This window comes from Gadus morhua, chromosome 18, assembly GCF_902167405.1.
Source record: "Gadus morhua chromosome 18, gadMor3.0, whole genome shotgun sequence".
Classification (NCBI taxonomy): Eukaryota; Metazoa; Chordata; class Actinopteri; order Gadiformes; family Gadidae; genus Gadus; species Gadus morhua.
This window is the reverse complement of record NC_044065.1, coordinates 1,043,956-1,106,455: the sequence shown is the minus strand read 5'-3', so window position 1 is coordinate 1,106,455 and position 62,500 is coordinate 1,043,956. Positions and strand designations below refer to the sequence as shown.

Here is a 62,500-nt window from a genome sequence, read left to right as displayed (position 1 = left end):
TTGAACAAGGATGTGGGCAGACAGGTGAGCGTCTGAGCACCAGGTGAGCGTCTGAGCACCAGGTACCTTCAGTGAGAAGAGAGGGGCTGAGGTCCCGGTCCAGCATCTGCCACACCTCCTTCAGAGATCCCTCTGTCGCTACTGACGACAGCAGGGGGCAGGAGGAGCTGGAGGGCGGCTGGGATCCGGTGTCACCACCGCCGCACAGTTCCGGAGGGATGTCCATGCTACTCAACCTCTAAAAAGGAGCAGCAGACAACAAAGATGGGACAAACTCACAAAATAATGCACTTGTATACATGTATGCCTTTTATTGTACACTCAAATGTAGTTCTGGTTGATGGTTGGCTTTTTTATTTTCGTTATAACTTATGATAAACGCCCTCTGAGCGTACTGCTCTCCTGGTTGGCGCACACACGCAAACACACACACACACACACACACACACACACACACACACACACACACACACACACACACACACACACACACACACACACACACACACACACACACACACACACACACACACACACACACACACACACACACACACACACACTTCAGTACACAGTGCCCCCCGGTGGCCATAGAGAACAAGGACGACCCAAGAGAGTCGAGAAACATAAGTGCAAGGTTGGAGGCTCTTAGCAGCAGCGTAACATCATGGTGATTGGCCCCGGTGCAAATGTTGTGCCCCGCCCCGCCCTAAACACAAGCACCCACAAGCAAACTGCGCCCTGGACAGGACTTCCTCTTCTCCAGCTCCTCCAGGGTGGACGGGCGGAGGGCCGGCTCCCCCCTCTCTCTCTCCCCAGCTTGGGACTCCTTTGCTCTGGCCGAGCCTGGCCCCTCTGTCCCTGGAGGACCAAGCGGTACGTTACAGGTCTCATCATAGGGAAATCACTATTCCATATCAGGAGTTAAATAATACGATTCTGGCCCCTGCAATAAGCTAATCGGGAAAGGGTTACACGACAGTTACAACTCAACAGTTACAACTCAGCAATTGCTTTACTAATATAGTTGTTTTATATACAGTGGGCCCCCCAGGTTATGAATTGAATCGGTAATCTGTGAAAACCTGTGAATAGCAGTAAATAATAGTAATAATCCCAATGTATAATCCCAATTATCAATGTGATTATCGAGATTGTCATTATTTTGCAGACCCAAGCGTCTAGTCCAGATGTTGGAGTACTGTCTAGTTGAATCCAGATGTTGGAGCAAGGTGTGTGTTGAGTATCGTACCCTCTGGTCCAGATGTTTGGAGTTGGGCACGTAGCCCGTACCCATGGCGATGGGCTGCTGCTTGACCCGGGTCAGGCTGGCGATGTCACCCACCGCCTGCTTCAGCTTGGGGCCGTCGCCGTCGCCGACACCCCCCGGCCCAGGCCCCAGACCCCCCGGAGAGACGAGCTGCCCCGGCAGGGCCAGGGTCTCCTCCCGGAGGCGGAGCTGTCCCCCCATCTCACTCTAGAAGAGGAGGACCCAGAAAGGACAGACACTGAGGCAGTGGGCAACGCAGTTGTTGTTGTATAAACTTTGACTGGCTAAAATCACTTCTTTTTTTTGGTGGAGAACCAGCGCCACATAAGCCTTGAATATCTAGCGTTTCTATAGGTGCGTTTTTGCAATTAGGGGAAAAAATCGTTTTCACACGGGCGAAAACGGCTCTGTCCATAAGTCAGAACCGGGAAAGAATGGATGGAATATTATGTTGAGGAAGGGAGAATGATAACCGGATCATGAATCGGAATATAATGAATTTAAGGGACATTATATAGAGATCTGTAGAATCCTTTAAACTTGTTCTTGAAACTAACACTATCGTGAGTCATGCATCTGTGTGCATCAACCTCTAGCTTCCAATCTATGTAGGCACAAGTAGCCTACAAGTTATGAATTATACTTTAGAGTAGACACATGACTACTAGCAATGTCCCTCCTACTAGCAATGTCGAACTTTAGGGCTGACACCTGTGGTCAAAACAAAGTAGGAGAGGAGTCTGTGGACAGTTGACACATGAATATAATTATGCGAACAAAATGATAAAATTAAGCCATAACTGGAATGGAACTCAATAAGCTACTGACCACTCTAAAGTATGAGCATGTGTGTGTTCGAAAGTAATGAATGAATGCATTTCAGTCTGCACAGCGTGCTTCTCATCCTCATCCTCACCCTTTGGCACATGAAACAGAAACTGGACTTTGTCTGATAAGCCAGGGTACGCAGCATTTTTTTTGTAATTTGTTACAATTCAGAATATAATAGCCTATATTTTAATTCACTTAACATGAAGAATAAATATTATTTAGGCCTACCTGGTTTCTCAGAGCAACGGTCTCCAGGTTGTTAAAAATGTATCCTTTCCTTTCTCTTCCTGCTCTTTTCTCTCCTCCTCCAGCTCCATCTCTGCTGCAGCCAGACGCTGCCATGAGACCGGACTCATGGAGGCTCATTTAAGGCCTATTCACACCAGGAAAGTCCTTAGTTCGATCCTTATGGTCCGGACCAAACGCAACGTTTAGTTTTTGGTTTGGTGCGGTTCCTTTTCACATTCACATTGCATTGTCTCCTTTTCAACAGACCGAGACAGATATTCAACAGATATTCGGCCATTCTTTTTCTATGGAAAACAGCTTTTTGGTCAATAGCTTCCGAGTTATGGGACCAACAGGCCCAAGACCAATGTAGACCTGTCCTACTATGTGATACTAACAACCCACACCTCACTAAAAATTAATAGTTTGCACCTCCTATTTTGTTAAAATATTTTTAATTTTATAAAACGAAGCATCAACAACTTTATTATAAAGTTTATTAAAAAAATACATATTTTTCTATCCGAGTCAATTACCGGGAGAACAAAGTTATTTTCTATTCGATTGCTAAACACAGTTTTCTAAACTTCGTCCGAAGATCTCAAAGGGCTACAGGTTAAAAGCAAAAATTAAAATTAAAAGGGGGTTTAAAAACATCTAAGAGTGGGAGCCAAAGTTATTTTTTTAAAAGACATGTTTAAGACTTAAGACTTTTTTAAAGCAATCAGGTAATTCTCATTCACCGACAAATAGGACTTCTCCATGTTGGTTGTGATTTTGATGATAACAAGAGCCGTCATAACATATGGTTTGGAACAACAACGATCAGCGAGCCATTATAACATGATATGGTTTAGAACAACAACGATCATTGATATCCAATCAGTGAGAGACATTTAGAGACGAGCAACAGCAGCAGCAGGTCGACGTTAAGTTAAAACCTTCATGTTATAATTAATATGCATTCTGTGCTTATTAATGGACGTTGATGATACTTATTAGATATTCAAATTCAAAACGACTCTGCAAGTTTAGATTTTGTTTTCATGTCATAAGGCGTTATTTCATGCGTGGATTTTTAAACACGTGTCACTGGTAAGACATACTTTTCATCATGTTAACTAGTTGCGTTCTGTCGCCCGCTGTAATGCTGTAAATCCCCACTAGGTGAAACTGTCCCCCAGGATTTGTGTTTCAGAGAAACAGAACGTGTGTTACCTGTCCAATCAGTAACGCGGAAGCAACAATGTTAGTTTCTCTTTCATTTTTGTGGACATCGGTCCCAACTGCTAAATCCAAACAAACCAAAACAAAAACCATAGTCGTCCTCCTCACGGAGTTCGAGCGTTAACTTCAGCAACTTGTAACACTTCGTGTGTGTTTTTAAGACAGTGTGTTTAAAAGAAAAAGAGGGGGAGGGGGGAAAGGCAATATTGGAAAGGCTATATTTGAGTCAGGAGATGGATGAAGGTCGGTGTGTGTTCACGGCTGCTCGCCGAGGGGACAGAGATCTCCTCCGGACGTTACTCCTCAATCGCTCCGTAAAGGAAAGGAGCGACCACGGCCTCACGCCGCTGCACGAGGCCGCGCGGGCCGGCGAGACGGGCTGCGTCCGGGAGGTCCTCAGCATGGCAGGCAAGTACTGAGTACTGTCTGTCTCTCTGTGTGTGTGTGTGTGTGTGTGTGTGTGTGTGTGTGTGTGTGTGTGTGTGTGTGTGTGTGTGTGTGTGTGTGTGTGTGTGTGTGTGTGTGTGTGTGTGTGTGTGTGTGTGTGTGTGTGTGTTATATAGGCTATGAAATAAAGTTATTATGTATCTATCGCCTTTCCTTATTTAAAGTTGTCATCATGCCTTTTACAGCCGCCTCCGGCGTCTTCAAGAAGTATGTGAACACACGGGCACCCAACGGCCAGACAGCGGTGTTCATGGCCGCAGCCGAGGGCCACAAGGACGTCGTGAAGCTCCTGGCGACCGCCGGCGCGAACATAAACGTCAAGGACGCATCAAGCCTCACGCCGCTCCTCGCCGGTGAGGACCTAGCCTGCGCTCCTACAGTTAAACACTTGGCTAGTTGCTGCGGGAGGGTGTTGATGTGATGGTTTTGTTTTTCTCTGTGTACAGCCGTTTCAAACGATAAACCAGCGACGGCCATGTCGCTCATTAGAAGGGGGGGAGCAGTCCATGTAACAGATGCCTCTGGGCAGTCTTGCCTTCACCTTGCCTCCGCTCAGGTAGAACCTCACACCCTTACTGCCCTCTTGGTTCTAAACACCAGCTAGGGGCTGGAAGTTTGTTTAAGTTTGTCTAAAAGCAAATTATACTTCTTGCATAGAAGTTGTAGAATAACCAAGCCACCAGTTTATAAAAGGTCTCTCTCTCTCTCTCTCTCTCTCTCTCTCTCTCTCTCTCTCTCTCTCTCTCTCTCTCTCTCTCTCTCTCTCTCTCTCTCTCTCTCTCTCTCATTACCTTCTCAGGGTTCTAGTGAGCTAGTTTCCATGCTGTTACGCTTTGGTGCGCTCAACCTTCGCAACGTGGAACAGAAGACGGCCTTATATCTAGCAGCTGAGCACGGTCACCACGAATGTCTGGAGATGTTGGCCGCTGCAGGTGAGCTCACATCTCCCTATGGCAGCAGTTGATCAAGGCCAGACCACTCTTGTCACCCTTAAGGTGCAAATTGCCTCCGAAAACTCCCAACATGCAACTACAGAATGGTAGCCAACACCAATTCTATAAATTTGGCAACAAAAGTAATCTGACCACAGCTAACCACCATCACCAGGTAGAGCACGCTGACCGTTGGTTGGTCGTAGGACGTTTCTTGTTGGCGACTATATACGCTATTGGTAGAATTTGGGGGTCACTTCGGGCTGCATGCCCGAAGTGACCCCCAAATTGCATGCCCGTTGGATGTTGGAGTTAATTGGGGCAGTTTGAGAGCTTCTAGATGCTATTTTGTAAATATTCTAATATCCATTAAGAGTCTCAGTAGCACCTTGGAGAAGTTCCCTAAACTGTGGAGTGAAACTTTGTCTTATCTTAACAAAAGGCGCAAACGTTGAGATCCAAGCGACGGACGGAGGCACTGCCCTGATGGCCGCCACGGAGGCTCAGTCGGAGCCATGCGTCGATGCGCTGCTGAAACACGGAGCAGATCCAAATGTGGTGTGCTGCGAATACTGGCCTCCGCTCGCCATCCATGCTGCCGCTGGGGGGGACAACGTCAAGTGAGTCCACGTCAGTAACCCAGAGATTCCAATGTTCACTGAATATGAAACCCAGGTAGGGGTGCTAACAAGTGCTGGAGTACACCGGTCGGTTGTGGTCATTTTTCCGTCATGCGTGATATATATTCCGTTATAGATTTTGGCAATGTTTAGAGCAGGATATTTGAAACATTCCAAGATGTAGCCAAAATGAAAACGTTATCCGTTGTTGTGCATGATATTGGATATTCCCGCTCCAAATGATCCATGGTGATCACTGGTGTGTACTCACTGGTACGGCCCTGACCGACCTGTATCCGTCTCCCTCCGTCCAATTAGCATCCTGCGGCGGCTGGCTGCGGTGACGCGACGGGGCCTGGGCAGCGGGGAGGGGGAGGTGAGCCCTGTGTTCTTTGTGCTGGAGAAGCCCGAGATGCTGGAGGTCCTGCTGAAGGAGGGCTTCAGCCTCGAGGCCGGCTGGGAAAACTGGGAATACGAGGACCATTACGACGCATATACCCCGCTGGGCCTGGTCCTGTACCACATGGTGAACGACCCAGCGTTGAATCATAGGTAAAACTAAAATACACCTTGAAAACAGAGTTAACACCTGTCATCACTGTTGAGGACACGTTTTTCAAGGTAAGGCGAAAAGAAACAGTGTTTTGTTATTAATTATTTGAGCAGCCAGCCTTCTCCCCACTCCAAACCGGTGGTGTACGGTGCATTTAAACGGGTCTACGGTGTCGGTAGACACATCTTTCAAACTTTTATACCCCCCCCCCCCACCAGTCGGTGCATGAGCCTCCTGATGCGGGCGGGGGCTCCCCTGACGGAGGATTGCTGGCGGCTGAGTCTATCGGACCCGTGCGTGCTGGACCTGCTGCTGGCCCAGAGGTGTGAGGACCAGGGGAAGGGCCCTGGGGCCCGCCCCCTGCTGTCCGGCGAGGAGCTGGAGGCACTCGTGAGCGTCGCAGAGGTGGACGCCGCGGAGGCGGGCTCCTGGCTCCCGGCCCTGCTGGAGAGCGGGCTGGACCCCAACGCTCTGCTGGTGCCCGCCTTGTAAGACTTCCTCCACCTCTCTCCACCAGCGTACCAGAGGGTCGTCTTTACAAAGGGGCTTTTTGATCCTTTCCAGGGCAGTTTTATTACATGATGGGAAACACCTTTTTTCTTTGGGACCTGACGGACCAATCTTCAATGACTCCAATGATTCTTATTCAGTCAAACTTTATTTAAAGAAATTCACAAACAAAGGACAACTAAAGCCACAGCTTGTACTCAACCTAGAGCAGGAACAGGGAGCCCATTTTCTTCCACACAGAGACGGGTGGTGTAGTTTGCGACGCAAGGCGAGTTCTACATCAGAGGCAGCCATCTTTGTTGTTGTTGAAAATGCCTACAAGGCAACCTTCTGCATCGTCATCCTACTATCCCGCCTCATATTAGATAAACGGTTGTGATTGGTTGGTCTATCTTGTACCGGGCAGAAAACATTTTTTATGGGAGGGGAGCCAGAACGTATCTGCAGAGAAACATGAGCTTGCAGGATTGGTCTGGTCTCCAGGCTATAGAGAGGGAGTCATCAGATCTAATGTAAACCAGTCTGCTAGTGGTGCTGGCTTTAGGATGGTTATGACATAGTGTCTAATCGGGATCGACCAATATGGATTTTTTAGGTCTGATAGCGATACCGTTTTTTTTCCATCAGCCTTGGCCGAGGACCGAAACGCCGATACCGACTTTCTTGAGCCGATATTTGGATACTGCTGTTGCTCCCTCAATTTACATCATAAAGATTACACAATGATGATGATGTCACAAATGTTACAAGTCTCAATTTAAAACGGGAACATTTATTGAATCATCTGTAGATCTTGCCGTGAAAAAATCGGTCAAAGTAAAATCGGCCAATGCCGATACACGTTAAAAACGCAAATATCGGCCGTACACTAGTGTCTAATGTCTCCAGGCTCTGGTGATAGTTTATACCCCTCTGCTTTGCCCCCCCGTCCACTAGTGTCTAATGTCTCCAGGCTCTGGTGATAGTTTATACCCCTCTGCTTTGCCCCCCCGTCCACTAGTGTCTAATGTCTCCAGGCTCTGGTGATAGTTTATACCCCTCTGCTTTGCCCCCCCCAGTCTGGAGGAAGCCCCCAGCGAGGCGCTCACCTACCTCCTAGAGATGGTGGACCGGTCCACTCTGGGCCGGCCGCTGAGAGACGTCCTGGAGCAGCGGCAGAAGATGAAGACCTGGACGCCTCCCGCTCACCTCGGTCAGCACCGCAACACACACGCACACACACGCACACACACACACACACACACACACACACACACACACACACACACACACACACACACAGTATTATTTAGCGATTTTGTCCAATTCAAATTGATTTCCTTGTGTGTTTAACCTTCCTCATCACAACCGCTCCTCCGCACCACTTCTCTCTCTCAGTGTATCGCTGCTTTGTGGAGTTCAAACCGTGTGTGTGTTCTTGTAGAGTGGGTGCCCTCGCTCTTCCACCTGTGTCGGCTGTGGCTGCGGGCCCACCTGGGTCCAGACGTGCTGATGAGGAGCCCGGCGGTGACCCAGCTGCCCGTTCCTCTTCTTCTCCACGACCACCTGCTGTTTGCAGACATCAAAGCACCAGGGGACCCCCACTCAGGATCACCGTCCGACTAAAAACTGGTTCGGTCCGGTTTGGTTATCCGATCGAAGTGTTCTTATCTTATAATATAGTGTAATCTGTTGGGTTTGTGTATATAATGTTAAAAAGGGCTTTTGGTTCATCTTGTGTGTTAATAATAAATGTGATAATTATTTATAAAAAAGAAAACGTTCTGCCTCAAGAAAAATGTAATGTTAAAATGTAAACGGTAAACAGGACTGTATTTCTATCGATCCAGAGTATACTTTGCACTGCTGATTCACTTTCAATAAATAATCTGTTCAGTAAAACTCGTTCATCATCTTTAAGGCAGAAAACGCTTTGCTGCATTGTTTGTGTTTGGGTCGCTTTCAGACGAATCCCGTCAGAAAGCATATTTGTTTTTAGTCCTGCATACAAGATGCTGATTGGCTATGGAAATTCACACCGAGCCACCCAGCAATCAGTCACTCAAGTATCACGCAGAACTCGAACTTGGGGGGAACTCGCTGTAGAAAAAACTAATAAATGCATATATACTGTACATAAATATTACATTTCAAAGTAAATCCGGGGCTGCATTGGTCTGGCTCCGCCCGCCTAAGTACTTCTGCTCAATTTTAATTTCCCTTCAGTACTGGGTCTGGGTCTGCGGTATAGAGGGGCGAAGTAACGCCGCTTCCGGTAGAGCCCATGGGACCTATGAGATAGAAAAATATGAGTGGGTTTCAATGGAGAGAAAGTAGACCATCTTGGAGCCCTCTCATCCACGATTAGTACGATGTCTCCCTCTCCCACATTACTCCTCTTCTCCAGCCACTTCTGCCTTTCTTGAAGTAGGGGCAAGTATTCTCTGGACCAGCGCTTCCAGAAGCTGTCAGAGATATACTGCACCTGCCTCCCTCTTTGTTTTGAATATAGATCCTGCTTCTGAAACACACCTGGAGGGAGTGCTGGTTTTCCCTTGAGCAGAAGAAGATGATTCGGCGTCAGTGGCTCGAGGTCGTCCACGTCATCAGATGAATGGTAAGGGCTCTGCTGTTGATCACTGCTTCTACTTCACACATCACAGTTTGCAGACATTCATCATTCAGTGACTGGAGCTTCAGAAGGTTGGTAAGTATCTTCCGACTGTTCTTATCTGCCGCTCCCAGATACCACCGTGGTGCCACCCGGCAGGCGGGTTGAAGATCCAAGTGACTCCTCTTTGCAATAGAGCCTCAGAGATCTGAGACTGGTTCTATTCTTTCATCGCCCGGCGAATCTCGTGTTGTGTATCTACCAGGTTCGTTCCGTTATCGGTTCTCATAACCTCCCCTAGTCCTCTTCTGGCTATGAAACGCCCCACTGCGTTTATACACGAGTCGGTGTCCAGAGAGTGCGCGATTTCTATGTGGACTGCTCTGACTGTAAGGCAAGTAGACAAGACTCCATAACGCTTGACTTGCACGGGTCCACGCTTTGCTTCAAAGAGGCCGAAATAGTGTACACCGACGTTAGTGAACGGTGGATGGTCAGGCAGTAGACGATCAGGTGGTAGACTCGCCATTTTCTGTTCACTCACAGCAGCTTGACACAGCTTGACACACTCAGCCGAGCAAGGGTATGGGTTCTCCCTCCATGTCCGATTTCCTCATGAGCGTTCCTGATGATCAGGGTCGTGATGTGGTGATTCTTGGCCAGGATAAACAAAATATGTGTAATCCAGGGCATATAAAGACAGGGACCAGAAAATAATTACTTTCTCTCCATTGTCCCATGGGCTCTACCGGAAGGGGCGTGACTTCGCCACTCTATTGAGTAGGTCCAGACTCTCTGTGCAAATGAAATGAAGTAGTAGAGTCTGGTAGGACTGGGATAAGGCTGCATCTGGATGCTACTCGCACCATGCATTACCTCTTGTGCATGTGAGCTCAGCTGAACATAAGTATTTTCGCGAGTGTTAAAGAGATGGTCCAAATGTACAAGTGTGTAACATGTACTTGGTAAATAGTCACTGAACCGTTTAAATAAGTGACAGATCGCAGACAAGTCATTTTACATTTATTTTATTCATGACAGGATAAGATAGAAACCACAAAGATAAAACCATCAACATCATCTTAATATTAAGGCTAGAGAAAGAAGCAAAAATACAGCACACTGCTAAACTACAATCTTTAAAAAATAAAAATCAGTGTAGAGATAATCTTACAAAGATTGCATAATATACAGAACCATTATAAAACATTTCCCAGAAATAGTGCAATTGTACCTCCACCAAGGAAAAACAACTACTCAAATTGAAATACCTATCGCCCTTTAATGCCGTTGTATGGAGGCAAGGAGTGTTTTTCTGGATGCGTTTTCTTGTGGATCTGGTAGCAGGCATTCGAGAAGTGCAAAGAAAGTCGATGTTACTTGTCTGGCTACATCTTATTCAAAAGGACGCAGAAATCGTCAGGTTGGACAGAGACAAGAATCGCAAAGTTAGAGAATGTTTGACGCAAAAGGAACACACTAGCATTGCAAAAGAGGGTAAAGAAAACCATTCCATCCTATGTTCTCTCAGTTGTATTGTACAGTATGGCAAAAGGCTGGCTTCCTGGGAAGGATGAGACTGGGAAAATATTACAGGATCTAAAAGATCTTAATATCAAAAATTATTTGCGAGTTGAGATTCTAGGGGCAAGAGCAAGAGCCACTCATGTACTACAATTTTTTTTTTTTTCGTTTTTTCCAGATGTATGCATTAAAGAATTAAATAATCCTTGAATATGATCCAAATCGCTTTTGTTATTGTTTCTCTCACCCTGCATAATATTTGTTCCATACTTTCATGTGACAAATAATCAAATTATTGATTATTATCTCAACAAAACATTTTTACTCCATAGCCTTTAATACCCCAAAATTAAGTGTAAAGAATTATGGTTATGGCTAACCAAAAACCACGCCTGGCCAGGAATGCCTTGAAACGCCTGATGTTAATGTGATAGCTAGCCCAATACAAACTAGTGATGGCTGTTGCCAGTGCTTTCCATATCAACGATGGCTAGCACCTCTTGCATGGCCTGTCCCTTTCGGTAACTTTCTCCACGTCAAGAAGGAGACATTAACGGGACGAACAAATGAGAACGATATAATATAAACTCCAAAATGTGACGCTCATACCCCAAGCTCTCTGAAACAGTCAAGTAGAGAATAAACGTGACATTGAGTATCGGATTCGAACAGAGACGGACTGCAGCCAGCTGGAGAAGTGCTCGGAGTATGCGGTAACGTTTGAACAAGCCAGCCGCCATTAGTATCATGCTGTTATCCAGAGTTGCTCATTTCAGGTTTTAATTTTTTTAAAAAGGAGTCAATCACAACAGAACCAGGCAATGCCTCAGTAGATTTGGAAGTGCGTTGTGTAAAGACGGCTCCTGCATGGGTCATCTGAACCCCGTTAGACAACATTACATCAGATCTAGACTCGTGTGCAGGCTAGATACACACCCAAAGTGGATTCATCTTACACACACACATATTTACATGTTTATAGCATTAGGACACACACACCATTCCAGTTAGATAAATGTACCAAAACGCATCGGTGTGTTTAAAAGTGGCACCAAAGTGAAACTGTGACGACAAGCTACACATAGTACTTTGATCTGCCCCACACACACACACACACACACACACACACACACACACACACACACACACACACACACACACACACACACAATTGATGTCTCCACAACTGAGGATGGCATTCGAGACAAATGTCGCGTGTGTGCTACATGTACTGTTGTGCATATTCTGTGGTGTTCTGCCCACGGTAGCGATGCCGCGTTGAAGGAGGAGAGGTGACACAACGCCTTCTTTAATAGGTCCATGCAACAGGCATAGAACCCCAAGACCATCCTTTGCCAAACGAAAACTAAGCAAATAATAACAATAATACAGCCTTCTCTCTGGCTTGCATGCTGTTGCGAAGAAGAAGAGAACCGCGTCTTCTACTATTGTCTGGATTTGCGCTCATCTGCAATCAGTGCGAGGAACCACTAGAGGTCACTGCAGGCCGACCTGCACTGCAACAAGTGGCCTCGCTTGGAACTGTTCTTCAATTTATAAACATTTATTCACATGCTACTGAGCGTGTAGAAACTCCTCCCCGTGTTACAGCGGTGTGTTTAGGTGTGTGCACAATCACAAGTGGTTTAAAGACGCGCTGCTTTGGTACTTTGTGGATCGGGACGGACCAGTGTTAAATGACACACAAACAGACAGACACAGACAACCACACACAGACAGTTTCACACAGAAACTTCCCAACGGGCCACGATTTGAGGAGCAGAGCGAGAACAGGTGGAACTACTGATTCCCCGCCTTCAACAGACACAATTAGAAAAGCATACGCATCATATTTAGTCATATAATTCTTCTTTTTTTTTTTTTTTGACCGACCCATTTCAAACAATAATAATACAAAAGAGCATAATACAAACACACGCACACACACCTGGATGCTCTACCTCCAAACCAGGGTCCTGCCAATCACAGAGTCCCAGTGGTCCCTGTGTCTGTGGGGGGCAGGTGGGGGGGGGGGGGGACCTTACCACCTCCACCACCACCGCCAGTGCCACGCTTTAGTCCTGTCCTTCCACCCCTGGCCTGTAGGGGGCGGTGGTGTCCTGGCCTGCAGGGGGCGGCGGTGCTCAGAGCTGCTGCACCATGCTGTCCGGCTGGTTGGGTGGAGCGGCGCCGTCCGGGTGGAGGCGCTGCCACTGGAAGGTGGTGCTGAGGGAGCCCCCCTCGTCCTCCTCCTTCTCCTGCTCCTTGGCGAACTCCATGAACACCTGGAGGAGGAGACCAGGAGAGGAGGAGGTCAGAGCGGGAGACCTGTGCCGTGTTCCAATACCCGTACTGTCCGTACTTACTAGCCACATTTTTAGTACGCAGCACGTTCCAATTCAGATCCGGCGAAAAGAAGTATACTTCAAGGACCCGGATGTCGTACTCAAAACGGGCTAATCGTTAAGTTTGGATCGAAGGACACTCCCCCTACTCAACGGCAGCCATCTTAGCTACGTAGCAGAAGAGGCGGAGTCAGGCTGAGCCAAAGTCGAAGCATTTTCCACATAGTCTGCATTAATAGAGTCATTTTGTAGTTTTTATAGTTTTTATAACTTTTTATAGCTGCTAGGCGTAAAGAGTTCACCGTTCAAAGCGGGATGTTTATTGCGGGGGAGGAGCCACGGCGGCAGTCGTGATCGTAATTTCCGGTTAGTGCACCGCGGAGTACTCGATTTGGAACAGCACTCACACCTGAAAAATGAACGTAGTAGATAGTATACTTCCTTTAAGTATACTCATGGAAGTTCGGGTATTGGAACACGGCACAGGACGGACCACAGAAGGTGGTTTAGAGGACACTGAGGCTGAGCTGGGACCCATACCTGCTCCAACGTGGACTGGGAGAAGTTGTAGCCCTCGAAGTTGAAGGATTGTTTCGCTGGAGGTGAAAAGGATAAAGAATAAAAGATCATATAAAAGAATAAAAGATTTAACGGAAGGAGAGAATTAGGGTCAGAAGGGTCGAGGTCATGTTGAGTAGGGTGGTGTGTGTGTGTGTGTGTGTGTGTGTGTGTGTGTGTGTGTGTGTGTGTGTGTGTGTGTGTGTGTGTGTGTGTGTGTGTGTGTGTGTGTGTGTGTGTGTGTGTGTGTGTGTGTGTGTGTGTGTGTGTGAGAGAGACTCACCACGCTCCAAGCAGGAGAATGCATTGGACAGCGACTGGACGTCCTCCATGGGGATCTTATAAACCATGAGGGTGGTGAAGCTGGAACACAGAGACTCACATCAGCACCTCCTCAGAGACTCACATCAGCACCTCCTCAGAGTCTCACATCAGCACCTCCTCAGAGACTCACATCAGCACCTCCTCAGAGTCTCACATCAGCACCTCCTCAGAGTCTCACATCAGCATCTCCTCAGAGACTCACATCAACACCTCCTCAGAGACATATCAGCACCTCCTCAGAGACTCATATCAGCACCTCCTCAGAGACTCATATCAGCACCTCCTCAGAGACTCATATCAGCACCTCCTCAGAGACTCATATCAGCATCTCCTCAGAGACTCATATCAGCACCTCCTCAGAGTCTCACATCAGCACCTCCTCAGAGTCTCACATCAGCACCACCTCAGAGACACATCAGCACCTCCTCAGACACACATCAGCACCTCCTCAGACACACATCAGCACCTCCTCAGAGACTCACATCAGCACCTCCTCGCAGACACACACACACACACACATGACAGTACAAGCCCCAACATCCCTCCAACAATCATCCAACAATCATGGCTGTTAGCATGTCATTAGAACACGCCAAATCCCGTTTGTGATTGGACGTTCATTTTAGGCCCTGATCCGGGAGCATGTGCACACACACACACACACACACACACACACACACACACACACACACACACACACACACACACACACACACACACACACCTCTCCTGTCTGACGGCGTGCGGGAAGATGCGCAGGATCTCGTGGTGCATGAGTGCGGCGGGCTGCAGCCCGGACGGCCCCTCCTTCAGCGTCACCTCCAGGCTGTAGCCCCGGCCGTAGCGCGCCTTCAGGTGCTGGATGGACCCGATGCACCTGGGGGAGGGGGAGGGGGGGGGGGGGGGGGGGAGAGTCAAACACAGCAGACTCCTCTTCTATGGACGGTGGAGCGACGCGGCTTAGCCAGCATCACATTTACATTAAAGGAGCATTTCACCGGTGGAGGCGTGAATATGTATTGAAATTGGGTCCTATATGTAGTAGAATAATAAAATACAATTCTAATTTGGTGCCGTCTTGACCGAGAAAAGGCAGAAAGTGACTTTGTGGCGCTTGTGGATTGAAGACAGCAACTCCCACCATGCACCACGATGCACAGCTTCGCTGGCCACTCCCGCTGATCTAGATCTCCACCTATCGGACACCTCGCTGTTCCATCTACCAAGCTGATACCGCAAGACTGCTTGAAAATCATTTCACACAACATTTCTAGTGAAGAGTATTAGTTGGTGAACTCAGGGAATTAGTCCTCGTTTGTATTTCTTTCGAAATGGTGAACTTTTGCATGGTGCCATCTTCTTTGTCAGATCCAGTACCTTCCGCCATTGTACTTCAGTTTTATCAACAGCCTCTGTTAGCTTAGCTTCAGACGCTGTGGATGTTAGTTTCTGCTGGTGAAGTCCCGCCCACTGGCACTGCTCTAATAGGTCTGTAGCGTCAGTGGGTCCCTCCCCCTATAGGGGGGTGGGACTAGCGCTTGTAGTCTTACGAGAATCCTCCCCTCTTACACTTCCTATTTACTTCTGACCCAGTGGGCCGTGACCTCTGACCCAGTGGGCCGGGAGTCCAGCTGACCTCTGACCCAGTGGGCCGTGACCTCTGACCCAGTGGGCCGGGAGTCCAGGTGACCTCTGACCCAGTGGGCCGTGACCTCTGACCCAGTGGGCCGGGAGTCCAGGTGACCTCTGACCCAGTGGGCCGTGACCTCTGACCCAGTGGGCCGGGAGTCCAGCTGACCTCTGACCCAGTGGGCCGGGAGTCTTCTGAAGCACCTCTCCATCACAACCGATCCTCACGCAGACTGCTGCTTGGGCTCGCTTTGGGGTGACCACTGTTAGGGTGGGGTTAGGGTGGGGGGGTGACCACTGTTAGGGTGGGGTTAGGGTGAGGGGGGGTGACCACTGTTAGGGTGGGGTTAGGGTGGGGGGGTGACCACTGTTAGGGTGGGGTTAGGGTGGGGGGGTGACCACTGTTAGGGTGGGGTTAGGGTGGGGGGGGTGACCACTGTTAGGGTGGGGTTAGGGTGAGGGGGGGTGACCACTGTTAGGGTGGGGTTAGGGTGGGGGGGTGACCACTGTTAGGGTGGGGTTAGGGTGAGGGGGTGACCACTGTTAGGGTGGGGTTGGAGTTAGGGGGTGACCCCAGTTAGGGTGGGGTAAGGGTGGGGTTAGGGTGAGGGGGTGACCCCAGTTAGGGTTGGGTAAGGGTGGGGTTAGGGTGGGGGGTGACCCCTGTTAGGGTTGGGTAAGGGTGGGGTTAGGGGGTGACCACTGTTAGGGTGGGGTTAGGGTGAGGGGGTGACCCCAGTTAGGGTTGGGTAAGGGTGGGGTAAGGGTGAGAGGGGGTGACCCCTGTTAGGGTTGGGTAAGGGTGGGGTTAGGGTGGGGGGTGACCCCAGTTAGGGTGGGGTAAGGGTGGGGTTAGGGTGAGAGGGGGTGACCCCAGTTAGGGTTGGGTAAGGGTGGGGTTAGGGTGAGAGGGGGTGACCCCTGTTAGGGTGGGGTAAGGGTGGGGTTAGGGTGGGGGGTGACCCCTGTTAGGGTGGGGTAAGGGTGGGGTTAGGGTGGGGGGTGACCCCTGTTAGGGTGGGGTAAGGGTGGGGTTAGGGTGGGGGGTGACCCCTGTTAGGGTGGGGTAAGGATGGGGTTAGGGTGGGGGGTGACCCCTGTTAGGGTGGGGTTAGGGTGACCCCAGTTAGGGTTGGGTAAGGGTGGGGTTAGGGTGGGGGGTGACCCCTGTTAGGGTGGGGTAAGGATGGGGTTAGGGTGGGGGGTGACCCCTGTTAGGGTTGGGTAAGGGTGGGGTTAGGGTGGGGGGTGGACCCTGTTAGGGTGGGGTAAGGATGGGGTTAGGGTGGGGGGTGACCCCTGTTAGGGTTGGGTAAGGGTGGGGTTAGGGTGGGGGGTGACCCCTGTTCCCCACCTCAGCTGTCCCGACACCACGATGGCCACGCGGTCGCACACGGCCTCCGCCTCCTCCATGTAGTGGGTCGTGATGACGGCCCCCCGCTGGGGGTCCCGGAAGGCCGAGCGCATGGCCCGCCTGGAACGCACACACACACACACACACACACACACACACACACACACACACACACACACACACACACACACACACACACACACACACACACACACACACACACATTAACACAGTGGAGGTGCCCTGCTGGGGGGATGGACGGAGGCATTGGAGGAACTAGAGTTACTTTACACAACCGGTGACCACACATACGGTTAGCTCCACCCATAGAGTTAGCTCCACCCATACGGTCAGCTCCACCCATAGAGTTAGCTCCACCCATACGGTTAGCTCCACCCATAGAGTTAGCTCCACCCATACGGTTAGCTCCACCCATAGAGTTAGCTCCACCCATACGGTTAGCTCCACCCATAGAGTTAGCTCCACCCATAGAGTTAGCTCCACCCATAGAGTTAGCTCCACCCATAGAGTTAGCTCCACCCATACGGTTAGCTCCACCCATAGAGTTAGCTCCACCCATACGGTTAGCTCCACCCATAAAGTTAGCTCCACCCGTAGGGTTAGCTCCACCCATAGGGTTAGCTCCACCCATAGGGTTAGCTCCACCCATAGAGTTAGCTCCACCCATACGGTTATCTCCACCCATTGAGTTAGCTCCACCCATAGGGTTAGCTCCACCCATAGAGTTATCTCCACCCATAGAGTTAGCTCCACCCATAGAGTTAGCTCCACCCATCAGATTACATCAACATATCCATTTAGCTCAATCCCTGGAGTTGGCTCCACCCATAGTTAGCTCCACCCATAGTGTTGGCCCCACCCATAGTGTTGGCTACGCCCATAGAGTTGGCCCCACCCAGTATTAGCCCCACCGATATAGTTAGCTCCACCCATAGTTAGCTCGACCCAGTGTTGGCCCCACCCATATAGTTAGCTCCACCCATAGAGTTGTGCCCCACCCATATAGTTAGCTCCACCCATAGAGTTGGCTCCACCCATAGAGTTGGCTCCACCCATAGAGTTGGCCCCACCCATAGAGTTGGCTCCACCCATAGAGTTGGCCCCACCCATATAGTTAGCGCCACCCATAGTGTTGGCTCCACCCATAGTTAGCTCCACCCATAGAGTTGGCCCCACCCATAGAGTTAGCTCCTCCCACATAGTTAGCTCCACCCATCAGGGCCCTCCAGTCGACCAATGGGCTCTCACCACATGCGCTGTTTGGACTTGGGGTCCATCCCGGCGGACGGCTCGTCCAGCAGCACCACCCGGGGGTTACCCAGCATGCTCAGCGCGAAGCACAGCTGGGGAGACAACAGAGAGGGGTGAGCCCACGGGGCGGCTCCTGGAGGGTCCTGTTGGGGTAGGGGGGGGGGGGGCTCCTGGAGGGTCCTGTTGGGCTGGGGGGGGCTCCTGGAGGGTCCTGTTGGGGTGGGGGGGGGCTCCTGGAGGGTCCTGTTGGGGTAGGGGGGGGGGGGGCTCCTGGAGGGTCCTGTTGGGGTAGGGGGGGGGGGGGGGGCTCCTGGAGGGTCCTGTTGGGGTAGGGGGGGGGGGGGGGGCTCCTGGAGGGTCCTGTTGGGGTAGGGGGGGGGGGGGGGCTCCTGGAGGGTCCTGTTGGGGTAGGGGGGGGGGGCTTTTACAGGGTCCTGTTGGGGTAGGGTGAATGGGGGTGAACACTGCTAGGGTGGGGTTAGGATGGGGTTAGGGTGGGGTGAGGGGGGGTGCCTGTGGACGGGGTCCTCACCTTCCTCTTGACCCCCGCTGACAGGCTCTTGGCCTGCTGGTCCAGGTGCTCCTTCAGCTCCAGGGCGTTCACCACGCTGGGGGAGCACCACAACACAACTCAACACAACGCAACACAACGCAACGCAACACAAAACAACTCAACACAACACAATACAGCTTAACACAACTCAACACAACTTAACTCAACACAACACAACTCAATGCAACACAACACAACGCAACACAACACAACGCAACACAACTCAACACAACGCAACACAACGCAACACAACTCAACACAACGCAACTCAACACAAAACAGCTCAACACAACTTAACTCAACTCAACACAACACATCTAGGGCTGCAACTAACGATTATTTTAATAATCGATTAATTGGTCGATTTTTTTTTCGATTAATCGATGAATCTGATAAAAAAAAGATAGACATTTTCGAGACTCCTTAACGATCCACGTCTTTATTGATACCACTATTGATTCTTTTCTATTATTTTCTTGAAATACAATTTGTATTATTGCTTTAATTGCTGATACGATGATCATAGCTCAAGATAGGACGTTAAACAGGTCATAATTCCATCTATTTTATATTGCTGGGAAATAAGTTTTCGCTAATCAATCATATTACTGAGCCGACCTGAACACGTCACATTTGACTCTGTTTGCGACTTTTTTTTTAAGCTAACTAGCTCTATATCCTGCCTATTTTAACATGGATTTAAAAACTGGATCACTATTTTTAACTGGTGGGACTTTCTACACCGTCCGGTTGTGTGATTACTACCGCTGCTTTAAATGACTGTTGATGCACGCGGTGCCGACTCCGAGCCCGTCTGCACACCGTCTGCAGCAGCAGCAGCTGACAGGGTTTTTGGTTGGACTAGACGGATACTGAGTTGAAGGAGTTTTTAACCCAAAGACAGTGAAGGTACAACACTTTTATATAGGCCTACAGTCCAGTGTTAAGATATGACCAAAATACAAGCTGTGGTCGCTCACACTATAGCTCGCTGTGGGCGTGCATGAACCGTGAACCAACCTGTCGGCGGCTGGCTGTAAACAGTGCCGCGCCTACGAGTGACGTATCGCGCGACTCAACGAATCGATGACCAAATTTTGCCAACGCTTTTAGTATCGATTCGTTGTTGCAGCCCTAACTCAACACAACGCAACTCAACACATCACAACTCAACAAAACACAACTCAACTGAAAACAACTCAACACAACTCAACACAAGCTTCTAGGGCCAGGGCTTCTAGAACCACAACACAACTCAACTCAGCTCAAGAGGGGCGTAGCCAGACTTTGTGTTCATCCGGGGCCCAGCCCTGAGGGGGTCTTGGGGTCCACCCCCAGACATTTTTGAATTTCTAAGGTGCAATTTCCTGCATTCTAGTCCATTTTAGGGTGACCTGCTGAACATTGGCGAATCCTCAATCCCTTCTAATCTCATAGCCTACATTTTCAGTTGCAGGGCCTGCTCAATACAATACTATTTAATGGAAAGAAACAATAACCACTTAACTATTGACTTCTAGAGATTTTTATGTAAACTAAAATGGCAAAATTGAGACTTACTTTCAGTAGATGCAAAGTAGGATTGCAGAGATGGATTGTTTGTTTTATTTTTTGTATTTCAGAAGTGGTATGCTCTGCAGACCCATGATTTTGTAGCGAAGTATTATCCATGCTGTTGCATGTCCTTTCCACTAGATGGCACTGAAGAAGCTGAAAAAATATCCGGGGCTTCTGAAGTGAGATTTGGGGCTTCAGTCCCGAAACCCCCCCCCCCCCGCTCGGCGCCTGCAACTCAACGCAGCTCAACACAAGCTTCTAGGGCCAGGGCTTCTAGAACCACAACCCAACTCAAGACAGCCGCTCACCGCTTGATGACGTCGGGGACGGTGTACCCCTGCAGCCCCTTGACGGCGGCGTAGAACTCGAGGTGCTCCCGGAGCGTGACCCGGGGCCACAGCGGGTTGACCTGGGGGCAGTAGCCCACCTGCTGCTGGGCCGCGCCCGCCGGCCGGTACTCCGAGCTGCTGTCGTCCATCAGGACCTGGGGGGGGGGGGGGGGGGCAGACCCACGCCGTCAGCTGGCACATCTGGGCCACGAGGGCGGAGCACGGCTGCCCCACGCTAACAGACATTATTACAAAGATGAGTCTGAGTGTAATCAACACTGGACCGTGTGAGTCGCATGTCTAAAGAAACCCACGGAGCAGAGTCGAGGGGATTAGGAGTGCAGTGATCAGGAGTGCTGTGATTAGGAGTGCTGTGATTAGGAGTGCATTGATTAGGAGTGCAATGATCAGGAGTGCTGTGATCAGGAGTGCTGTGATCAGGAGTGCAGTGATCAGGAGTGCTGTGATTAGGAGTGCTGTGATTAGGAGTACTGTGATCAGGAGTGCAGTGATTAGGAGTGCATTGATTAGGAGTGCAGTGATCAGGAGTGCAGTGGTCAGGAGTGCAGTGGTCAGGAGTGCAGTGATCAGGAGTGCTGTGATCAGGAGTGCAGTGATTAGGAGTGATGTGATTAGGAGTGCTGTGATTAGGAGTGATGTGATCAGGAGTGGCCTCAAACGGGAGGTACCGGTCTGTGTACCTGGCCCGCAGTGGGGCGGATGTCCCCTGACAGCATGTGCATGATTGTACTCTTCCCAGCGCCGTTGGGGCCCAACAGCCCAAGAACCTCTCCTGAAACACAGCATTTACACTCCGGTCATTCAGCAGACGCTTTTACCCAAAGCGATTTACAATAAATACATTCGACAGAAGAAAGAGACACAACAATGTGTCTCCTTCGGTGCAGTAAGGATGTTCAGAGGACCGAGTGCCGACCGTCCTTCGACCTTGTCGAAGCCCAGGAGCGTCCGTACCTTTGCGGACGCAGAAGGAGATGCTCTGGGCGGCCAGCTTCCCTCTCCTGCTGAGTGGGGGGTCCTCCCCCTCCCTTTTGTACTGCTTGGTCAGGTTGCTGACCACCACCACGGGCTTCTACAACACACACAGCCAGAGGTCCACTGATACCACGTCTTGATCTGCGTGCTTCTCAGGCTGGAGGCCGCTCTTCTGCAATTTCACTCTGGCACCACTATGGTGAGAGGTGTTGTGGGAGTGTGTGGATGATGGCGGGTTGCAGCGGCCTCACCTGGCCCGAGTCAGACCGACCGGACTCTGGGCCAGGTGAGGCCGCTCAAACCAGACATCATCCACACACACACACACTCCCACAACATGCTGACTGAAAAGGGTTGGCCTTTTCATTGAGCAACAAAAGAAAAACCTTACTCGTCAGTAAATGAAGCACTCTGAGAAGAGAGAGAAAGAAAGAAAGAAAGAAAGAAAGAGAGCGAGCGAGCGAGCGCGAGCCAGAGAGGGAACAGAGATCAGGGAGGCCCTTGGAGGTTCCCCAGCCCGTCAGCTCCTACCTCCTCAGTGCAGGGGCCCCTGAGGGCCTCGGCCACGCGGCCCCGCTCCAGACGCACGTCCTCGTCCTCACTCTGAGGCTCCTCGGGGGCCCGCTCCGCCCGGGATGTGATGAACCTGAGGGCCCAACACAGAGAGACGTGATGAACCTGGGGGCCGAACACAGAGACCTGATGAACCTGAGGGCCCAACACAGAGACGTGATGAACCTGAGGGCCCAACACAGAGACCTGATGAACCTGGGGGCCCAACACAGAGACCTGATGAACCTGGGGGCCCAACAGAGAGACGTGATGAACCTGAGGGCCCAACAGAGACGTGATGAACCTGAGGGCCCAACACAGAGACGTGATGAACCTGAGGGCCCAACACAGAGACGTGATGAACCTGAGGGCCCAACACAGAGACGTGATGAACCTGAGGGCCCAACAGAGAGACCTGGTGAACCTGAGGGCCCAACACAGAGACGTGATGAACCTGAGGGCCCAACACAGAGACGTGATGAACCTGAGGGCCCAACACAGAGACCTGGTGAACCTGAGGGCCCAACAGAGACGTGATGAACCTGAGGGCCCAACACAGAGACCTGATGAATCTGGGGGCCCAACACAGAGAGGTGATGAACCTGGGGGCCCAACACAGAGACCTGATGAACCTGAGGGCCCAACACAGAGACCTGATGAACCTGGGGGCCCAACACAGAGACCTGATGAACCTGGGGGCCCAACAGAGAGACGTGATGAACCTGAGGGCCCAACAGAGACGTGATGAACCTGAGGGCCCAACACAGAGACGTGATGAACCTGAGGGCCCAACAGAGACGTGATGAACCTGAGGGCCCAACACAGAGACGGTTACCCCCCTTTACTACTCACTCACATTGTTTAACACATGCAAGTGAGTGAGTGGGTGGGTGGGTGGATGAGTGAGTGAGTGAGTGAGTGAGTGAGTGAGTGAGTGAGTGAGTGAGTGAGTGAGTGAGTGCGAGAGTGAGTGAGTGAGAGAGTGGGTGGAAGTCAATCTCTACATTGTATTTAACCGAGTGAATGAGTGAGTGAGAGAGTGAGTAAGTGAGGTAGAGATTGAGAGAGTGAGTGAGTGAGTGGGTGGAAGTCAATCTCTCCATTGTATTTAACTTAGTGAGGGATTGAGTGAGAGAGAGATAGAGAGTGAGAGAGTGAGAGAGTGAGAGAGTGAGTGCGTGCGTCAGAGAGAGACAGAGAGTGAGTGGGTAGAAGTCAGTCTCTCTACATTGTGTTTAACCGATGGTGACCCCTACCTTCCGAACTGGTCAGTCTTGGGGCCCCCCCCCGCCTGTCTCTGCTCCAGCCAGTAGAGCAGGTAGAGCAGGACCACACACTGCAGGTAGGGCTGAACACAGAGCACAGCACCGTCACACACACACACACACACACACACACTCGACCCCCCATTCTCACCCTCCACACTCCCCCCCCCCCCCCCCCCCCCCATCCATTGGCCGGGGTTACCTGATTGGCTGTCTCAGCTGTCTCTCTCTCTACCTGCGCGTGTCTCGCTCTAGGCTACGCCGGCCCTAATGCTAACGCTCAGCATCGGGTGGTTGGTTGGGGATTCTTTCGGTTGGATACTTTCAAAATGTATACTTTGGCTTGTTCAACTTTCTATGAAATGCCTACCCTATCTCTAATCCATAACGGGTAATGTGGGGAGACGGGGGGTTCGTACTGGGTTAGTGTGTTTACATGTGTCCTTTACTCAATCCACTTTATAAACCTTTCAGCCTTCATTCGAACAGAAGCATTAACACTGTTCATTCATACAGACGTCATCATATCCAAAAGGAATATCACGTTCCCATTGAGTCATGAACTGTAACTTCCTGTGTGCTGTGAGTTCTTACGGCGATGACGGCTACCATCAGGTTCTTCCACAGCAGGTTCTCCTTGTAGAGCGCCGGGAGGAAGGTGGCCTGTAGGGGACACAAAGCATCCAGGGGTCAAGACGCTTCTTAGAAGGATTAGAACGTCACTGCTCAATGCAACAGCATCCCTCTCATTTCAAACATCGCATATTAAAACATCATCTATCTTAAAAACATTTGATGTCATATCCCATAATGTGGCAGAACTATTGGTGGGAGTGTTTAGGAACGATTAGGAAGGACATCAGGATATGATTAAGAAACACATATAGGCGCTGTTTAGACATAATACTTGGTTCAACATTGTCGCCATGTCTCCTCCCAGTCTCGGAGATGATGCGAACTATGGAGGCAGTACAAACCTGAAAGCTGTCTGTGTGGATACCGCCACTAGTGTCAACGGGCCTACCTTGGTGATGATGTTGAGGCAGGCCTACCTTGGTGATGATGTTGAGGCAGGCCTACCTTGGTGATGATGTTGAGGCAGGCCATGAGGGGGTAGAGGGGGTTGAACAGGCACAGGAGGAGGAGCAGAGTCCGTGTGAGGAGCTGGTTGCCGTTCATGAACAGGAGCTTGACGAAGGAGGCCGTCACGATGCACACCTGGAGGCGACACACGCCGTGAGAGGAGCTCAGAACACAGGAATCTGGCCATGGTGTAGCTGTTGTGAAACACCATTAACAAAAATATACAGCTCCACACACACACACACACACACACACACACACACACACACACACCATCATGGAGATGACAGACAGGAAGTCGCGGTTGCTTTGGACGCGGGTGAAGCCAAAGGACACCACGTAGGTGAAGAGGATGATGGCCGGTCCGAAGCCCACCGTGCACACCATCTACCAGGAGGAGGAGGGAACGGAGGAGAGGTGGATCACAGGGTCAGAGAACAGCTCTACATTAAGAGGTGGAACACAGGGTCAGAGTAAAGCTCTACATTAAGAGGTGGAACACAGGGTCAGAGAACAGCTCTACATTAAGAGGTGGAACACAGGGTCAGAGTAAAGCTCTACATTAAGAGGAGGAACACAGGGTCAGAGAACAGCTCTACATTAAGAGGAGGAACACAGGTTCAGAGAACAGCTCTACATTAAGAGGTGGAACACAGGGTCAGAGAACAGCTCTACATTAAGAGGAGCACAGGGTCAGAGAACAGCTCTACATTAAGAGGAGGATCACAGGGTCAGAGAACAGCTCTACATTAAGAGGAGGAACACAGGGTCAGAGAACAGCTCTACATTAAGAGGAGGAACACAGGGTCAGAGAACAGCTCTACATTAAGAGGAGCACAGGGTCAGAGAACAGCTCTACATTAAGAGGAGGATCACAGGGTCAGAGAACAGCTCTACATTAAGAGGGGGATCACAGGGTCAGAGTACTGCTCTACATTGAGATGATTCGTTGGCTTCACTTCACTCACACACTTTGAGTGTTTCTTTTAGGTTTTGATTCATTTGGTTTAACTCCTCAATAACGTTATGCTCCTTTGATCCCCTTAGAGGCCAAAGTTGGTTTACGAAGACGTGAAAACGTATCGAGGTTTTTGTGCACGTCTGGGGATCAGTGTTGTGTGTTGGTTCAGTTGCAGGCGTGTACGTGTGTGTGTGTGTACATGTGTGTGTGCGTGTGTCTACATGTCGTGTGTGTGAGAGCGTTACGCACCACGCAGGTCATGTTGACGGAGCTCAGCAGGTTCCCCGTGTGGAAGGCGAAGAAGATGGTGACCATGGAGCAGAGGATGAGGTAGAAGAGGGGGACGTCCACCGCCGCCTGGCCGCACCAGTAGGCCGACGGCATCAGGCCCGAGATACGCAGGGTGGAGCGACACTTGATCTGCACGGAGGGAGAGAGAGCGAGGGCCTTAACGATAACGATAAGACGACTAAAGAGTTAAAGCTAGGGTCGGCCATTTGGAGAAACCAGCCTGAAGTAGCTCGATTATGAAAGCATCCAGCTGAAAGCGTAACTCTCTAGCGTTAGGTCTGCCAAACCTAATACTCTGGTCATGTGCTATGGCCGCACTAACGCATGCTAGTACAGCCCCGGGAAGTGCTTGTCCAAACAACCACAAAGTCCTACTAACTGATCCAGAAAGAAGACGAGTAGTGTATGTTGTACGTCCTGGCACCCAAAAATAGTACTAATAGTAAAATAGCATTGTGTATCATCTTATTCTAGCTATCTTTGTTGTATACAGGGAATGGGTTAACCTAGTGATAGTTAGTGATGGCACTTGGTTCTATGAACATCCTTACTGTACCGACAGATATATAGTTTCTCTTTCTTCTGACAAACAGACTTATTGTAAGCCTCTTTGGAAAAGCGTCTCCTAATTTCCTAAATTTAAATCAGTGCATGATTAGCGGAGCTCATACCTCCCGATCCCGTGTGTGGTCCATGGCAAAGTAGGCCGGCATCCCAGCGGCCAACATACCCAGTATGATGGCCTCGATGTACACCATGACGTAGGACATGGTGTCGGGGATTTGCTGCGGGGTCGACAGAGAGAGAGAGCACTTCAGTCGAACAAGGTCAACCATGCATCAAAAGGTCCAGTGTGGAGGACTGAGGAGTAACTCGTGGTTTCAGATTGAAACAAACTAACGAACGATCACGTTCATGAACAATCTCACATGAAACAACGAGCCGTTCCGCTAACGGACACGTGAGGCCGAGTCCATTGAGAATACTTTGAGAAAGCAATATCCGTAATGTAATAAGGATGTTTTAAAATCCTTCCGATGTGCTGCTGGTCAGCGGTTGGTGGATCTCAACCAAGTGAAACTACAGTGTTTTGATTAACATTACGTATGCTTCACATCGAAGGGCCCCTTGTTGCTAGGGCCCCTTATTGCTAGGCCCCCGCTTCTCACATCAAGTGAGAAGCGAGGGCCGCCCCTTGTATAGATTAGCTTATGTTGCGTGTGCTCACGAGTAGTTGTCACTTTATTTATGCTTTCTTTGATTTGGCTCCGCTTCTAGTTCTCTATTCCCCTTGGCGTATTTTCAGATTATACTTTTCCAATAAATACACCTTCGTATTAGTTCGCCGTTTTTTGGCGTGCTTTGATGCTCCAGTCAGTTCGAAGTACTTTTGTGTTATGGTTCCCCTACTCCCCCTAGACGTAGCCACCTTACATCTTGGAGCCGTAACTTGATGCTTGGGCCCCTTGTTGCTAGGGCCCCTTGTTGCTAGGGCCCCTTGTTGCTAGGGCCCCTTGTTGCTAGGGCCCCTTGTTGCTAGGGCCCCTTGTTGCTAGGTTCTGGGAGGGGAGCACATCTCTGTAGACCATCGACCGGCCTCAGTGCCGTGTACGGTCTCCGAATGACGCAGCCGGTCTACGTGGATATCTGCCCACGCGATGAACGGAGAGGCCTGATTGGTCCTCCTGACCCTACTCACGTAGTCGAAGGGTTTGGTCCAGGTCCGGATCCGACCGGTTCCGTTGAGGCCCCGGAGGAGCGCGTTGCTCAGGACGTTGACGGTCATGGGCAGGGAGTGCACCGTGGTGCTGTTGAACGCCAGGCTGTACTCAAAGCCCTGAGACACAAGGACAGAGGGTCAGAGGAGGGGCTCCAGGTCTGAGACACCAGGACAGAGGGTCAGAGGAGGGGCTCCGGGTCTGAGACACCAGGACAGAGGGTCAGAGGAGGGGCTCCAGGTCTGAGACACCAGGACAGAGGGTCAGAGGAGGGGCTCCAGGTCTGAGACACCAGGACAGTGGGTCAGAGGAGGGGCTCCGGGTCTGAGACACCAGAACAGAGGGTCAGAGGAGGGGCTCCAGGTCTGAGACACCAGGACAGAGGGTCAGAGGAGGGGCTCCAGGTCTGAGACACCAGGACAGAGGGTCAGAGGAGGGGCTCCAGGTCTGAGACACCAGAACAGAGGGTCAGAGGAGGGGCTCCAGGTCTGAGACACCAGAACAGAGGGTCAGAGGAGGGGCTCCAGGTCTGAGGACCGACAGGTGGGCTCCGCGTCCGGAGGCCACGCGTCTGTACTGAAGTCAGACACGAATACAGAAGCGGATCCAAACTGTTTCCCCAAATCACGGCACGTGCTGAACTATGCGTCAGATCTGCCTGCCTGGTCATGTCGTTGGGGAGGATATATTGTCATGCACGTGATTGGTCAAAGTATATCTGGATCTGGGTACTCAAAATGTGTCGAGGAAAAGTACTGACGGGTGGGATTGAGATGACCAACGAGAGAGAGAGTGAGAGAGAGCAATATAATATCTATAACATAATATATATTTGAATGACTGCGTTGGTTTCTCGACGTCTCTGGTCCTTCCACAACAAGTAAAGACTCAAAGTGGTGGTTATCTCGGCCATGGTGGAGAAGGAGAATGAGCCCCTCCCCCTCCTATATGCTTCAAAACAAGAGCGAACTTGCACTTTTGGTGTCAAGAGTTAGACCCGCTACAACCAACCTACCCCCCTCTCTCTCTCCCCCTCTCCCCCTCTCCCCCTCTCCCTCTCCCTCCCCCTCTCTCTCTCACCTTGCTGGATCCGGTGACGTTGATGGCTGCGCTGTGCGGGGCGGCGGCCATGTAGTCGTTCTGCTTCATCAGCTCCACCTTGATGTCCTGGGCCTCCAGGTTGTGTATGAAGCCGGAGATGTCCGAGTCTGGACACAGGGGGGCCACACACGGGTGTGTGTGGGGTTACCTCACGGTACAGATATTTGGGGACATTTTGGCGGTAAATTCTGCTTTAAGAACCAAAGGCAGAATAAGTTAAAAAAAAAAATATATATATTCTGCAGGCAACTTTTTGGCCCACACTCGATTTTAGGGATGTTATGTACAAGCATGCTTCTCCCGCCACATTGAAACCCATTTACATCTGCAGTCAGGACGTTTAGCAAACGCTTTTCAAACGGACCTACAATAAGTACATTTGTCAGCAGAAGGAGAAACAATCATATATCTGTCCGTACAGTAAGGTACAGTAAGTGCCGAGCACTAACAATCACTATGTTAACCCATTCCCTTTAGACAACAAAGATAGCTAGGATAAGAGTCTATACACAATGCTTGGTACTATTTTAAAGTGCCAGAACGTACAACATACAATAAGGCGTGGCCCCCCTGAAACGCTGCCAGTCGGCGCACTCCACTGGAGGACTCACCGGAGGAGTTCTGGACCAGCAGGCTGGTGGCGTACTTCCTGGGGGCCTGGCTCCTCTTCAGCAGGTAGAGGGGCCGGAACTCGCGGTCCGAGGAGTGGATCTGGATGTGTCCGGTGACCAGCGACAGCATCACCATGGCCAGCACAAACACCTGCAGCATGCCCAGACTGGGGACAGAAAGGAGCTCATTCCCCATCATCCCTCTACACACAGTTGGAAACGTGTGAAGGGTTTTTGTTTGACAACACCCCCCGCACAGATAAAAACCTTAACAAGCATCACCACCATGCACCATGCGCCCCCCCTCCATTATGTAGGATCAGAGGATGGACATCGAGATGCCAAAATGAACTGCGCCCCCTACAGCCAGCACCAGAAAACACTGAAGGCCAAACAGTCCGACGTTCTAACAAACACCAAAAATAAACGCTTGTTCCGTTGGCTGCGGTTCTGCATTCAGATGGAGATGTATCATCCTTATCCCCGCCTCTAGAGGAGCCCGTCCTACTAACATGTCCCCGCCTCTAGAGGACCCTGTCCCCCACCCCTCCTCTCTAGAGCAGGGGTGTCAAACCCATTGTGGTTCAGGGGCCACATACAGCCCATCTGATCTCAACTGGGCCGGACCAGTTAAATAATGGCAAAATAACCTACGTCAACTCCAAATCTTTAGCTTTGTTTTTCAGTACTATGCTTTATCATCCAGCCTACATTTGTAGCCTACATAATCACGGATCACAAGGATCTATATTAGCACACATTTATTCACAGATGGAATTGAAAAAAAATGCATTTCACATTCATTAACAACTAGTTTATTTTTATAGACTTGAGTGAGTGATTTTTTCATCTGAACACCTGAACCAACTCACCACACTAAACAAACTCAAGTGGGAGCTATGAAGAAAGCTATCATACTGCCTTGAAAATGTAAATACGCATAACATTTATTGCAGTGCATGAGCAATGAGATCAGGCTACATCAGACCAAACTGTATTGTAGGCTACCGAAGCTGAGAATGATATACTGCACAATATTCTTTGTCTTTTAACATGAAACCTGAGTAAACTTATTTTCAAAGATCTGTATTCATCATAGTGCAAACATTTCTGAAAGAGCATCAAAAGAATTAGGCCCAGGCGTACTTGCTGATTGACTTATTTTCCTCACTGCAGTCTATTTGCTGCTGCTGGCTCCTGAAATTTCGCATCTTTTAGCCTTTACGAGTGCATCCATATCAGGTGTCAAATCCAGAGTAGCAGCACATTTGACAAAGTCATTCAAGTGTGTGTTTGTTAACCTTGAGTGGTGCTTTGTTTTATTTAGGTTCATTACAGAGAACACCTGTTCACAAAGATAGGTTGTCCCAAACATGGATAAAACCTTCGCAGCCAGGGATGTTAATTTGGGGTACCCTGGCAAGAGATATTGATAAAATGTGTCCAAGCCCACCGACGCAAATATCTCCTTCATATTGGTATCACACTGCAAGTCAATTATCTCGAGTTGGATGTCAGCTGGCATGTCAGAAGGCTTGACTGTAAATGGCGAGCGAAAAACGCTCCTTCCTAGTTCACTGAAGACCTGAAACCTCCGCTCAAACTCTTGCAGCAATCCTGTTATCTTGTCTTTGTGTTGATCCATATCAGCATTACGTCCGGTCGCACGCACAGCTGTTAGTCATGGGAAATGGGCCGTGTCAACGCTAGATATCTGCGTCTCCCAGAGTGACAGTTTTAACTTGAATGCGCGTATGCTGTCGTTATACTGAGTGACAATTATTTTGCGGCCCTGCGCAATTTTGTTAAAGATTATTCAGGTGCTGTGTAATATCCACCATAACGGCAAGATCCTGCACCCACTGCAGACATTTAAGTTCCTTCACTGGGCTACCCTTTTTCTCCATGTACTGTCCAATTTCCTCTCGTAGCTCAAAGAAACGCTTGAGCACGGCACCTCGGCTTAACCACCGTACTTCAGTGTGGTATGGTAGGCCAGCCTGAATGTCATTATTTCTGAGAAAAGTGTAAAACTGACGGGGATCCAGCCCTCGCACTCTGATGAAATTTACAGTTTTTACAACCACACTCATAACATGATCCATTATTTGTGTTTTGCAACACAACGCTACAGTGAAATGCCCAGAAATCTTGTCCCCCATTCGCGGTCTGTACTTTCTCTCGGAATTTTGTCGCAACGCCTGCCTTTCTCCCGACCATTGATGGTGCACCATCTGTAGCCAGGCTGACGGCACGGGACCAGTCCACTCCGACCTTGTTCAGCGCTCCAACGAGAGAGCTGAATGTGTCATTCGCTGTTGTAGTGTCCTTCATAAGCACCAACTCAAGGAACTCCTCGGTGATTGTCAAAGTCTCATCAACACCCCGAATAAATATGGCCAGTTGAGCAATATCTGACATCAGTGCTTTCATCAATTGCAACCGAAAAAGCAATAAATAACTTGATTTTGTCATTCATTTGGCTGCCCAAGTCTCCTGAGAGCTCTGTTACCCTATCTGCGACAGTGTTCTTCAACAGACTAATGTTGGCAAAGGCAGATCGCTTTCCAGGGAACACGAATTCTGCAGCCTTCAGCATGCATGTTTTCACGAACTCACCGTCAGAAAATGGCTTGGATGCTTGCACTATCTCGAGAGCAATAAGGTAGCTGGCTTTCACTGCTGCATCACTGACCTCTCGGCTGAAAGTAAAAGTAGACTGCTGTTTCTTCAGACCAGCTAACAATCTGTCTATCTCCTCTTTTCTTAGTTGTCCTTTCAAATGGTGATATCTTTCTTTATGATGAGTCTCAGAGCGGCGCCAAATATTATATTTTTTGAGCACTGAAACTTGCTGATTACATACCAAGCACACTGCTTTTGTATTCACCTCTGTGAATAAATAATTCTCAGTCCATTTTTCCTGGAAAACTCTGCACTCTGTTTCCACTTTACTGTATTTCTTTTGACAGACATTTTGGTAATGGGGATGACACCCCTGATAACTTCTTAATTGTCATCAAATCATCCCGCGGGCCGTAGGTTTGACACCCCTGCTCCAGAGGACCCTGTCCCGTCTCCAGAGGACCCTCTCCCGTCTCCAGAGGACCCTGTCCCGTCTCCAGAGGACCCTGTCCCGTCTCCAGAGGACCCTGTCCCGTCTCCAGAGGACCCTCTCCCGTCTCCAGAGGACCCTCTCCCGTCTCTAGAGGACCCTGTCCCGTCTCCAGAGGACCCTGTCCCGTCTCCAGAGGACCCTGTCCCGTCTATAGAGGACCCTCTCCCGTCTCCAGAGGACCCTGTCCCGTCTCCAGAGGACCCTCTCCCGTCTCTAGAGGACCCTCTCCCGTCTCCAGAGGACCCTCTCCCGTCTCCAGAGGACCCTGTCCCGTCTCTAGAGGACCCTGTCCCGTCTCCAGAGGACCCTGTCCCGTCTCTAGAGGACCCTCTCCCGTCTCTAGCGGACCCTCTCCCGTCTCCAGAGGACCCTGTCCCGTCTCTAGAGGACCCTCTCCCGTCTCTAGAGGACCCTGTCCCGTCTATAGAGGACCCTCTCCCGTCTCCAGAGGACCCTGTCCCGTCTCCAGAGGACCCTGTCCCGTCTCCAGAGGACCCTGTCCCCCTCACATGTCCCCGCTCCCCACTCACATGTAGATGAAGGCCTTCCTCTCGCGGACCATGTTGAGCATGTGCAGCCAGGCCACGGCGCTGAACTGCTGCCTCCAGAGCACCCGTCCCGCCGCGGGGCTGGAGCGCCCGTCGGAGAAGGTCAGCAGCCGCTGGTCCGTGTCGTCCAGGGAGCAGGAGTCCCCCTCGTCCTCCTCCTGGTCCTGGTTGAACACGCTGTAGTCTGGGGGACACGCACATCAGGACACACACATGGTGACACACATGGTGAGACACACGGAGCCACACATGGTGAGACACATGGTGACACACACACACACACGAGGACACACATGGTTACACACACGGTGACACACACAGAAGGTTACACAACACACAGACAAACACACACACACAGATATACCGATGGTTACACACACATAAACACCATGGTTCACACACACACACACACACACACACACACACACACACACACACACACACACACACACACACACACACACACACACACACACACACACACACACACACACACACACACACACTCTGGGTTTAATGTGATATGGGAGATTGTGCCAACACTCACCGGCTTGGTCCACTTCTGCCTCGGCCTCCAAGCGGAGGAAAACATCCTCCAGCGTAGTCATGGAGACGCCGTAGTTGACCACCCCGAGGTGTGCCTGGGAGTCGAGCTCAGAGAACAGGCCTGAGGGGAGAGGGGGGGGGGGGGGGGGGGGGCGGCGTTACAGCACTGGGGGCTTTGTGTTGAGAGGACCCGCATGGCGACTCACTCCTGGGTGTCCACAAACTCCGTACTGACCGACACACACTGACCCAAAGAAATACCGAAGACCGCGCGAGGTCTAAAAGCTCTCCGGCAAAGTCCGTACGTTGATGTCCTTTTGACATGTTAGATGGTAGCTGTTGTTTTAGTGAAGGCAGGGAGACACCCAGACCTCTGTACTAACTGCTCCTGTCAGGTGCTCTTGTTCTCTCAGCTCATTGTTCCTGCATCTTTCTCTCGTTCTCTTAACTCATGGTTCCTCTCTCGTTCTCTCAGCTCTTGTTTTCTCTCTCGTTCTCTCATCTCATGGTTCCTCTCTCGTTCTCTCAGCTCATGGTTCCTCTCTCGTTCTCTCAGCTCTTGGTTCTTCTCTCGTTCTCTCGTTCCCTCAGCTCTTGGTTCTTCTCTCCTTCTCTCGTTCCCTCAGCTCATGGTTCCTCTCTCGTTCTCTCGTTCTCTCAGCTCATGGTTCCTCTCTCGTTCTGTCAGCTCATGGTTCCTGCCACGTCCTCTAACCCTACAGCGTGCCCGTACCTGTGAAGGCGTCTATGCTCTCGAAGGGCAGCGTGAAGGTGAGCTCCGTGTCCCGTTGCCGTAGCAGCGTTGCCGTGGGGACGTGCTGCTGGACCACTTCCTGGATGCTCTCCGTCTTGCAGCCGTCACCGAGCGACATTCTGCAGCAGGACACAAACATGACAGGACAAGGGATGATGTTAGTTAGTAACTATTATAAATAAGTTACGTGCATTAGCTGCCATAAAGAATACAGTGTTCCAACTCTGATAATGTTGATTTTGAATTTACACGACTTCTTTAAACACAAGATGACATTTTCTTTGAAGACCAAAGTTAATGATAGGATAGATTGGATAACGGCAACATACTCGATGATCAGTTTCTGGTTAAGTATATACACCACATTTCAACTCATTTTAATTTATTGGATATTAATTTAACGTAAAGAAATACATCATATATTTCGTGAACTTTTTGGTGGCAGCCAAATTCCATGATTCCATGACTTGCCCCAAAAATTCAGCAAATCCCCTGACTTTTCCGGTCCGGGAAAGTTTATTTTAATTCCCTGACATTCCAACAATTCCCCGACCTGTGGGAACACTGTCATAAGCTTTGTTTAAACTGCGCTTTTTAACCTGATGAATGATCCTCAGGTGCAGACAGCGTTGCTCCAACCACCCAGAACCAGTTTGGTCACCGTTATCAGCAGATCACATGAAAAACAACACAGTGTATATGCAGTCGTGCATGAGAGTGCTGCCAGTACCGGAGGTGGTATCCCACGCCCCACTTGGTCTTCAGGTAAAGGGAGGAGCCCACACACTTGAGCTGGCCGTGAGAAATCACCGCTTTGCGATCTGGTGGGGAAAGAAAAAAGACGTATGGAACTAGAACGCAGACAGATTTCTAGTTCAACCTGTGCAGAATCCTGTGACATACCAGGATTCAATTTAATAAGAATCACAGTATATCACTTTGTTGTCCGATTTGATCATAAACTGTGGAGCGGAAATTAAAAAAATCAAATGTTTGTATAGTATTGTAGTATAGTATAGGAGTGAAAATCAATGAATACTTCAGAGAACTGCGAGAGATCCACTAGGAGTCATGAATGACTTTAACGTTGTCAACCAGGACTTAAATCCAGGGGAGAGCGCCAGGGTGCAGACAGACGCAGGGCGTACCGGCCAGGATGTCGGCCTCGTCCATGTAGTGGGTGCTGAGCACCGTGACCCGGCCCGCACGGCGCTTCTTCAGCAGAGACCACACCTGGTGCCGCGAGCACGGGTCCATGCCCGCTGTCGGCTCGTCCAGGAGCAGGATCTGAGAGACAGGCACAGAGACAGACAGAGAGACAGACACAGAGACAGGCACAGAGACAGTCAGAGAGACAGACAGAGACAGACACAGAGACAGGCACAGAGGCAGGGACAAAGACAGGCACAGAGACAGAGACAGAGAGATACAGAGAGACAGACACAGAGACAGACAGAGACAGACCCAGAGACAGGCAGAGAGCCAGAGACAGACAGAGAGACAGAGACAGACAGAGAGAGACAGAGACAGACAGAGAGACAGAGACATACAGAGAGACAGAGACAGAGACAGACACAGAGACAGAGACAGAGACAGACACAGAGACAGGGACAGAGACAGACACAGAGACAGACAGAGAGACAGAGACAGACACAGAGACAGACAGAGAGACAGGCACAGAGACAGAGAGAGACGCAGAGAGAGAGACAGAGCCAGACACAGAGACAGACAGAGACAGGCACAGAGACACAGACAGGCACAGAGACAGAGAGACAGACAGAGAGAGACAGACACAATCACAGAGACACACACACACAAACAAAGATGATGAGTTTTGGTTCAAAAGGCAATTTAAATCCAAAACACAGCGAAATACATAATTCAAAAATTAAATGGTGTTTAATAATTCCATGGGGGGCGGGTCACAACAACGTGGCAGGACACAAAAGGAAAGATGCATTCATTAATTCATTCATAAAGATAAATTCATGCATACACAGATCATCACTGTTATGAGCTCCATTCTGGGCTGAGGTACCTTAGGGTCTCCTAGGATAGCGATGCCCACCGAGAGCTTCCTCTTCTGGCCGCGGCTCAGGTTCCTGGCCTGGGCATCCATGATCTTCTCCATGTCAAGCTCCTTCAGAACCCGTTTCACCTGGAGGAACATACACACACACACACACACACACACACACACACACACACACACACACACACACACACACACACACACACACACACACACACACACACACACACACACACACACACACACTCAAATTATTATTCAACCTTTTCAGGGAAGGGAAAGTATTATGATTTGTCATATTCTCTCTTCATTCTTCTGTAAAATATCTTCTTTGATTGTAGGTAATGAAGAAGAGAAAGTAAGGTTAAATATGACCTGGGAAGTACCCTGGCTCTGTCCAATGCAAACGCAGCTTTGAATCCCTGAGAGACATTTGCACCACATTTCATGTAAAATCAAATTTAAATCCAGCAATACAATCTATCATCAGCCTTAAATCAATCACAGACAGAGGTTCACGATTGATTCAGGCCGATGAAAGATTGTATTGCTGAATTCAATTTAAGATGCTTTAGTTCCCGACTTCTGTTTCATACCCTCAACATAACAAAAAAACAATAAATCATATAATATATAATAAAACACAATAATCCTTCAAACCGCGCGCAACGTCAAACACAGAGACCGAATTAACATTGCGAGAAAGACCCCTCCCCCCGGAGACCGACTCCTCCCCCCGGAGACCGACTCCTCCCCCCTGGAGACCGACTCCTTCCCCCAGAGACCGACTCCTCCCCCCGCACCGACAGACTCCTCCCCCCGGAGACCGACTCCTCCCCCCAGAGACCGACTCCTCCCCCCGGTGACAGACTCCTCCCCCCGGAGACAGACTCCTCCCCCCCAGACCCACCTCCGCGTCCACGTCGGCGGGCAGGATGCCCTTGATAGCGGCGAAGATGTTGAGGTGCTCCTCCACCGTCAGCACGTCGAAGATGATGTTGAACTGCGGACACACGCCCACCAGCTGCTTCAGCTCCGGCCCCTCCGCCAGGTCCGCCACGGGCTGGCCGTACAGGCTGGCCGCGCCCCCGCTGGGCGGGCTGATGCCACACAGGATGTTCATCAGGGCCGATTTACCGGCGCCGCTGTGTCCCAGCAGGGCCGTGATCTGGCCCTCGTAGATGTCAAAGGTCAAGCCTGTGAGGGGGGGAAGCGGGGGGGCGCTTCAGAACAGGTTCTGCTGACTGGTTGGACGAGAGGGTCCATCTCCTCATGGGTGAACAGATGAAGGAACGGCTGTGAGGATGACAACCTGTGTGTGAATGACAACCTGTGTGAGGATGACAACCTGTGTGTGGATGACAACCTGTGTGAGGATGACAACCTGTGTGAGGATGACAACCTGTGTGTGAATGACAACCTGTGTGTGGATGACAACCTGTGTGTGGATGACAACCTGTGTGAGGATGACAACCTGTGTGTGGATGACAACCAGTGTGTGGATGACAACCAGTGTGTGGATGACAACCAGTGTGTGGATGACAACCTGTGTGTGGATGACAACCAGTGTGTGGATGACAACCTGTGTGTGGATGACAACCTGTGTGAGGATGACAACCTGTGTGTGGATGACAACCTGTGTGAGGATGACAACCTGTGTGAGGATGACAACCTGTGTGTGGATGACAACCTGTGTGAGGATGACAACCTGTGTGTGGATGACAACCTGTGTGTGGATGACGGCTGGCATTCCCACACAGGTTTAATTTATTGACCTATAGTTGCTTTTGTGTGTGAATGGCCGCTATATGTCAATACATTAAACCTGCACTATGTAAACTTCCCCTGGTGGCTTGAGTTGGAGTCATGGCTCAATCCTTTTACCCCCGGTGATGGAAAATCTAGTCCATTCGTGGATTGACTCATGGATGGGGGCGCTTTATTCCTGAGAAATGTTCTCGTGGAGATATTGGTGATGCAGAAAAGTAACAAACAGGTTTATAATGAGGTGAGGAAAGCAAGCGTATCACTTCTTCCTACTCCGTTCCAGAGATGTAACGTCCTAAATAAAACAAATCGTATCGTTGAGAAGAAATAGCCACGAGTTATCCCTCGTCTCCACACACACACACACACACACACACACACACACACACACACACACACACACACACACACACACACACACACACACACACACACACACACACACACACACACACACACACACACACACACACACACACACACACACACACGTTTCTGTTGATGCGAGTAGTGTTGTGTAGGCGGTACCTCTGAGTGCGTTCACCACGCTGTCCTTCTCCTTGAAGACCTTCTGGATGTTGTGGATGCTGACAGCAGCGTGGGCGAGGCAGCACAACGTTAAGCCACAGAGGAAAGGAAGTCAATATGAAGAGGGGTCATGTGCCTAACATCTACAACTCCAACGGGCTGAACTAAAAAATAAATGTTATCGAGCTGGGCCCAAAATAAGTTGGGTGTTCAGCTTGTGGGCAGAATGGCTTTCAATCCTCCGGCAAGTCAAATAAATAAATGAACATGCTAGAGGCCTGTATTTCTGTCCACATTAAGCGAGGTGGTTACCTAAGCAGGTGTTCATCTACCCTTGGTCCAGTAGTCCTACTATGTCAAAGCATCGTGGGGGGGGGGCACAGAGCCTGGGTGGGAAACCAGACACTGCAAGGTGTCCGTTTACGCCTTCTTTCCTGTTTCGCCGTCGTGTGTGACCGTGTGTATGACCCCATAAAGCGTAAATGCCCTTGATGTAAGCTCTACTTGTGTCTACAGTGTCAAAGGGGGCGTGTTCACGTGTCGGACTGCAAGGGCCAGGGGGCGTCGGCCTCTCACCGGATGGCCTCTTTGCCTCTGAACTCCAGGGACACGGGCTCGATGGCCTCCTCTCCAGCGGGGGCGCCGTTCGACTCCGCCTCGTACACAGAGCTCACCTCCACGTAACGCTTCTTACGCTGCGACCAATAGGACGGCTTCAGGAAGTAGAGGACCGAGCGCCTCATGCGGAACTCCCCTAGGGGTGGAGCGGGGGAACTACAGTCAGATGCACGCGTACATGGATGAGCAATACTTTAAAATGATCATTCTTTTTATTCTTTTTATTATCCTGGAATGCTGTTGTGTGGTCATGAAATCAACCTATTGTGTTGGGATGTGCCCAGTTTCATAGTTTAAATGAAATGTGAAGAACGGCCCTTAAATGATCACTATATGAGGTTTGAAACGAACAAGAAGAACTCCTTACTCCATAGTTTAAATGTCCAATGTAATGACCCTCAGTCTGACTGGTTACTGACTGTTTAAAGACACTTTAACGGAATTTCCCTCAGAATATTTAGAATGGGATTTTTCCTTCATAGTGAGGCAATAGGTGATAGCGTAAAATCCCTTGTGCTAATCTTTGTTTCCATGTCGCCCAGCCCTACCTGCATGGGTTTGGTGTGTGTGTGTTAGGGTTGCCGTATTACTGGTGTTACCGGTGTTGAGGCAACACAGAGGTTTCAGTAAAAATAATAATATAATTATAATTAAGAAAATAAAGATGTGTAAAATAGGCCACAGTTCTGCTCTGTGCGGAAGAGAATTGGCGCGCCTAGAATTGGCACGCTTCCTTACAAGACCGGTAACCATAGCAACACCGGTAAACAAACCCCGCGAAGCCCGATCCCTACGAGAGCTCCCCGCGCTACGGCCATCCGGAGGCGCACAGAGCTTTTGGCCGTGATATTATATATAAAATGATATTGTACTATTATATATAGAACGTTATCAGACGCTGTCACCGAGAATTGGCGCGCTGCCAGATGCTGTCACCGAGTGTGAGAGGAGAGTTGACGGAGAAGATGGCGGTTGACCTAGATTCAAAGTTTATACCGTTTATACTCGGTAATACCGGTGTTGACACGAGTGTATTACTCTGTGTGAAAATGTCCACACAGCGAAAACCCTAGTGTGTGTGTGTGTGTGTGTGTGTGTGTGTGTGTGTGTGTGTGTGTGTGTGTGTGTGTGTGTGTGTGTGTGTGTGTGTGTGTGTGTGTGTGTGAGATCGAGTGAGTGAACGAGTGAGTGATCGAGTGATCGACTGAGGGAGTGAGCTAGTAGGCGAGGTGAGTGAGAGTGTGTGTCTGTGTGTGTGAATGTGAGTCAGTGGGTGAGTGAGTGAGTGAGAGTGTGTGTGTGAATGTGAGTCAGTGGGTGAGTGAGTGATCCAGTGAGTGATCCAGTGAGTGATCCAGTGAGTGATCCAGTGGGTGAGTGAGTGAGAGTGTGTGTATGAATGTGAGTCAGTGGGTGAGTGAGTGATCCAGTGAGTGAGTGAGTACGTACCGGGCAGCACCTGGTCCAGGTAGACGGCCAGCAGCAGGTAGAGGCCGCAGTCCAGCAGCAGCATGAGCAGAGGAACGTAGAGCGGGTGGGGGCCGTTGGTCAGGGTGGAGAACACTGCTCCGTCACCCTGGGCCTCCAGATACACCACCTAACACGCACACGCACACGCACACACACACACACACACACACACACACACACACACACACACACGCACACACACACGCACACACGCACGCACACACACACACGCCAAGAGACCATGCATTGCCAACAATGCATTGTTAACGAGTATTAACTCATCAAGTCCAAACAGGTCATTAGCGTACAGACTTATATGCAAATTTTTAATGATACCTCGGGTACCGTGTGTGTATTTCATGCAATAAATAAGCGTGTCCGGGTGTGTGTGTTTAATACATATCAGTGTCTTTATGTATGCATGTATCTGTGTGTGCGGGAGCATGCGCGTGGTGGCAGAATGTGTGTGTGTACCTGTGTATGGCAGCAGTGTGTGTGTACCTGTGTATGGCAGCAGTGTGTGTGTACCTGTGTATGGCAGCAGTGTGTGTGTACCTGTGTATGGCAGCAGTGTGTGTGTACCTGTGTATGGCAGCAGTGTGTGTGTACCTGTGTATGGCAGCAGTGTGTGTGTACCTGTGCGATGCCCAGGGAGAAGGCGCTGGGGGACAGCAGGCAGAGCAGCCAGACTAGCGGCTGGGGGAAGTCGTTGATGAGCACGGTGAAGAGCGACAGGCAGCCGAACACCACGGTCAGAAGGCTGCCCACCGTGCTGGCAAACTTAGGCTTCTTAAACAGGGGGGTCAGCAGGAAGGAGAAGAAGATCTGAGAGAGCGAGAGAGAGAGCGAGAGAGGGGGGGGGAGCGAGAGAGGGAGAGAGCGAGAGCGAGAGCGAGAGCGGGAGAGGGAGAGGGAGAGAGAGAGAGAGAGAGAGAGAGAGAGAGAGAGAGAGAGAGAGAGAGAGAGAGACGGTGTCAGTCATGGAAGGGAAAGCCAGCTCATCAGAGGAGTTAGAGGTAGTTAGGAACCGGTAGAGATCATAACCACCCATCCTTTGTCAACAAACAGGAAGCACCTGCTCATCATGTTTACTGTGATTACTTGGTGTGGGATTCTTTCAGTAACTCGGAATTCGATTGTGGTTCTTTGGGTCACAATTTGATAAAAAAATGATTCTTGATTCATATTTGATCCTCGATTCAATAAATATTATACATTCAATATTTAGATTGACCAATAAATCTAGTGATCTACTGATCTTCTGAAAAAAGGAAAGTAAAGTTTGTATAAGATGATGTAGCTTTTATACAAACACAAAGGGTAACCCAAGACAATATATAAAAATATAGATAAATCAAATAAAGTAATGGTTTTTCGAATTTGTGAATTGCTTGCCTCAGAATCATAGAAGATAAAGCGATTGTCAGGTGAATCCATCTAGTTTTTAAGTCAATTATTATGATTCAGTTTAAAGGGGTAGTTCGGCATTTTGGACATAGGGCCTGATTGCCAAGTTAGCCTTGGTGTTCTTTATCATCGGAGACAGTTTTCAACACATTTCATTCCGTCCTTCTAAACTTAGCACAAAAAGTAAGGAAATTTGTGTTTGGTTGATTATTTCTCTGTGGTAACAATGCTTTTTGGAAATAAATCTTATACCGTTGGAAAGCTTGTATAGTTCCCTTTCAAATGGTGCCCCATTTGTAAGGAACATGCACTTGTGGGATGAGCAGCAGAGCTGAGTATGTGGGTTGCGACCCATGAAAAATTTGCCAAATCTTCTCTACGTCCAAAATTCCGAACTGCCCCTTTAAGTCATAAATCCTCTTGAACAAACGTCGGTCAAACGGATCATAAAGCGGTGCATTGTGGGTAACGATGACAACGCCGCGTTTCTGGGGGAGGGAGGGAGGGGCTACTCACGGAGGAGATGCCGTAGAGGAAGATGAGCAGGAAGATGACGAAGAAGTCGCTGTTGGGGAAGAGCGCCGTGTAGGTGGCGATGAGCGCCATCAGGACGGACATGATGAGGACCAGGCCCGCATACAGCAGACCCCAGGACAGCCTGGAAGGACAGGCAGACACAGACACTCAGACATCCTGACGGGGGGCCGCAGGAGGTAGAGTGGGTCGGCTGGTAACCGAAAGGTCGCCGGTTCGATCCCCGGCTCCTCCTAGCTGAACGAAGGAGTGTGGAGGTGTCCCTGAGCGAGACGCCTCACCCTGACTGCTCCTGACCAGCCGGCTGTCGCCCTGCCTGGCTGACTCCGCCATCGGGGTGTGAATGTGTGAATGAATGGGTGCATGTGAGGCAGTGTTGTAAAGAGCTTTGAGTGGCCACTGGTTAGAAAAGCACTTCAGAAATGCAGTCCATTTACCATTACGCATCCAGAAACACCAAAATGTCGTCTGAAGCACTTGCACCTTTTTTATATTCATGTTTACACTGCCAAATAGAACGCCAAAACATTATTTAGATTTATTGATTATCTTTAGCCCGAAAAGTTTTTTTACTCAGGGAAAAAACACAAGTAGAAATAGAGAACCCGTGCCATCGATGTCCCACTGTGTATGTTCCTCTGAGACCCGGCCTCAGGGGTCTCACCAGAAGGCCGTGTCGTACAGGCCCATCATGGTCATGGTGTCCTTCAGACGCTGCTCCTTCTCCGCCACCACGTTGACGATGAGGAAGGTGACGAAGGGCGTGAAGGTCAGCACCAGGTAGATGGAGATCAGGGCGTGGGAGAACTTCTGCACCTCCACCGAGCCCGGCTGGCCCATCATCACCACCCGCAGGTTCATCTCACTCCACACCGAGCGCTTGGTCTGCATCTGGCAGCACGCATAGGAGGACACGGACATATAAGGGCAGGGACATATAAGGGCAGGGACATATAAGGGCAGGGACATATAAGGACTGGGACATATAAGGACACGGATATATAAGGGCAGGGACATATAAGGACAGGGACATATAAGGACACGGACATATAGGGACAGGGACATATAAGGACACAGACATATAAGGACACGGACATATAAGGACAGGGACATAAAAGGACACGGACCAATGAGGACACGGACCAATGAGGACACGGACCAATGAGGACACGGACCAATGAGGACACGGACCAATCAGGACACGGACCAATCAGGACACGGACCAATCAGGATATGGACCAATCAGGATATGGACCAATGACCTGAGCAGGGTACCCCCTCCCCAGACTGGGCCCAGTGGTGTGGGGTACCCCTCCCCAGACAGGGCCCAGTGGGGTACCCCCTCCCCAGACAGGGCCCAGTGGGGTACCCCCTCCCCAGACAGGGCCCAGTGGGGTACCCCCTCCCCAGACTGGGCCCAGTGGTGTGGGGTACCCCCTCCCCAGACAGGGCCCAGTGGGGTACCCCCTCCCCAGACTGGGCCCAGTGGTGTGGGGTACCCCTCCCCAGACTGGGCCCAGTGGTGTGGGGTACCCCTCCCCAGACAGGGCCCAGTGGTGTGGGGTACCCCTCCCCAGACAGGGCCCAGTGGTGTGGGGTACCCCCTCCCCAGACTGGGCCCAGTGGGGTACCCCCTCCCCAGACAGGGCCCAGTGGGGTACCCCTCCCCAGACAGGGCCCAGTGGGGTACCCCCTCCCCAGACAGGGCCCAGTGGGGTACCCCCTCCCCAGACAGGGCCCAGTGGTGTGGGGTACCCCTCCCCAGACTGGGCCCAGTGGGGTACCCCCTCCCCAGACTGGGCCCAGTGGGGTACCCCTTCCCCAGACAGGGCCCAGTGGTGTGGGGTACCCCTCCCCAGACTGGGCCCAGTGGGGTACCCCCTCCCCAGACTGGGCCCAGTGGTGTGGGGTACCCCTCCCCAGACAGGGCCCAGTGGTGTGGGGTACCCCTCCCCAGACAGGGCCCAGTGGGGTAGCCCCTCCCCAGACTGGGCCCAGTGGGGAATAGACATCCTATACATAGACGCAGCATCGGCTGCTGGGACGCGAGAAATGCGGCCGCCATCGTGGAGGGGGGAGGGGAGCTGGGGAGCAGCACAGAGCCCGAGGGGAGGTTGGAACAGAGGATGTATCTCTGCTTGGGGAACAGTTTCGACAGCCCCCATTCAGACGTGTTATCATTGGGTGTGTCTGTGTCTCATAAGATAAGGCTGCACCACATTGCCAAACTCGCCTCTCTTGAACTTCAGAAAGGAAGCACGAGAAAGAAGCTGTGCAGAACAGTCCTCTTTCAGGGTTTTAATCCCACAGATATTGGTATTCTTTACCTTCACATTGCCTTGCATACACTACATTGGTCCGTCTGCGTTTACCCTGACTGTTTTTTATTGTGTTTTGAATTTCACTCGTTCTGGTCTTATCATTTCCCTGTATCAATTCCCACCTGCAAACTCCACTCCATTCCATCCATCCATCCACAAATAAACATTCCATCAGCAGATTTGTATCATGACGCATTCTCATTTTAGGCAAAGTATAAGACAATACTTTCTTAACAGTATAATTGTAACCATGATATAAATGGAGTCATTCAAGTAACAATATTCAAATACTAACATTGTCGGGTAAGACAGAATTTGGTTTTATCTGAATCCAGTGAAACAGATTGGCGGTTTTAGCCGATATAAAAACTTTCAGGTGATTATATATGTTGTAGTATTTGGCAGACGCTTTATTCGAAGGCGACAGACATAAAAAATACAGATAAAACAATCACTGTAAACCATTATAATAATTTAAGGAAATAATGTTGTTAATAAAAGTAAATACAAAATATCAATACAAAGTGTCAAGACAGAATAAACTCTGCTGCTGCAGCAACAGTCAGAGATACAGTCTATAAGGTAAGATATATAGATATCTAATGTATTAACACATTGTTTATGTAGGATATATATGTATTTAAAGCCTAATCATACATTGTTTCTTCAACTTAAAAATAGCTGACAGTTTTTTTTCCCCTGCTCTGGGATTATGTTCCCAGTTTTGATCTCGGACGTCTGGTCACTTATAGCATATAAGAATATTCTATTCCTCTTAACCCAACTATGAATAATAAAAGACGCCAAACCATGTGTCCTCTATCACAGCTACACTTATGACCAAAAAAACACGTGAAAATCAGTGGTATTCAGTGAGGTAGGATTAATGAAATGCGCTGACAGTTCATTGCTCCAGCCAAACGGATTACACTGAGTGGAGCGGATGACCACTCCAAGATGGAGGCCCCGCGTCTCGTCAGCGCCAGTAGGCGGTAGCGTTCGATGCTCCGTCTATGCTATAGGATGTCTATGGAGTGGGGTACCCCCTCCCCAGGCCGGGCGGGGCGGGAGGGGGGCGCGTCTCACCTGGATGATGGTGGAGTCGATGAGGGTCTGCAGGCGGATGAAGCCCGAGTACCAGTAGTTGGCCGCCCTGCAGTTCAGCGAGCTGGCGAAGCAGTTAGCTGGGAGGACAAACGCAACAGGCGTCATGGTTACGGTCGCTCCAGCGCTCCAACACTAACCAGGGCTGTTCTGGACCCATCGGCTCATCAGCTAGTAGCGCACAATCTGGAATAGTCTGTTCATTATAGCAGGGGTTGGTATTGACTGGAATGAATTTAAATGTACAATAATCTGTGGTCTTACTGCTGTGCATTTTTTAACCCGTAACAGTTCCATCAAAATGCTTTGGTTTTGTACCGATAAAAAACACAACAACCATAAAATATGACTGTTGAAGAAAGGAGCAAATTACGACAAACATCCAATTAATCAATTAACTCTACTGATTTGATAATGAACGTCGATTCATTCTGCATCCTTCCAGCCCAATAATAGCCAATAGATCTCTACCGATGGACTCGGTGTAGTCGCTGGGCAGCGGCAGCTGGTTGTAGGGGTAGCGGAGCCGGTAGGAGGTGGCGGCAGCATCCAGGAACACCACGCCCACGAAGCCCGAGGGCTCGTGGAGGCTGGCGTTCTCCAGCTCCTCCTCGCTCGAGAACATCTCCAGCCGGTCCCGGATGACTGGAGGAGATCGCCCACGAGGGTGGTGGTAAACAGAGTGGGGGGCGGTAAACAAATACTGCCTCACATTCACCCGTTCACACACACATTCACACCGACGGCGGAGTCAACGACGCAGGGCGACAGCCAGCTCGTCAGGAGCACTCAGGGTGAGGTGTAAGGGATTTCTGAACACGCCCGCACACTCACACACACAAGTGTACTCACTCACTCACTCACACAAGTGCACTCACTCATTCACACTCACACACTTTTTCTACCCCAGCAGAGCAGCCTCAACATTCTGAAGAATGCAGCACCCAACACACACACACACACACACACACACTAGGGCTGAACGATCTATCGTTTTCGACCGAAAATCGCGATCTCAAGCATTACGATTTTGGGATCGTCAAAGCTGCGTTTTTTTTTTTTTTTTTTTAATATATTTTACAAAAGTGCAATTATTTTGATGCTGATGAGCCATTGAAGCAAGTTTACTTAAGAAAGAGGGCTCCCTTTTTATTTGACTGTTTTGGTTGTTGTTTCTTAGGTACTTGAATAAACAGTCTTGCATTTGAAATCTGTTGCCAGCAGTTTTCATTATTGCATTACCTTAATGGAATTCATTGGTTACATTAATTTATACTGAAACTTGATTTAAAGAAAATAAATCGTGGTTGAAATCGAAACCGCAATCTCTACCAGAAAAATCGCAGTTTCAATTTTTTCTTAGAATCGTTCAGCCCTAACACACACACACACACACACACACACACACACACACACACACACACACACACACACACACACACACACACACACACACACACACACACACACACACACACACACACACACACACACACAGTAACAGAGCAGCTCTCACGCATTTCCTGGGCCACCTCCTCCATGATGTGGGTGGTGACGTTGGTGATGGGCGTGTAGCCCAGCCCCTTGAGGAAGTAGTGGTCCTCTCGCTCCAGCTCCATGGTGGAGATGCCGCTGTAGTAGACATGGGGGTTCAGGATGCTGATGAGGATCAGCAGGGCCAGCAGCAGCAGGGGCAGGATCAGCTCCTGTAGACGGAGAACACATAGGCCTGAAACACCAGGCGGCTTCCAGGAACGTTGACACTGAGGGCAGTTAGCGGACGCTTTTACCCAAAGCGACTTACAACCATTCACACACAGTCACACCCCGACGGCGGCGTCAGCCACGCAGGGCGACGGCCAGCTGGTCAGGAGCAGGTAGGGTGAGGTGTACTGCTCAGGGACACCTCAAGACCCATCTAGGAAGAGCCCGGAACGAACTAGCAACCTTCCGGTGACAAGTCATCCCGCTCTGCCTTCTGTGCTAAGCCAACATTACATTTCAATCGTGTTTAAATGTGGTACATTGAATCTACGGCAACTATCACTTCTTGTCCATTAGTGATGATTGTCTATTATTGATTACAATGCATCATTGTAATCCAGTTTTGAGGTTAACTCGAGTGGAACATGTTCCCATATAAGCTGTATGCTTTAAACATAATCCCCTAGCCTAAAGCCCCTGATATGCTATTCTAACACCACTCATTTCCAAGGACTGCCCTTGCCACCCTCACATGAAGTGTGTGACGAAGGACCAGAGTGCCACTCCCTGGGCCTCGAACAACTGGAACCCTTTCAGCCTGAACACACAACCTGTTGAACGGCTTTGGACAATACGAGGTCTGGGGCTCAGGTCAACCAGCAGAGTCCAGTCAGGATCTACACCCTGATTGGACCGGAAAAGGGGGAACGTCGGGATGTCAACCTGGCATGGCCAATAAGAGCCCTAGATAAAAGAGAAAAGGAAAAGGGGGCACAACATACCAGTGCATGCATGTGTCTCTGTGTGTGTGTGTGTGTGAAACACCAGCGTGATCGGGTGATCTGAAGTTAAAAAGCACATTCCACTTCTTGACCCAAAGTTGTACAATAACCAAGCCACCGGTTTATAATAGGTATTGGCTTAGTTTGCAAGAAAGGACAAGGTGTATGATGACTAGGTTGTAGGTCTCGCCGAGTGTCAATGTGTGTATGACACAAGCAATTTTTTTGTGACCCTTCTCTGTCTGTCTGTCTGTCTGTCTGTCTGTCTCTCTCTCTCTCTCTCTCTCTCTCTCTCTCTCTCTCTCTCTCTCTCTCTCTCTCTCTCTCTCTCTCTCTCTCTCTCTCTCGAGTGGTCCATAGAACGACTTTAACTCCTTATGCGTAACGTCTGCTCGCTCACTGAACACCACAGCCTTACGTGGATAGGGTCTGTGCCAGAGATACAGTAGATGGGAAACAACCACGAACACCCCAGGCTAAACGCCTGTTGAAGTGCTGGACTCACTCCTACGAGCTGCATTACCAGCACCAGTTACAATCCAGCAGGCCAGGAAGAACCCCCCCCCGCGAAAGACAATTAAACAGAAACACATGAAAGATGCATCAGTGAAACCCAAATCCAAATGAAAGATGCATGGGTTCAGAACCAGCGGGGAGGGTCAAGGCAGCGAGGGAGGCATAAAGGGTGAACAGGCCTGGGACACAAATATCATTCATGCAACGCATTAAAACGAAATCTAAAAGTCATGCATTTGGGTCTGTTGTGCTTTGTTAGTGGCACTTGGTTCATCATTACTGTGTGGTCCGCGAAATATGGTGGTTTCTCTTCCTTCTGACAAATATTCTTAATGTAGGTGGCTTTGGATAAAAGCGTCTGCTAAATCCCCTAAATATAAATGTAAATGTGGGATGTTAATGCCTAGTGTGATTTGTTTCGTCCATATTTCATCCACGGTGCCCAGGCCAGAAGCATTGACCCCGGACCCACCTGGAGACTCTGCTGCTTGGTCCTCCATTTGATCAGAACGTTCTTGTAGAGGAGGCTCTTGGTTTGGTTCCACACCCCAGCATCCCTTCTGTAGGGGGGCTGCATGCTCTCCGCATCCCTCATGTGGATCACGAACGGACGGGACGTGGTCTCCCTAATGCTGGCCTCAGCTGCAGCCAGAAACATCGGTTAGTGTGTTTGATAATCATCGGTATGTTAAAAGACAGTCAATAAGAAAAAAGAACAATGAAATAATAACTAATACATTCTAGGTGATCAAGGCTGGACTGCCCATCTGACCTTCTACTTGGTTGCTATGACCAGCCCATAAAACAGGAATATATCGGATATCGGAAGTCTGACGCCTTTGGGTCAGTGCTCTCATTAAGCATAAATAGCAAATCTGCAAAATTGTGGTTAAGACTTTTGTTTTATCTATTTCATCACTCATTACTGCAAGGGAAGCAAAGCAATTGCTGTGTTTGAAACACAGCCCAGTCCACCTCATGTGTGAACTGTATGACCTCTACGCGTAACGAATGGCATCCAGGTATCACTGATGATCGCTCAGTGATGAGTCAACATTAATAAGAACCACTTATGGATTATCAGTTCAACTCCCCCCAAAATACACCAGATAAGAAGGGGAAGATCTCTCCTTTCGTCTGATGCTGCCCTGTGCTGTACATGCTAGCGAGGCGTGTGTAGGATCAGTCCTTGGTTATGGTTTCCGCATTATGTTGTTTTGTAAGATGTATTCGTCCTCCATTAGGATGTCTGTGTTGTTTGTCTATGATTTTCAGTCAAGCCTAGTTTATGTGTATAGCACATTTCATATGCTATACACAGACAGACGCGATGCACTCTTAGGAATAACATAGAAAAACCCCAACAACCATAGAGTGGTTTGAATAGACAAAAGAGACGATATGATTTAAATGATGTATACATTCAAGTTAAAATGATAATAGTATAAAATCAAAATGAAAAAAAAAAAAAAAAATTCAAGACAACCCACTACATTGGAAAGGCCTTACATTTAACTAAATAAATTGGTTTTTTGTCTCCTTTTAAATGAGTTTACTGATTCAGAAGATCTTAATTCAGCAGGTAGGGGATTCCGGAGTGTAGAAGCATAGTGACTAAAAGCCCCTTCCTCTGTTATCATTTATGTGTTGTCTGACACAACGTGTGAGACGCACATATTTGGGCTCCCAGGGATTGTTGTGGGCCAGAAGGCTGGGGCCATTCTGCTGTCCCAGTCTAGCCCAGTAGGGGGCTGTTTGGATGGTTCACCTACACGATTCAAAGCTATTTACTTTGGAGACACTTGCTCAGGTTCACTGTGTGTGATGTGCTCACGTAATCATGCATTATTAGATTCTAGAACAACAACACGTCTATCTCTGCATGCCTTATTAGATTGTAGATCAACAACTCTGCATGCATTATTAGATTGTAGATCCACAACATGCCTAGAGCTGCATGCATTATTAGATTGTAGATCTACATGTCTAGCTCTGCATGCATAATTAGATTGTAGATCAACATGTCTAGCTCTGCATGCATTATTAGATTGTAGATCAACAACCACTGTGTTATATCTGGTAACTGGCAACTGAAGATCCAGAATTAGATACATCTCCACAGGCTGAGTCAACACCAAAGCAAAACAAAATCAAATGTATTTGAGTAATTACGGCGATTCCACAACACCATCCAAGCCAATAAGAGGACGTTCAGTTTTCCTCACAGAAATGCACCCATACCAAACCAAAGGCATGCTGAAACACACAAACTGCCAATAGAGGTGCACTATAGTTGATTCAATAACCATAAAACACAATCAGATAAGATAATAATAAGTCATATATTTGGATTATATCTTCATGAACAGGGAACTGCGAGGTCGCAACGTCCTCGCTGGCAGCCGGCAGGTAGTAAGGCTCCACAACAAGGTTTTACGGTTAAAAGGTTGATGACATATAATCAGATGTCCCAGAGCACATTGTGCTTATGTTTGACCCTGTAGTAATGATACAATAATAATGAACCGTAGCTTCCGTGTGTTGATGTTTGACCCTGCAGTAATATTATAATAGCAGGCTGAGATCACAACACCATGTATTAATGGTTGACCCTGCAGTAATGATAATTAATAATAATAATGTATCAGAGCAGCGTTTATCAATGGTTGACCCCGCCGTAATGATAGTATCCAAATGTACCGGAGCAGCGTGTTTATGGTTGACCCTGCAGTGATGATTTATATAATACTAATGTACCAGTCACAGGAGGCAGACATCACAACACCGGGTATGTATGGGTGACCCTGCAGGAATAATAAAGGTTATAACACCACAACACCGTGTATGTAAGGGTGAAAGTGTAATCTCTATATATTTAATGATAGCCTACACATAATAAGGTCCAAGTCACCGACCACACTGCAGCTACGCCTCAGACCCCTGTTGTGCGGTTACCCTTACCTGCAAACCGACCATGATAACAATAATGAGTGGGATCACTGTATATAATTATGATACATTATAATAACGAGTTGTATCACTCTATATTACTATGACACATAACAATGTGAGTGTGATCACTGACTGTTATTATGATATATTATAATAATGTGGGGTTACCAGTGACCGCACGGCAGCAGGCTTCACAACACTACGACGGGTCGCGGTGCAGAAAACACTTACGTATAAAAGACATTAAGACATGTCTCCGCCGTGTCGTCCTCCGGTTTGTTTAATAAATCGCAATGTTTTTACGCCAGCGAGAACGAGAGGCGCTCGGTTTTCGCTTCGCTACTTCCGCCCAGGCACGGCGTCAGGATTCCAGTTCTGTATGGGCCAGACCAATTGTGGGTGGTCCTTAAATGAAAAACGTTATCAAATCCTTGTTTAACCTAATACAAATGACTGAGTAATATACTGTTATATTTTCTGTGCATTATAGCATTATGCTCTTTAAATATTTTGCTGCATTGTAAAAAGTTTCGGTGCATAGGACGGACCCATCCATGATCGCTCCTCCACCGAATTCTGCGACCCACCGAAAGGTGTGACCCCAGGGGGCGCTGTTGCATATTTTCTGCAATATGCACGAGTTTGAAGCGCAGACAGGCATGACAAAAACATACATAAAACATAAGATCTCCCCCCAACCAATTACCTTTTTATTAAAGGTGCTTCATAGATACATTTGATATATTTGATTAGCATTTAACAGAACCATACAATGGATAGGGCTTTTAGTACGGTCCTTCACCGGTGCTTCTTTACCCATAAAACGCTGATTTACCTTTGAGCATTTCCTATTATAGGCTAGTCTACTGTGTAAAATTCTGTTTAGAATTAATTTTAGTATCAAGAAAAGAGAGACCAACAGATATCTAATGTTTTATTTATGTTTTTGTTATAATGCACACGTGCATGTTGCAGAAAATGTGCAACAGCGCCCCCTGGGGTCACATTTTCGGTGGGTCGCAGAATTCGGTGCAACACCGGTCCGGTACCGTGAAGTTAGTTTGATGTTGGTTATTCGACTGATATTCGGATATTAATTTCCTATGGAAAACGGCTTTTTGCTCAATAGGTTCCGAGTAATGGGACCCAGACACCCCAGACCAATGCAGACCTGTCCTGCTATGTGGTACTAACAAGATACACCTCACTAAAAATTCATATTTTGCACCCCCTATTTTATTTAAATATTTTATGAATCCCATTCATTTCCAAAGGGAAACGGCTTTTTCCCTAATGAGGAACTTTGAAACATTAAATTAAAAAAGGAGGTGCAAAACCAGATGCCTTGCAGTGTCCAACTCGGGACACTTGGGGGGAGAGAGGAGAGTGGTGGGGTACTAAGTCAATGGTAGACTAACGCTTCGTGCCCACTGCACCGTCAGTCAACGGACGTGGGAAGGCGTGGCTGACAGTTGGGGGAGTAGTCTTTGCAGAGGCATCCGTCAGCCAATCAAATCGCTTCGCCGGGTTCTTCCCGCTTCTTCCTGCTTGTTGCGATGCAAGATGACCCGCTTTCCCGCTTTCCAGTATCGTCAGAGCCCGAGTCGCGTCACAGTGCTTAAATTTGCATACGCGATCTGATTGGATGACGGATCAGTCGCTGCCGAAAAAGTCGAACATTTTTCAACTATTTGACGGAGCCGAAGGCTCCAAGGGAACGGACGGATCCACAATGCATTGCGCGTCCGTCCCCATTCAAAGTCAATGGGGATCAGTCAACGGACGGAGGTAGTGGGCACGGGGCGTAAGCGTCTTAGTGTACCATATTAAGCGCTATATCAATTTCATTCATTATTATTATTATTATACGATATGATTTATCGTATAATAATACACACACACACACACTGTGCTCCTCCACCTACTAGTCCTTGTACATACCTTTAGGAACATGCTGATACAGAATGTTGGCCATTAAAATGTCAGTAAGAGTCCGTATGAAACATTAATGAAATATGAAGGAAGAGGGCAACAATTTGTAAATAGTATTATAACAAATCACTTTGTTTGAGATGTTTGGGTTATAAAAATCATAAAAAATAATACAGAAATGACAGAGAAAATACATATTTGTATGGCAACATCTGTTTTCTATAGCAGAACCTCTGACCAGTCCCTCCAGAAAAATGCAGCGTTTTTTTGGTGATTGTTGCGGCCAAAAATCCTTGAGTGTGCGACACGTTATCTTAAACAATGCGATGAAATATGCGGCATATTTATGCAATGAAATTGCGGGAACTTCCAAAAATTGCGGGAACTTCGATTACTTTAACGTCGCGTAATTACATCACTTCATAACGTTCCCATGGCAACAGGGGAAAATGGCTGCTCTCGTGTGAAGTAAACGCAACATTTTTCAACTTTCTGCTAAGATATATGTGACTTTTTTGCAACGAAAATGCATGGATTATGAATTCATGCAAGCCCCGCATATTTTGCATGGAAATCTGAGATTTATGAGGTGAAAGTGCTGCATATTTGAAAAAATGCGGCCCCTGCATGAAAATGCGGACTTTGGCTGATAAAAAAAAAGAAAAAGAAAGGAAAACTTGATAATCCATTCTAAATTTGAAAGGTAACAAGTAGACAGGAGTTATGTGCAACTGATAAGGACAGAATTGGAATTTTGGGAAAATGGCCTGCAAGACATATAGTGTGGTGTGCCTTATACCACATAGCAGGACAGGTCTGCATTGGTCTGGGGTGTCTGGATCTCATAACTCGGAAGCTATTGAGCAAAAAGGCTTTTTCCATAGGAAATTAATGGGATTTTTAAAAAATGTAAATAAAATTGGAGGTGTATAATATGAATTTTTAGTGAGGTTTGTCTTGTTAGTACCACATAGCAGGACAGGTCTGCATCGGTCTGGGGTGTCTGGCCGCCAAAATTCGGAAGCTATTGAGCAAAAAGCAATTTTCCATAGGAAATGAATATCCGAATAGCTGTCGAATTCCCAACACAAAACTAGCTTCACCGCGGTCAAACCGGTTCGGTCGCGGCTTGGCACGAAGGAACGTTCCTCTGCGACTTTCTCGTAGATCGCGCCATCTTTCAACGTCTTTGTTAACTGATAGCATAATAAATTGTAATATCTTAACTGCGCTGCAAGGAAATGATCTGCATGACAAGAGTAGTCTTAAATAATAACGGATTACTGACCTTGATGTATAATGTTGCAGGTCATGCAGGAGCATATTGATTTATTGCATACATAAATTAGCAGACAACATGCATACTTGCAGTCCATTACACACAAAAAACAACGATTGTGTCCTACATTACATCATGTGTTCAGTAATATAAATGTAAACATTATGTAAATTAATATTTCTAAATAAATATAAATATTTGGGTAAATAGAAAGTATTTCCTACTACAGCTGATAAATATTCCACATTTTTAAACAAGAATGCCATCGATAAAGAGAAGAGACAAGACAAAGAATCAGCATGTAGCCGACCCCAGCATTGTGGCAAATCCCTCAAAGTGTTGTACTTCAGTTAACCAGACAGCCGCCATCGTTGGAAAGGAAAACAACCAAAAGGACAATCTAAACCTTTTATTAGGTCTTCATACAACATGTCTGTGCGTGTGTGTGTGACGGTATTCCTCCGTCAGGTCGGACACTAGCGGCAGGGGCGCGGAGCCTGGGGCGCCCGGGGGAGGCGGGACCTCGGCGTAGCGGAGGTAGTGCTGGAGGAGGGGGGGCACCGGCAGCTGCTGGACGGCCGCCGCCGTGCGCAGAGCCGGACGACCCACGACCTCACTGACCGTCAGCCTGCACAGGTGAGACAGACACGGGACGGACTCTGACCGGGGGAGAGGGGGGGGGGGGGGGGGGGGGGGGGGGGGGGGGGAGAGGGAGGGGGGGGAGAGAGAGGGGGGGGGGGGGAGAGGGAGAGAGGGGTGGGGGGGGAGAGGGAGAGAGAGGGGGGGGGATGGAGAGGGGTGGGGGGGAGATGGAGGGAGGGAGAGGGAGGGGGGAGAGGGAGAGAGAGGGGGGGGGGGGAGAGGGAGAGAGAGGGGTGGGGGGGAGACGGGGGGGGGGGAGATGGAGGGAGGGAGAGGGAGGGAGGAAGGGAGAGGGAGAGGGGTGGGGGGGAGAGGGGGGGGAGGGAGAGGAGGTTATTGACGATCCACAATGGAGCAGGAGGAGGAGTGCTTCCACCCGGTGTGCGTCCCCGTACCGTAACGCGCGTGAGGCGACCAGGACCGCTCCTCCAGCCTGAGGTCCAGAACGCGCCTCAGGGGCGGACTCAGAGTGGACCAGTTCACAAACGCCAGAAGGTAGTTCAACACATCACCGTCTGCTTCCTGGAGCCTGCCAAAACACAACACGGCGTTGCCAAAGGAAGACACATGGTCAAGCCGGTGTTGTGGAAGAGGCCGAGAGAGGAGAGATTGAAAGACAATTGCAGGCAGATTTTTTTGTTTTTACGGATGTCTGCAACATAGGTCTGATTCTACTCTGTGCACTGTGATCGAAAGGGGCCCCGATAGAATTTAGGCCCCATATATAGGCCCAATCCCATTCATTCCCATTGTCTTCCCCTTACCCCTCCCCCTTGTTTTGAAGGGGGAAGGGGTAAGGGTAAGGGGAAGAGTGGTAAGGGGTATTGGGCTTTAATACGTATACAGGCCTGGATCTGGTTCATACCTCAGCACCGTCCGCCAACGTAAACCCTCAGCAGAAAACAATGGAGCTGAGCAACAACAACAACAACAACAACAAGAGACCTGGCTCCTGCGTTTCCAGCCGCTCAAGAGAGCTAGCCGCGAAGGACCTACATGTTGGGCTGCAGCAGGAGAGAAGGGTCCAGTCCGGCCCGCAGTAGCAGGGGCAGCCAGCAGGGGGCGCTTCGCACCGCGCTGAGGGCCACACACACCAGCCCTCTGAGCTCCTGTAGGCTTAACACCGCACCGGGGGCCCCGGTCCTCCCCTCTGGGGCCCCCGGACCGGGCAGCCCCCTGTGACTCAGTATGAGCCTCAACAGCTCCGTGTTCCCCAGGGCCAGGGCGTGCATCCAGGGGTCCTCGTCCAGACGGGCGCCCGCGGCCACCAGCAGCCTCACCGACTCACTGAGGTTTAAGGAGACGGTGGTTAACTGGATCGCACTCCTCAAGACGTCCGAAAGACTTTAAGGTCATTATAGTCACAGTGATAAGTGGACAGTGTTGGGCAGGTTACTTTAAAAAAGAAACTAAATGAATTACTCAGTTACAAATTACTAAAGTAACTAGTTACTGTAGGGTACTGTAACTATTGCGATACTTTCAAGTACATTAAAACGACAACCGCCCGACTCTACGTCCGATTGGCTTAGCATGAAATGTTACCCTACCTCAGCCAATTCATTGTCATCAATTATGGGATGTCTCGTGCCGGCTAACCAAGGAAGAACAGTTCAAGTAAAGCTTTGCCGCGCGGCTTAGAGATCTGGTTGGTCGGACATTACTGAATAAAGTGCCGTTGTTCCCATCACTGTATCAATGCATGGCGTGTAAACAAAGGCCAAAGCTGATGAATAAGAGTAACAGCCCTCAGACTACTGGTGAGGGAGACAGGGAGACAGATAGGGTGAAACATATAAGGCCTGCAGGCCAAGCCCGCCAAGGTGAACGACATCACCTGAGGAACCAATCCCCCCCCCCACCAGTCTCTGCCCCCACGGGTACGCTGCAGGGGACAGAGGGAGTCACACTGAGGGTGGTATATTGGATTCTGTACGTCCTGGCACTTAATGTACACACTTATTGTACGTCCTGCTTGAATAGTACTTAGCATTGTGTAGCATCTTATCCTAGCTATCTCTGTTGTACACGGGGAATGGGTTAACCTAGTGATGGTTAGTGCTCAGCACTTGGTTCTATGAACATCCTTACTGCACCGACAAAGATATTTTGTTGTTTCTCTCCTTCTGACAACTGTACTGATTGTAAGTCGCTTTGGACAAAAGGCCCAGAATGTGACTGTGACTGTAGGGCAGGGCCCACACACCTGCAGCGCCGGTCGGGGGTGAGCGATAAGGCGAAGGCCAGTGGGGAGCGGAGGCCCAGGATGGGGGTGCAGTCCTGGGCGTCTGGGCTGTACCCCTCCCTCAGCAGCAGCCCGACGCTCGGACTGGGCTTCCTCACGGCCATGTAGAGCGGGCTGACCCGGCCCTCCCCGCGGTCGCAGGCGCGGTCCGTGATGCCGATCAGCCTCTCCAGGATCCTGGGGGAGGACATCAGAGCCGGCGTCAGGCCACCGTTCTACGGTTAACACACTGCTCTTACATCAGAATCAAATGATTAACCGTGGCCACTCCGCAACAGGCATCCAATCACAGGCCTCGCGCCGTCAAGGACGCCGTCTTTAGGGGACTTCTAGAGGCTTACTGCTGACCATGTGAGGTGTACTTTAGCAGTGCACAGTGCACAGTGCTTTAAGAGCCATTTCCCTCCAAACGACCTCCTGAACCCCAGAGAGCCTACGGCGGAATGGGGTTCACTACCGGCGGCGGCTGACTCAGAGAACCTGGGCCCAGTTTTTAAAAAAATGTAATCTGGATCAAATTGATCCGGATTTGGAAATGTTTGGCTATCCAGGATCACCTGATCCATCTTACTTGCCAGTTTATTGAGGAACATGCGATTGGATCACCGTGATCCAAATACCAAATTTAAGGATAACCAAAGGAATCCACCCATCCGATGGGATCAGGATAATCCTGTTCTTTCAGATCAGATAGATCCCAAACCGAGTTCAACGTTTTGAAGAACCCAAAGGGCAGGTTTGATCCAGGTCAGATGTAAGATCGGATTACATGATCTGAACTTAGTTGGGAATCCCTCCTTTGCTCGGCTCCCAGCGCTGCACGGGGCTCAGTACCGGCGGTGGCCGAACTCGGCGGCGGCGTGGATGGGCAGCTGGGGCCAGTCGCTGCTGCAAGCCAGGTTGGGGTCCGCCCCGTGCTGCACCAGGACCTCCACGCAGCCCTCGTGGCCCTCCTGGGACGCCAGCATCAGCGGCGTGGCCAGGTCTGCCGCCTGGGCGTTGACGTTGGCCCCTACAGGAACCCGGAGAACAGTCAGTCGACTCGCGTTCAGTCAGCTCCCAGTCCGGGTCCCCCGCCCCTGCAGACGACCCCAGACTCAGAGACTCTGCATAGCCTCCTCCTAGAATACACACTTTATCATTCATATAAATATTCTTTATACCGTCTGTTTGGTTTGCCGTTTGTCTTTATTTAAGCATTTACTTTAGCATTTACTTTAACGTCTATTTTTGTTTTTCATTAGTATTAGTATTCTTATTAGGGGTCCAAGCCAACAGGTTGGATCCCTATTGTTTTTGTAGCGATTATTATTTTTCGTATTATTGTATTTGATCTTATCCCGTGTTGTCCCACTGCTGCTCGGCCTGTGTAACAAAGGTACTTCCCCCCAGGGGGTTAATAAAGTTTCTATCTATCTTTATATACGAAAGATTCAATATCTACGTCAATGCCAAACGCCAGGACATTTCCCACAGACCCCCCCCCCCCCCTGATGAGTCGTTGGCTGACCTGCTCCAACGAGCGCCTCCAGGCACCTGCGCCGGCCGTACTGCGCTGCCACGAAGAGGGGCGTGATGCTGTGGTCGTCCACCGCCTCCAGGCGAGCCACGCCGATGAGAACACCCACAATCTCCCTGTAGCCCTGGGGGGGGGGGGGGAGGGAACACACGCAGTGGCTGAGGAGGGCGAGCGGGTTGACTCGTACCTGGAAGGTCGCTGGTTCGATCCCCGGCTCCTCCTAGCTGAGCGTCGAGGTGTCCCTGAGCGAGACGCCTCACCCTGACTGCTGCTGACCAGCTGGCTGTCGCTGTGTGGGGGTGACTCGGCCGTCGGGGAGCGGATTTGTGCATGAATGTAGGTCGCGTGGGACCAAAACGTCAGCTAACTGCCCTGAATCCAAGTACACAACGGCGTGCCTTAGACTCTGTGCAGCCTCTTTCACTGTCCCCAGTCTCTGTGTGTCCCCCTCACCTTGTAGACGGCGTGGTGGAGACAGGTCCATCGACAGGCCGTGTGCGTGCCGTTGACCTCGGCCCCCCTGCTGACCAACAGCTGGACCACCTCCTTGTGACCACCGTCCACGGCTAGGAGAGAAAGGAGCCAGCTGATTAGTCGCAGAGCACAGTGGAGCGCCAAACAGACACCGAACTCAATGACCCGGTTATTGGAGGTTTTTGAAATCTTGTTCCTATTGAAGACGTTTTAGCTATTTTTAATAAATGACGCGCGACTCGTGGAGAGGGATTGGGCATTGAAACAAGAAACAAATACGCAGTGCCCTTTACTAAACTCGTGGGCTTATGGTCATCACTACAAAAACACGTAGAAGGAAAACCCGGTTTGGCAGGGTCGTTAACACATGATTACCATCAGACTTTATCCCTATTGACATGCCATGATGGTAACCGGGGTTGGGTTAGTGTAAGCAGGCTGTTATGTTACCTGCATAGAGAGGAGAGGAGAGGTCGTTCGTGGACTGGTCAATATTGGCGTGTGCCTTCAAGAGGAGTCGCACCACCGCCAGGTGTCCCCGCTGCGCTGCCAAGAACAGCGCAGACTCCCCTTCGTGCGTCTGGGCGTTCACAAACGCGCGCAGACCGCCAGCGGAGCCCGCTGCAGACAGCCAGAGAAACGGGGACTTTAGTTAAAGGACTGCTCTGCAGGGAAAGGCACATGATGGATCCTACTATAATGAATAAAAAAATGTTATATGACATATTTGATGTGAACAACTTAAAACCGGTATAGTTACAGCTTCGTTTAACAGGACTCACCGGCTGCAGACACGATTTCGCGCACGCACTCTTTGGCACCGGCTGCCGCGGCCTCGTGCAGCGCCGTCCAGCCGCGGTTGTCCCGGCTGTCAATCACGCAGCCCTCGGCGATCAGCCTGCGGACGCGCTCCCGGCAGCCCGAGCGCGCAGCTGCGGCCACGCTCGACACCGTGTCGCCGTAGGTCTCCGTGAAGTCCATCCGTTCTCCTCCGAACTGTTGAGAGGGATGAAGAGGAGAGGACGCCTGACGTACAGAATGCGTGATGATACTAGCGATGACGCCATATGAGTGGCGTCATAGGGAGGGACGTCATAGCAGGAAAAGTAGTCGTTGCATTGTTTATATACTCACTGACACGTGACGTTCAGGTTTATAACAGAGTAAATGTGATGGATGTACAAGCTCGACCACACTGCTGCAAGATGGAATGAGTTTGCACCACGTTTGACGAAGTTAAAGACACCTAGTTAGCCTAGATGAAATGGCACTCCGTCGTTTTTGCAATTCATTTGTATTTGAATTCAAATAATAAACCAAGCCGTTGTTTAACAGACACAACGGTGACACAGAGCGAGCCGAAGAATAACATGCAGGATATCTACTTCCGTAAACAAATGGATTCTTCTTCTCGCTTGTCGGCGACGTTATTGAGCGTTAACGCCACCATCAGGGCGCGTTACCGCCACCTCCTGGACTGGAACGTGGAAAAAAAGATTTCCTTTTTCTTTTTTTGTATGTCCGCTTGGCTTCGGCCTCAAAAGTACGTCATGGTACATGCAAAGTTATCCTGTCTGCGGAGTGTTTGTTAGGCTAATCTGTGTCCACCACTTTAATTTCCCCCTGAGCCGGTTCCCAAACAGAATGCCATGCCTCCATGGGACTTTACCTGACTCTGGGCTCCTTAGTGCAGTGCAAACGATCATTCCGTACCGCATTCCCTTCTATCCGTTATATTGCTTGCACTGCTGATACTCAAGTCCTACTGTGGATTCTGAGGAAACGTTTTAAATCTGTCATTGCATCGTTTTTGGATTCATTTTGCGATGGTCATATAGAAGCAATGAATAGAGAGAGAGAGAGAGAGAGAGAGAGAGAGAGAGAGAGAGAGAGAGAGAGAGAGAGAGAGAGAGAGAGAGAGCGAGAGCGAGAGCGAGATTAGGAGGGAGAGGAGAAGGAGGCAGAGGAGAAGAAATGGTTGGATTGGACATTCGTTCACCTTGACCGCGGCCCGGGCACCATACCGCGGTTCCTGCCATGCCCCGTGACTGAATGAATGAACGACCAATCCAACCATTTCTTCCTCAACTCTTCTTTCTTGGCCAAGAGACGCAACGTGCATCTCCACAAATAGCACAGGCACGAACTTGTTCCGCAATGTAAGCACCTTGCTGTGACCTCCGACCTGCCGAGATGGGCTCTGTGTCACCTGGCCAAGGTGGGCGAGGCCATGAATACTAATTCACCTACTGACGTCAGTTGGTGAGGCTTTTCTAATTCGCTTGTTTGTGCGTCTTATTTTCTTTCATTTGCTAATGCAGGCAATCGAGGTAGAAGAACATTTTCACGTTCAGCATGCATATGCAACTCGAGTGACCTATTGTCTTTCAAAAGAAACAAGATTAAACGGTTTCTCGGGGGATGACACCTTTAAATGATAATCATATCATCTTTATACTTTAAATGCATGCTTTTAA

The 62,500-nt window shown here is 49.6% G+C and overlaps 3 protein-coding genes across 4 annotated transcripts; 1 reads left to right on the top strand and 2 right to left on the bottom strand.

Moving 5' to 3' along the window:
• The first annotated feature begins 4,222 nt into the window (after positions 1-4,222).
• On the top strand, positions 4,223-8,499 carry LOC115530783 (ankyrin repeat and SOCS box protein 3-like). Its single transcript, XM_030339528.1, has 8 exons — positions 4,223-4,356; positions 4,450-4,559; positions 4,803-4,935; positions 5,378-5,555; positions 5,874-6,107; positions 6,327-6,596; positions 7,677-7,810; positions 8,042-8,499. The coding sequence occupies exons 1-8, from the start codon at positions 4,254-4,256 to the stop codon at positions 8,221-8,223; spliced, it is 1,344 nt and encodes a 447-aa protein (XP_030195388.1). The 5' UTR covers positions 4,223-4,253; the 3' UTR covers positions 8,224-8,499.
• A 1,721-nt stretch (positions 8,500-10,220) lies between these two features.
• On the bottom strand, positions 10,221-52,317 carry abca5 (ATP-binding cassette, sub-family A (ABC1), member 5). Of its 2 annotated transcripts, XM_030339527.1 has the most exons (38): positions 52,164-52,317; positions 49,453-49,622; positions 47,495-47,684; positions 46,450-46,623; positions 45,961-46,058; positions 43,218-43,444; positions 42,536-42,677; positions 41,249-41,437; positions 40,592-40,739; positions 39,101-39,278; positions 38,525-38,583; positions 37,140-37,426; positions 36,236-36,355; positions 35,346-35,484; positions 34,928-35,018; positions 34,177-34,316; positions 33,445-33,564; positions 32,880-33,081; positions 29,232-29,398; positions 28,600-28,727; positions 27,501-27,638; positions 26,473-26,586; positions 25,760-25,930; positions 24,823-24,936; positions 24,547-24,684; positions 24,061-24,129; positions 23,458-23,549; positions 22,181-22,295; positions 21,629-21,746; positions 21,355-21,446; positions 20,633-20,808; positions 18,747-18,822; positions 18,212-18,306; positions 16,943-17,062; positions 14,684-14,836; positions 13,919-13,998; positions 13,618-13,673; positions 12,797-13,017 (listed from the first exon to the last, which is right to left on the bottom strand). In XM_030339527.1, the coding sequence occupies exons 1-38, from the start codon at positions 52,174-52,176 to the stop codon at positions 12,877-12,879; spliced, it is 5,040 nt and encodes a 1,679-aa protein (XP_030195387.1). In that variant the 5' UTR covers positions 52,177-52,317; the 3' UTR covers positions 12,797-12,876. The 2 variants fall into 2 exon arrangements, with proteins under 2 accessions (XP_030195386.1, XP_030195387.1); XM_030339526.1 differs by lacking the exon at positions 52,164-52,317 and having other exon boundaries at positions 10,221-13,017; positions 49,453-49,638.
• Positions 52,318-55,159: 2,842 nt separating this feature from the next.
• asb3 (ankyrin repeat and SOCS box containing 3) lies at positions 55,160-61,416 on the bottom strand. The gene is made up of 10 exons (XM_030341056.1): positions 61,158-61,416; positions 60,806-61,019; positions 60,474-60,644; positions 60,003-60,115; positions 59,541-59,673; positions 58,865-59,042; positions 57,992-58,207; positions 56,782-57,072; positions 56,181-56,314; positions 55,160-55,802 (listed from the first exon to the last, which is right to left on the bottom strand). Exons 2-10 carry the CDS (start codon positions 61,002-61,004, stop codon positions 55,564-55,566), a joined length of 1,674 nt encoding a protein of 557 aa, XP_030196916.1. The 5' UTR covers positions 61,005-61,019; positions 61,158-61,416; the 3' UTR covers positions 55,160-55,563.
• Between the last annotated feature and the right edge of the window lie 1,084 nt (positions 61,417-62,500).

Bases quoted from the DNA above. Each gene is read 5' to 3' on its own strand.
- abca5 (XM_030339526.1), bottom strand. From the start codon at position 49,638: ATGTTTCTGGCTGCAGCTGAGGCCAGCATTAGGGAGACCACGTCCCGT. The intron at 26,587-27,500 runs GTGAGTAGGGTC...TCGACCCCGCAG, and splicing joins GGACCAAACCCTTCGACTAC to CAAATCCCCGACACCATGTC. The intron at 18,307-18,746 runs GTGAGGACCCCG...TTGTCTCCCCAG, and splicing joins CAGCGGGGGTCAAGAGGAAG to CTGTGCTTCGCGCTGAGCAT.
- asb3 (XM_030341056.1), bottom strand. From the start codon at position 61,004: ATGGACTTCACGGAGACCTACGGCGACACGGTGTCGAGCGTGGCCGCA. The intron at 59,043-59,540 runs GTCAGCCAACGA...GGGTTCCTGTAG, and splicing joins GGAGGCGCTCGTTGGAGCAG to GGGCCAACGTCAACGCCCAG. The intron at 56,315-56,781 runs GTAGGTCCTTCG...GTGTTTTGGCAG, and splicing joins CTCCTGCTGCAGCCCAACAT to GCTCCAGGAAGCAGACGGTG.
- LOC115530783 (XM_030339528.1), top strand. From the start codon at position 4,254: ATGGCCGCAGCCGAGGGCCACAAGGACGTCGTGAAGCTCCTGGCGACC. The intron at 4,357-4,449 runs GTGAGGACCTAG...CTCTGTGTACAG, and splicing joins CCTCACGCCGCTCCTCGCCG to CCGTTTCAAACGATAAACCA. The intron at 6,597-7,676 runs GTAAGACTTCCT...TGCCCCCCCCAG, and splicing joins GCTCTGCTGGTGCCCGCCTT to TCTGGAGGAAGCCCCCAGCG.